Genomic DNA, 72,089 nt, shown 5'->3' with positions numbered 1-72,089 from the left:
TACAGATTTTGCAAATTAAATTTTGGTAATATATTTTAATCTTCTCCATATGCACAAGATCCTTGATTAACATATTTACGATTTAGTAGTTTTAAAAGTAATAGAGTGTACGAGTATACTGTATGGTATAAAATTTATTAAAATTAATTAAATTTTTAAAAAGGAAGAGGGAGGCATGAGGTTTGATAAAAAGCAAAGGAGAGCGTCATGTGACTAAGGTTTGGGAACCACTGCTGTAGAACTGCAGCAATAAGGATAAGAGTGGAGGCAAGAAGAAAAAGGCTAAAAGATCAAACTACCAATTCTCAGAACATACGGTTGATCAGCTTCTATCACAGTTTATAAACTAAATAGACATTAATAGGATAAAAATATATTACTAAAATATTTAATTATATATTTCAAAGCAGACCTTCTCAGTGATTTCAATAAATCATTACTTTTATTATCACCAAAAAAGGAGCCTCAAAGTGCACCCAGTTAACAATTAGCTTAATAAGATATTGTGTCATATAATTAGGGATGAGGGAATAATAACGGAAATATTAATGGGCAACGTTGAGGTAGGAAGGCCAGGGGTTGGCAGAGACTGGTATGGACGAATGAAATTTACAACTAGGTCTCAGAAAGATGAAAAATCTCGGGGAATCTTAAATTTACGTCGAAAACGTTTGGAGTGGAGGACTGTGATCGCCAGCCATAAGATATAAGGATAATATTTTGATTGATTGATTGATAACAATAAATACAAATATTATATTTGCTTGCTGAAGTATCAGTAATGTAGCAGATATTCTAATAAAACGAAATATAATTAAGAAGGATGAATCATTATGATAAATATCGATGGATTACATTGTTACACTCTCTATATCTTGTTTCATAATTCTTCTACATAATAAAGAAGGAATCTTGTGAAACGTTGTGTTTGGCTAAAGAAACCCAAAATAACCCGGCGCCATTCCTCCAATAAGATCAAACTAAGAGTAAAACTGCAACAGCTGGAGACAACAGAGCACGTTCCTTCCAGCATCCCGACGATCTTCACCATTACCCGGCTCTAAAAATAACCGCCACGGACTCCGACACCACAAGACAAATAGACGCTGGAGATTCTAGTGGCCCGGATTTTTTTTCTGGCCTTACAGTTTTAAAGTGTGATTCAGTAGTGCTTAAATGTGTAGTGGGAGGTTTTCTGGGATGCTATATATTTCGGCATATGTTACTAAGCTCTGGTTAGAACTGATGGTTACCTACGTTCAAGGGTTGTTGAAACTTTGTTCATAGCTGTAAGCAATTCGTGATTAATGCTGCCATTAATATCTGGTTAAAGCCGTAAGAAGCTGCATAGAGCGATCTGAGGTACGTGTAGATCTGCTAAAAGGAATGATGGTTTCTTTAATGCTTTTAATTAACTATTCCTTAACGTATTAGATTTATTCAGAGGTGGTGAGGGACTCTGTGTAGGTGTGATTCAAGCTGTTACGAAGCTTCATCCAGACCCCTTCCATGCTTTATTTAAGAGCTCTTACAAGCTGTGTGTCAAAGCAGTTACTAAGCTGTTTTAGAACTACGGTGAAAATCAGTTCAGATATGTTATTAAATTGCAGTAAAACCTGTTATGAAGATATGACGAATTGTAACCAATCTCTGCAAAATTTCCATGCAAATTTTTCCCCAAATCTCTTGAACGTTCTGATCTGGACTACTAAAAGCCACATTCAACGATCTTAACAAACATTGCTTAGTGTTGATGTCATACTGCTTCAAGACTTACGTTGAGGTAGCTTTATTCAACAGTTTTAGACTAAAATAAATTTTCACTTTAATATTTCGAAAGTCGATGATTTACTGAAGCTATCAATACAATTATTATGTCACCAATAATCTGTTGGAGCCACAAACTAAGTAAATATCCTCGTTTATATATCTTAATCTTCATTCTTACGAACAGTATATACCTTTCCTTCTCTGATGCAATGACCTTCCTGAGAAAGTGTAAACATAAGATGAATAACAGCACCATGGTAGGGGCAAATTTAACGTATCATTTGGTATCGTTTCACAATATATTGTCATCATCAGACCAAAGACATGAACTGAAATACAATAGCCTCAGTATTAAAAGTCAATATGAGAAATAAAATTAATCATTGGGTACATTGAACTAATGATAGATAAAATAATTATTTTAACTTACAGAACAAAATTGCAAAGTTTCAGAAGCTTAGAACCTAATACCAAAGAGAAACAAGTACTTTACACCTAGTAAGAACATTGCACACCAGTTAGAACAAAAATAAAGAAGTAGAGGAGTCATGGGTGCCCAGGACTGACGGGCCTTTGTAAGCTACGTGAGATGCAACTCGGCTGTGACCCGTTATGTCGTAGGAGAATATGAACACCCACTTGTGAAGCAATGCTGGGAATGATTGACCACTTTGTGTTTCTCGAGGTGATTTCGAATTATGTTTGAAATTATTGCTTCCAGTAATTTGCCTACAATTGATGTTAAACTAATTGGACGGTAGCTTGAGGATAGTGATCTATTTCCGTTCTTGAAAATGTTGTTATTCTCCAGGATTTTGGTACTACACCGGTTTTAATGACATGTTTAAAACAAGTTTGCCAAGCATACTAAGTTCTTCCTTACATTCCTTCAATACCTTGGTAAATATCTCGTCAGTACCTGGTGACTTATTGTTGTAGTGAATCTATTTGATTACTAACACCGTTACTAATTATTACTGTCGTATAGTCTATTTTCTTCACTATCTCTGTTGATAGTTGGTGCCTCGGGAATAACGTTTAACTTTTCGGTTGTAAACTGATGAAAAGCATCTATTTAGATTATTACTCATTTCTCTGTCGTTATCAGTTAGATAGCTGATACCTGACTGTGATGTTTCAATTTTGTCTCGGTTTAGTCTGATACATTTGGAAAAATTTCTTTTGGTTTGACTTCGCCTCCCGTACCTTCTTCAGTTCAATATTACCTCTTTGCTTATCTTATCTCTGTCTAAACCCTACCGGCCAATACTTTATAATAAATTCGTAGGTAAACTTCACCACGATTTATTCTCTACCTATAGTCTTCCTTGTCCAATTATATTCTTTAAATAATTATTTTTCCATTTGGGGTCAATGTTATTTGATCTGAGTTTTCCGTATGGTATGTTCTGCCTCTGTATATTAAGTAACTCGTTATTTATAATGGCCGTGGTACTCGTCAACCGCATATCATGTGGTCAGGTCACCTCTGCGATGAAATTCCATAGGTGGAACTGATATTTAAGGAAAGGAAGAAGAGAAATTAAAGAATATAACTATCAGAAAAGAGGATGTTCTTAAGAAGATAAATAAACTAAAGAACAAAATCCCCAGGGCGGATGAAATTTTTCCTGAGTCTTGAAAGAGTGTAGGGAACAGATTATGGACCCTCAAACTTATTTACAAAATCATTAGACACCGGAGTGCCAGACCTGTGGAACAAGCAAATGTAGTACCCATATTCAAAAGGAGACAGGAGCGTCAAATTACCGGCCGATCAGTTTGACGTCAGTAGTGGGAAATTTCTGAATCAATTATAGCAGATAGCATCCGATCGCATCTAGAGAAAAGCAAATTAATCTACGACTCTCAACATGGGTTTCTTCAAAGGAAAATCTTGTCTAACAAATCTGTTGACTTTTTTAAGGAAAGTCTTCGAGGTATTAAATAATGAAAAATTACGATGTTATTTACTTAGACTTTAGTAAAGCATTTGACAGAGTACCGCATCAGAGGCTTCTGAGAAAATTAAGGCTCACGGTATCGAGGGGAAAGTTTTAAATTGGATAAAATCATGGCTTATCGATAGAACGCAGAGGGTCAGCGTAGATGGTGTTAACGAGGCCGTGTAACCAGTGGGTTCCCCAGGGGTCAGTACTAGGCCCACTCTTGTTCATGATCTACATAAACGATCTAGATACTGGGATCAGCAGACATAAGCAAGTTTGCGGATGACACCAAAATAGGGCGGCAGATTAATTCAGGGCAGGATGCAAATGCATTACAGGAGGACTAAATAAACTGCAGGTGGTTTGAAAAATGGCAAATGAAATTCAACACCAGCAAGCGTACTAAATATTGGAAGAACAAATACTGACAATGTATACAGCCTTAACAACATCAACCTAAGAAGTCGACTTGTGAAAAAGACCTGAGGGTACTTTGAAGCCCGGACCTACGGCCTAGAAAACAGTGCGTTAATGTTCGAAATAAGGCAAACAGTATTGGGTTTATTTCTAGAAGTGTAAGTAACAAGAGTGCAGAGGTCTTATTGCAACTATATCCTTCGCTAGTCAGGACCTCGATTATGCGGTTCAGTTCTGGTGCCCGTATTATAGAATGGATATAAATTCACTAGAGTCGGTGCAGCGGAGAATGACAAAAATGATTCCGGGAAGTGAAACCTTCCATATCAGGATCGGTTAAAGACACTTAACTTGCATTCCTAGAAAGACGAAGGCGGAGATATGATAGAAGTATTTAAGTGGGTGAAAGGAACAATAAAAGGGATATAAATAAAGTTCTTATAATATCCGAGCAGAGAACTCGGAGCAACGAATTCAAGTTGGATAAGTTTAGGTTTAGAGGGAGATAGGGAAGAAACTGGTTCACAAATAGGTGGTATGAGTGGAACAAGCTAGCACTTTTGTAGTAAGTGCGGGAACTCTGGAAAGTTTCAAAAGGAGGCTAGATAGATTCATGGATGATAGAGAGTGGTAGTAACTCGACAGGAGATGCCATGCACAGGCCTATTGCAGACTCCTTATTTTCTTATGTTCTTATGTTTAGTGAGGTTATCATGGTCAAGTCAGCTGGAAAGGTGGGGGTCACCCCTGTGGGTACATTATGTGAGTTCACGTTATTTATACCCCTCGTGAGGTCATCACCCTGACAGTGAAGTGTTTTCACCTGACTATGAAGTAATTCGCCCTGATCCCCACCCTGACATTTAGTGACCTGACATTGCATCAAAAGGTCAGTAATATGAGACCCACTAAACCTCTACAACACTTCCACCACGAGTGTTAAAAGATAAACTGATTACAGTTACACATTCAGGAGATTGGATAGTATACCCTACCGTAACCCGGAAAAGTGAAAATTTAACTATGGCACACAGCTCCATTCGTGGTTCACCCTGCACATCCATATAATGTAGATAGTTTTAATATATTTATTTAACAAAGCTTTTATATAAATTGTTAACTAATATTTTAGGAAGAAATGGTGTTTATAACTTAATAAGAACTGATTTTATAGTCGCCGGTGTCAAAGTTTTTTACGTTTTTTCATAAAATTAAGTCCCCATAATTATATTGTTTAGAAATATTTGTTTAAGTATCTTTTGGTGGAATGATTATAGATCAAATCCATCTCTATCACAATTAGAACAGATACTAGGGTTTAGGAGGTAATGGATTAAGGTAGGAAGGTAAGCGACCATCTTTCACTCATTCCACTATAACTCATTCATTATACAGCCTTGCTTATGTGTTATTCATTTAGGCCTTTGAATCACAAGGCCACAAGTGCCATTTTTACTGCAGAGAAAAGACCCTAAAGTTTTTCGTTTGTTACCCACAAACCAATAAAGATATCGAGGTGAGGTTTGTTATTTTTTGAAGATTTTGTTATAGCCTACAAGTTTTGTACAACATGTGTCCGAGACGGGCGCCCATTGGCGAAGCGGGTCTACTTGCAACGTCATTGGCTCAGATGGGAGTGCGGGGTGAGATATGGACAAAATCCCTAGAACAAAACCCTGTGACAAAACCTGCGGACACAAAACCCACCGGACAAAAACCTGACCTAGGTCGAGAACGCTACCTGACCTACAGTAGCTTGGAGAAGGACGTGCCCTTCAGTGCTCATGTTAGTGACCATAGGAAATAGACGCCGTGGATCATTGTGTTGTGGGGAAGAGGGACGGTGTGTGAAGAAAGATGACCCCTGGCCACTCTGTTAAGTCAGCTAGAGCAATTGAGGAGACATATAGACGTTTAAAAGGGGGAGAACAAAGCCCTCAGGGACTGAACTCTCAGGTAGGTGTCCTGCATAGCAGGACACCCGCGAAGGAGGGTTAGGAGGAGCAGGCGGGAGAGTGGTTGTCTCCAGACTAAGGTCAGACTTAGAAAGCTGACCAGGTGTGAGTGCAGTAACCCCTACCGAATGTTGGAGGAAGCTGGCGAGGAAGAGAAGAGGCAGGACGAGGAAGAGAAGAGGTAGGACGGTGTGGTGCCAGGAGAGAAAAGGGCAGTTTTTCAAACCCTGCCCAGTGGTAAGGTCGGGTAATGGGAACAGTCAGGTGAGGTTCTTAGATAGAACTTTTAAGCAAGAAATAGGAAACGCAGGACTAGGTGTGTTTTCCTGGGGCTGGTATATAGGCATGTAGCTGAGAGGATATATAGGGTTTTTGTCAGGGAGGGCACCAAGCCTGTAGTGTGTCTAAGTGTAGGAGGTAACGACATAGGAAAGGTTAGGAGTGAGGAACTTTTCAAGAGGTATAGGAGGGTGCTGCAGAAGGTTAGAGATAGGAGGGATCCATATAGTACGGAGTGTCTTGCCCAGAAGAGGAGTTGGTGGTGAATGGCTGTCCAGGGCAAATATAAATTGCCGACTGGAAAAACATTGTGCAAGCAATGGTTGGGCGTTCATTGATAACTGGCAACCATTCAATGGCAACGACTACCTGTACAGTCGTGACGGAGTACACTCATCTTGTGGAGGTAAAGACGTTGTCTGCCCTGGAGAGTGAAATTGTCACTCCAAAAGGGGGTTCGCCAGTAAAGAGAGGTCGGGGTAAGTGGAAGTCAGAAAACAAGCAGGTCCTGGAGAGTAAAACTGGTTACTCAGGACAAGGGGTCAAACAGGACCAGGGAAGGGAGGTTTAAATGTATACTATACAAAAGGGCGTGGAAGAGACTGCAGTGGGAGCGGGAAAAACGCAAAGGAAAGGCTACAGGAAATAGTGCTAGGAATGATGACAAAACCAAATTAGGCACAGAGTTAAACCTAAACGCAACAAAGAGAGGTCCCGAACACGACTAACTTAAATGTCTACTTCACAAACAGAAGTATAATAAACAAAATGGATGAAATCAGGGCGTTGGTATAAAAAAACGATATAATAGCATTCACCGAAACATGGATAAACTTAGACTCACGTAGTTACCGTCGAATACCAAATTGCAGGTTACAAAGTATTCCGTATGGATAGGCAGATTACGAAAGGAGGCGGAATAGCAATCTATCAGGGATAATCTGAAGTGTGAAATAAATGAGGACATAAAACTGAGTGGAGTACAAAAACAATTTGGATATAATTAATCGATGGTAGGGAAAAATTAATCACAGGAAACATAGATCGCCTAATCTTGATAGAGTTAATGAGTAACTTATTTGGGATGAAATGCGCAGGGCTTGCAACATAGCAAAGTTTGTGGTAGGCAGATTTAACTTAAGCCAAATTGATTGGATTGATCTTACAGGTAACTCAGAATCAGAGGAATTTTTTAAACAACCCAGGACTCTTTCCTAAGCCAACATATAACCGAACTCACCAGGGTAATAATATACTCCATTTATTTCTGTCAAACAGAGAAAACCTCATTAATAATGTCGAGGTAGGGAACGAACTTGCTTACAGCGATCACAAAGAAATAAGATTCCAATTAGACTTTCAGGGCAGCTGCAAGGAAAATTCCACTAAAGTCCCACATTTTAGAAGGGCAAACTTCGATAGTTTGAAGAGGCAGCTAAGAAGGTGTAAGTTTGGGGTGAATTACCGACCACATGAGGTGACTTCACACAATGTACCCACAGAGGGCGACCACCTTACCTGGAGACCTGGCGGTTGAGGATGACCTGATCACGAGATCTGAGGTGGACGAGTTCGACAACAATTTAAATAATGAGTTACTTAATACACAAAGCAGAACATACCATACAGAAAACTCAGATCAAATAGCAATGACCCCAAATTGATAAATAATTATTAAAAGAATATTATTGAACAAAGAAGGCAATAGGTAGGAGAATAAATCGTGGTGAAGTTTACCTCCGAGATTATTATAAGGTAGGGTTAAGACCTAGATAAGAAAAGTAATAATTGAGTTTGAAATTATTGCCCAGTAATTTGCGTACAATAATGTTAAACAAATTGGATGGTAGTCCACTATTCTCCAGCATTATGGTACTACACCAAATTTTAATAAGATGTTAAACAAGTTTGCTAAGTTCGTTACATTCCTTAATACTCTGACAAATATCTCGTCGAGACCTGCTGGCGACTTATTAGGTTTTAGTTTTTCTATTCGTTTACTAACATCGCTACTAGTCGGTACTAACTCGCTTAATCTATTTCTTTACTATTTCAGATAGGCTGTCCCTTGGGTATCATGTTTAAATTTTCGGTTAATTCACCCTGTCTGATTGAATTGGCCTAATCTTGTCTCATGTTTTACTTTTATACATTATGAGGAATCCTTTAGGTTTGACTTCGCCTCCTGCTACCTTCAGTTCATTCATTATTCCTCATTGTTTTTCTATCTCTGCCTTAACCCTACTGCCAATACTTTATAATAATCTCGACGTATAGTCAGCAAAAATGTCTGCACCACTTGACTGATGGCCTCTGCAACGATCACTGACTGAGGCCATGTTAATTTGGTAAGCTTGGTATTTCTGGTTGTGTGATACATTGTATAACCAGTATGATGTATTTCTTATATCATAGTTAATACAGAAAATTAACAGCAATCGCCCACGAATATGAGTGTTGTTGAGAATTTGTCCGTGTGTCATATTGTATAACACCATAGAGGTGCAGAATTTTTTTGGTTAAGAACAAGAACATAAGGAGGCTGCAATAGGCGGTTGGCCTGTGCATGGCAGCTCCTGTCGAGAGTTACTACCACTCTCTGTCATCCATGACTCTATCTAGCCTCCTTTTGAAACTTTCCAGAGTTCCCGCACTTACTAGCAAAGGTTGCTTGTTCCACTCGTCCACCACCCAATTTAGGAACCAGTTTCTTCTTATCTCCCTCCTAAACTTATCCAACTTGAATCCGTTGCTCCGAGTCCTATCCTGCTCGGATATTAAAAGAACTTTATCTATATCCCCTTTATTGATTCCTTTCACCACTTAAATACTTCTATCATATCTCCCCGCACTCTTCGTCTTTCTAAGGGAATGCAAGTTAAGTTTCTTTAACCTATCCTGATATGGAAGGTTTCTAAGACCCGAATCATTTTTGTCATTCTTCGCTACACCGACTCCAGTGAATTGATATCCATTTTATAATATGGGCACCAGAACTGAACCGCATAATCGAGGTGCAGCCTGACTAGTAGCAAAATATAGTTGCAATAAGACCTCTGCACTCTTGTTACTTACACTTCTAGATATAAAACCCAATACTCTGTTTGCCTTATTACGAACATTAATGCACTGTTTTCTAGGCCGTAGGCCCAGCTTAAGTACCCTAGGTCTCTTTCACAAGTCGACTTCTCTAGGTTGATGTTGTTAAGGCTGTATACATTATCAGTATTTGTTCTTCCAATATTAAGGACGCTGCACTTGCTGGTGTTGAATTTCATTTGCCATTTTTCAGACCACCCCACAGTTTATTTAGATCCTCCTGTAATGCATTTGCATCCTGCCCTGAATTAATCTGCGCCCTATTTTGGTGTCATCCGCAAACTTGCTTATGTCACTGCTGATCCCAGTATCTAGAGATTAAGAACAAAGAGTGAGCTGTACTGGCCTAGAGAACCCCACTAGTTACCGGCCCTCAGTTAGCACCACCATCTGCTTGTGACCCTCTGCGTTCTGTCAGTGAGCCATGATTTTATCCAATTTAAACTTTCCTCGATACAGAGCCTTAATTTTCTCAAAGCCTCCTTGTGGTACTCTGTCCAAAAGGCTTTGCTAAAATCCTAAATAAATAACATAATAATTTTCGTCATTCTACCTCGAAGACTTTCCTAAAAACGTCTTAGATTTATTGGGCAATTTTCCTTTGTAAACCCATATTTGAAGTCGTAGATTAATTTGCTTTTCTCTCTAGATCGGTCAGTTAACTATCTCTTCGTTCAAGAATTTCCCACTACTGATATCAAAACTGATCGGCCCGTGGGGTGACTGCTGATGCTCCTGTCTACTTTTTGATGAGTCTCCTCGTTGCCTGTTCCACAAGTCTGCTTTCCGCTCCAGTATCTAATGATTTTTGTAAAATAAGTTTACGAGGGTCCGCTAATCTGTTCTCACTCCTTCAAGACTAGAAAGAAATTTCATCCGGCCTAGAAGTTTTGTTTTCTTTAATTTATTTATCTTCTTAGAACATCCTCTTTCTGATGGTGATATTAACAATTTATCTTCTTCCCTTAAATATCAGTTCCCTCTGGAATTTCGCCATAAATTTCTTCTGTAAAACTGATAAGAAAGAACTATTCAATGCTTTAACCTTCTTCACTGCCATTTTATCTTCTCCTCCTGACTTCCAAGGCCCAACTTTGTTTCCTTTTGACCTTTGTTCTATATACCTTGAAAAATCCTTGGGATTCGGCAAGATTCTCTTACTGTTTTGATTTTCATAGTCTCTCTTTTGCTTTCCTTGTTTTCTTAACATTCCTAGATATAGTTCATTGTTCGATTTTCTGAGCTCTTCCTCCCTCCTTTAATTCATATATATTCCTTTCATTATTCTGTCATCATTTTAGTTTTCTGGTCATCTACGTATGGCTGTCTTGCATCTGCATATGAGTGATTCTCTATCTTTAGCCTTACTTTTTTGTCCAAATAATATTCTTCCAAATAATTCTTCACCCTTATATCTCCCTAGATTTAAGCAGTCATTAGAACACATCTCCCATATATGCAATGGTATAAAGATTCAGTTCTTCAACTTTAATTAGAACAGAATTTGTGAAAAAAAAAAAAAGTTATCACTTCTTAGCTAGCCATAATTAATTTGCCTGGCTTTTTTTTTTTGTCTTTTTCAAGACTTTTTAGGTCATAGGACATTAATCCCCACACCTGACAATCTGACTGACCACTAATTCCCCCACTCCTCCTCCACCATTGATCGGAATTGGGTCAGTAACATGAGACTCAATAATCCCTATATCATGCCTCCATCACAACATTCTTACGATTTTTTCATGAAATAATTAAACCCTAATGGTGAAAAACATTTATCAAGTCCTGAAAGGTGAAGCAAACACTAAATCTTGTACTTGCTGTTCTCAGCTGTGAAAGAGTGTCATAGGAGGCGACGACAGCATATTAAAGTTTTTTTTTGCGGCATTGAGACCACCCAGGGCTGGATTAATGGCCCACATCAGGGCTTGGGGCGAAAATACAACAACAACAAAACAACAACAATAATATTAATAATGTAATAATAACCATGTATTAAATAAATAGATAAGTACCCCAAAATAAAATATATAAATGTTGAGATACGATATCTAGCATGCTGTGTCAAGTAAGAAAGCAATTCACGACCCTGCAATTTGTGTACCAAATAGGGAAAGTCAAGATCAGCAACCTGGACTTGTTCATAATTTTTTGTGATATCATATAGCAGCAGGTCTACCATCAGACTCCAATCCCATTGCAGTCCCCGCCAACATCAGGTCAAACCTCAAACGGGCGAACTGGGACTCCTTTAAAAAGTCTCTCATTCTCAAGCAGGGGAGAAACTGGAAAGAAAGCCAGCCCCAATGACATCATTGACGCGGTCGAACAATGGTATAAGGATGCTGAAGACGGAGATGGACAACAGCAACATCCCGACCACCAGTTACAGGACAATTCATCCTCCACATAGTCACCCCCGGCTGGGGCGCTCCAGTGTCCAGTACGCTCACGATAGGACTAGCCAGTATCCGAGGGTGGACGCGGGGCTGAAGACCGGTACCGGAGCAACAGACGGACATCCAGCACGAGAGCAGGCATCCTGCACGAACAAAGTGGGGCGCACCCAGGCAGGAGGCGGCCAACAATTACCGCGATTCTGCTGCATTCTGGAAAGGATCAAGCAGCGGTAGGTTCCACCTCAGCACGATTACACACCTCGACCAAAACAACAAAAATATTCGAGGAAAAGCCAAGAACAACTACATCAGCGATATTTGAAAGATCTTTTACCATTGGTAGGCGAGAACGAGGATTCGACAGGAAGTTGAGAGACATTTGGGTCAGCTGGGATGTCCTTTTCCTGCTCCAGCCGCTCCGGGTTCTTCCTGAACTGGTGGACAGAGCTACCTGACGGGCGCATAGTTCCTGCAGATATGTCAGCCGTCATAAAGGGTTGAAAAAAACAAATCCCACTATAAATCATTAACAAAGTCTGGCTCAACTCCCCGACAACATGATAGAAGAGGCTTGCTCTATATGCAACGCCTGCTATCGCCTCTGGATACTTCTAAGATGTTCAAAATCGCCGTTATTCGCCTCATACCAAAGCAGGAAGCCTCCAAAACAAGGTCGAAAACTTTCGACCAATATCGCTGCTAAGTGCCTGCAAAATCTTCCGAAAAAAATAGACCAACACAGGTGCGGATGAATCTGGAGACGAGGCGTGCATAATCCCCATAGTTCGGCTTTCCATAGTATAAAGACATCACCGCCATAGCTCAGGCCTACAGGCAGATCCTTTATTTACCATGACTGGCCGCCTGCAGTGCAGCTGCAATGCAGGGACATCAGCCAGGCGCTCCTCTCTCGAAACCTTCAAGTCAGCTATTCAGTGTATTACATACCAACCCCTCCTGAACCTCTCCCACTGCGGAATATCAACAAGTTCTCATGGAAATTTTAATTTCATTTTAGAAGGAGCAGAACCAGTGTTAAACAGTGAACAGTGACTGAGCAGTGCCAAGTCAGTGAACAACTCATAACAGATATTGCCCAAGTTAACCTTCACACAGTGAGGTCCGGTGCCAGTGATAACATGCAGGACAACAGCAACCAGCGATACATGCCATTCATTCGATACAGGCACAAAATTTTTTCTCACTCATATAACACCATCTGGGGAATTACCACACCACATGTCCTCATAACACCATATGTGAGGAATTACTACACCACGCCAGGTCCTCAACACCATCTGGGGGAACTACTTCACCACGTGAGTTCCTCCTAACACCATCTACAGGAGGAATTCTCCTTCTGATTTTGCTGTTCAGCACCTACATTAATCTGTATATTTCACTGTGTGTTCCTTTTTCTTTTCTCTAATGAAGGCTTTTGTTAAACCACCAATGTATAATGATTCATTTGTATCAATGTATATTTTGTTATCCGGGTTTGCCAATTTTTTTTCAATAAACCGTTAATTGTATTATAATAAGATCCTTGTTAGAATTTTTGAAAATCTGGCTTGGCATACCTGTAACCTTCATTATGAACCGCAGGTAAAATCAAGATCTGAACATTTTTGAAGAATTCTCTCACTATCATTTGTTGGGCGTGCCTCAGGCTCTTGTTTCTCATAACCTTTACACACTCTACACGTGACCTACCACCCCCCAATCGTCAGCCAGGTACATCGTAACCTGCCGACGATGTAACTTCTGAATCGTCACCTGCCCAGGAAGGTCTGCAGCAAGGATGGCGCGACTCACTGCTCTCGGGCAATAGAGAGATCTGGTATAATAAATGGAAAATTAAAAACAAATAAAAGGCATTGAGGTGTACCCATGACAAATTTCAACCTGACCCATTGATGATCGGCAGCGAAGAGAGATTGAGTGCTCTAAACAGCTTGAGTTATAGGCCTCATCATTCTCAGTATCATTCCCCCGTGAGACAGACTAAATACGTAAAATCTTGCATGACCAATTAAACATTTAGGTGATGCACTGAGAAGACCTAAATTCACCTGTTACCGAGGGCTTTATTGAAGACCTGTGTTGGGTACCATCTGCCCTCGTCACCTCCAGGAGACAGACTAACCTTTAGAGCTTCAAAACAAGTGTTTGGTCAGCCCAGTAATGGCCTTTTCAGTGATGGGAAACCATCACCTAAAATAAACAGAAGCCCTCAACCCCAGGTTCCATTGCCTAGGAAGAAGGTTTGGGACTAGCTCCTGGGCGACCCTCCTGACCCAGATCACCTCTGGCAGAGGAGAACATCAGCAGGAGGGAGACCCCCACGCCTGGTGGCCCAGAGTCTCTGCCCACTACAACAACCCAACCACTGATCCATCTATGTCTTCCTTGGTAATTACCTTAGTTAAAACTTAGATGATATAAATTCACATTTTAACAAATCACAATCATTGAGTCTAACGTAATACAGTATAAGGAATGTTAATAAACTTGTGGTGTAAAATCAATCTGTCATTGTCCACTAAAATAACCATTGCAGCTCTAACTTCTAAATCTAGAATTTAAACAATTTAGCCAACAACTGTAATATAAAACAAAGGGGTGTCGTCCCCTCTATTTTAACTTATTAATATCTTTACCTTTTCTATATGTAGGCGGCTTCCTCCATCCTCCTTGTCTGGCTGTGCCTTATTTAGCATGCAGCCATCCTTTCCCACATGCTTTAAAAAAAAAAAAAAAATCAGACAACATATTGTGGCCCAATGTCTTCCCAGGCGGTAGTACCATCTCCCTGTTTGTCAGCTGCCTACTACCTACTATTTTGGATGCAGCACTGTTTTCACTTTCAACAACAAGGTTGTTGCCGTGCTTGGCTTAAATTGGACTGGGACAGCTCCGGGATCGAACTGACTTCCAGAAAAAACTAGTGCCATATTAAATAACTGTCACATACAGTTACAGCTCAAAGAGTGAATGTTACTATACTAAGCAGAGGAAAAAATGAAACTAAAATACTGCTTTCATCAAATTTTACCTATTTACATGTGTTGCCGAAAAGTAAATAACTGAAGTGAATTCTTCTGTGACATATCAAGCATAGTTGATATTTTTAGTATTAATACATCTAATCAACTAGATGTTTAAACGCGTATTTTGGTTAAGTAAAAACACTATCAACTACAGTTTCCGGGAGTACATATCCCTGTTTGAAAATCCCCTCTATTTTTCTACCCATGTGTTTGTTTCTATCCATCTAACTACATCGCTTTTCTTGTAACCACAAAAATTGTTTCTTGATCAAAAAGCCTTAGAATTATGTTAGCGAGGTCAATAATTTTGGAACCTTGAGGTCCTTGTCCCATTCAAGTTAAATGTACTTCTCCTGTCTCCTTTCTCTATTTCTCTTATTGGCTTCCTTTTTACTCATTTACATTTAACTTATGTTAGTACACTTAGTCTTCAGAACCAATTCTCTATCACTCTATTTATAACTTCAAACATCAGTTGACTAACTACCCATTTACCCTTGTCCCTACCAATCTTTCTCCCTTCTGTATACTCCTTCTATTACTAAGCCCATAAAGTATTTAATAACAGGTACCATGCTTTTTTTTACCATTGACATACTTCTTCAAGCCATTTCCTTCCTCCCGACTTCGTTAACTCATACTTCCTTTTCGAACTAATACTCTTATAGTCAAACAGCCTCTGTTTCAGAAAAGTGTTCAATAATTGAGAACAAATTCACGTCCAGAATCATATACTCACTTATACACTCCATGAGTGGCAATTCGTGTTTCCTTTATGATAGGGATGGTTTGTTGTCTAGGGATGGGGTGGCAGCCTGGCTGGCTCTCTCAAGGGGCTGGTTCAAAAGATATGAAGTCTTTCAAACTGCTGAGAGACATGTAAGCATGGAGGAACTGCAGTGGAATGAATAAACAGTGAAGGGATTGCAGAAATAGTGCTAGGGATGATGACAAAACTCAATTTAGGCACGAGTTAAAACCTAAATAAACAAGAGAGGACTCAGATACGACTAGCTTAAATGTCTGCTACACTGACATGGTAGAAGTGGGAAAACAAAATTAAATTCAATCAGGCGTTGTATGTACTGAAAAGAATTCGATATAATGGCATTCACCGACATGGATAGCTTGGAGCTCACATGAGTTACCTGTTGAGGCCGCCAAATTGGAAGATTTACCAGATTATTCTATACGATGAGCGAATTCTAAAGAAAGAGCGGGTAGCAATTTATATCGGGGATAATCTAAGGTGTATGAAATAAATGAGGAAAATAAAAAAACTGAGGCAAAATACCAGAAACAATTTGAATGAATTAATGGGTAGTGAGGAAAAATAATCACAGGTGTAATATAGACACTCTAATATTGATAGAGTTAAGAGCTCATTTGGAGATGAAATACTTGGGCTTCCAGACATGAGAGGAGTCTCTACATAATGGGCGGCTTTAACTTTAGTTAAAATGAAGATTGAACCGACCGTATGGGTAACTCAGAATCAGAGGATTTTTTAAAACAATTCAGGACTGTTTCCTAAGTCAACTTATATTCTTACCCAAATGTGTGTTGGTATTATATGGGTTCAATGGTTTTGATAACAATTAATCAGGGTACCGTCCTCCTATCTGGGGTTGTGACACAGTCCTCCATTCTACGTACTCGGATTGTTTTTAACAATTCATTAATGTTTATATCTCTCTGAGGGATCAGTTTTAATTTCATTTAACCATTCCAATCCCCATCTTCCACTCCAGCCTAACCTCTAGCTTGCCCATTAATATTTGATACAGCCCGGTACCAAATCCTGTAATATTAATATTAATTTTAATTGAATATTCTATCTAAAATAAACCCCAAGTGAAATGTGGGCAAATTTCATTTTTTCTGACCTAAGTCATGACAATAAAATAAAGTGTCAAGCTTCATACTGAACATACTGCAGATATAGATACTTCATGATATTGTTTATAATATAAAATCTACATATTGATGTAGTGACAAAAACTGATGTGATGGATTTTTTTTCTGATTTCCAGCACATCTTGAATTAGTTATACAATGTGCATGCTTTAAATCTTATAAAAAAAATGTGAAATAAACGTATCATTCCATGTCTCACAATGATAAAAGGTAAAATAATTCTTTGAAAAGCCGTTTATCATAATAATAAAACTAATTGTCTGCCGGAAAGCAGTTAGTGAACTTGCAAGAATCAAAATCTTTACGACTGCATCCTCTTGTGTGACGATTGGGGGCACGTGGTTACTCGTGTCAGGAAGGAGCAAACCAACCGACTGTCAAAGAATTAAATTGATTGGGTTAGAGTTGAATTAAGTTGGGAATTGTTTTACCCACCTGTATCAGGGGAGGTTGAATTTCAGAGCTGCAAAATGTGTTAAAAATATGCAAAAAGAGCTATAGAGGCCACACTGGTAATAGGAAAATGTGCTGAAATATACAATGGGCTTCTGCCACGCCATTGTGGTAACCAAATGGACCAGAAACATGTATAATTAAACTGAAAAAAAAAAAAAACACTTGAAAATTAAGTAGCTACCATCAATATATAAAGTGACAGCAGCCATGAATATTATACAGTAAACTTAAACATATTACAAAAAGGTAAAATCTACTATAGCAGACATCTATTTTCAAGAAAATTGTCACAGACTGCCCAAACAGAACCAGTAGAATATAAAATAGAAGAGCAGTGTACCCAGGTATAGAGCTGGGATGGAAGAATATATCACAGTTGTATATGGTGTGCCAGTCAACATGCTCAAACATGGATCAGTCTCTTTCTTCCCTCGAACCAAAGTCCAGCAAGCTATTACGAAAATAATTTGAAATATCACCATCATTTCTTCCTCAGAAGAATATTGTTTGAGGCAATTGCATAATGTAAGATCTTTGTATATCAAGGTTATCTTTTAGATCTTTAGGTTAATGTATATGAACAGCGATAATATAATTTAATTACATTAAAGTAATTAAAAAAAAGTAAAGGTTATTGAGAGTCCCTTCTCGAGGACATGAGACGGTATGGCAGGATTTGAATGTTCAATATATCCCATGGTTATGTTGATATAAAGGCAATAAACCAACCTACGAACAGAATATATCGAGGAGCCAATTTAAACAATGAAGCATTGCGTATTTACTGATCAAAAACACACAAATAGTGAATATTAGACAGACCAGAACGGCTGACTATAACTATGACACCATATTAATAATATTTATTATTATTTCAATTGTTTTTCAACTCCATATTTTTATGATTACGTTCTTATTCTTATTATTATTATTATTATATCATTATTATTATTATTATTATTATTATTATTATTATTTATCATTATTACTGTATTATAATAATATTGAATTATTATTATTATTATCATTATTATTATTTGTCTTTATTGTTATTAATTATAATTATTTTTATTATTATTAAAGTGTATAATTAAAATCATTATTATTAGTACAAATTTATTATTGTTATTATTATACTGCTAGTATTGATATTATTATTATTAATATTATTATTATTATTAGATTTTATTATTATTATTATTTTAATGAGAATGCATCGCCCACCTGGTAGCTCATCCCACTAAACAGCAGTGAGACTCCACCCTCCCGAGGCTCCATTATCTCACTATTCCAGTACCCAAAACTTCTTCTTGCATCAACATAAACGGTGCATATAAATTCACCCATGTTTTTCACTACAATGGTAAAAGCAAAATACTTTTTAGCATTAAACTGTTATTTTTTGTTATCATCTGAATCGGTAAAGTAGTTTCCAGATTCTCGTGAGGACACAGACAAACAGACAAACTTCTTTGTTTTATATAGATATAGATCATCATTACATATAACACCACCCATCATCACTGCACAACATCATCCATCATCACTACATATAACTTTCCATCATCACTACATTTTGCCAGTTCCCTCACTGGAGCATGCAACATAGAACTGTCCATGACAGAAGCAAGGAAACACTTGCTATCTATGCCAAGTTAGGTCCAGGCGGCTCATTCGCTAGGCCACGGTAGGACGCCACCCTCTGGGAAGCTCCACATTGTCTCACTGTTCACTCCCCAAAACCTCTTCTTCCATCAATATTTCATTAACGGTGTATGTAAGTTCCACTTCAACGGTACAGCAAAGTATATTTTTTTATTGCCTAATCATCACTACATATAACACTATCCATCATCTCTACTGTACATAGAACACCATCCACCATCACTACATATAACACCATCCATCATTACAACATATAACAACATCCATCATCACTACATATAACATCATCCATCATCACTACATATTACATCATCCATCTTCACTACATATAACACCATCCATCATTGCTACATATAAGACTACCCATCATCACTCACTACATATAACAACATCCATCATCACTACATATAACATCATTCATCATCACTACATATAACACTATCCATCATTACTACATATAACACCACCCATCATCGCTACATATAACATCATCCATCATCAATACATATAACATCATCATCCATCATCACTACATATAACACCATCCATCATCACTACAGATCGGTAAAGTAGTTTCCGAGATTCTCGTGTGGACACACACACACACAGATATATGTATGTATGTATGTACAGTATGTATGTATGTATGTATGTACGTACGTACGTACGTACGTACGTACATATATATATATATATATATATATATATATATATATATATATATATATATATATATATATATATATATATATAGATTATTATCATTATTGTTATCATTATTATTATTATTATTATTATTATTATTGATCCTCCCACTGATAAGCGTTCGGTTTCTTTTAAGTCTATGAAAATAATGCTGCAGTTATCCTCCTATTAACTACGTCAGCCGTTAGGGTTATCGTTAGTACAGTTTGGTGTAGTCATGGTGATATAGCCTTGAGTTGACTCAGCACTTCTGCTAATGTTGACAGTCACGTTCTCTCTCAGGAAACTGTAGCTGTTTTCCCCCAGCGTCAATGACATCCAATACTCAAACAATGAAAACGCGTTTTTAACCTGTATACATATGTCTTTGTGGATCGTTATAAGTTCGTACTTGGTGTCTTGTAGCAGCAACTGGCCAACGCCAAACAGGGAGGAAGCGTCTTTTTGTGACGTTTATTTCCATATCAGTGTACATCATTCTAACCCTTTCTTCCTTGAGGTAATTTCCTATGTTTTCCGACATAGCTTCAAAGTGAAATTGAGTTCTGTTGAGGATACAACACAGCCTGGCTGGCACTGCACACAACAGCCTTAGCTTTCCAAGCTATAAATTTGGGTACCCATCTACAAGTGGGTGTACTGGGGTAGAACCAACTACTCTTATGAAAGGTGTCAAGAGCCTGTATTCAGTGGGTCGCCGGACTAGACTCACAATCCAGTTAACAATTGCTGAGAGTCATTGGCGTTATATTATTTGGAGCAGACCCTGATCAGTACGTATGAGGTGTTTTTCCTAAAAGAAAAAACCCTGCTTACATTCTGCTGTACTGATATTTGATTAACAAGAAGCAGTATTTATGTTGATTTGTAACTTTTTTATCTCATGTAATTTTGTTTGCAGAGCATTAAGTATTTTGTTTTATGTCCCGAAGTATGTGCTGCTGCCCATATAGCGCTGCGCCAAGGCGATGTAGAGGAAGAATTTTCTCAGACACATTGGCATATGATTCTCCTATAGTGACGCATTGGGCGCTAGTACAGCAAAAATGGACATGGACTTCAACACCTGCCTTTTCGTCAAAATGAATCTCCTTGTCCATAATACTAAATAGCATTACTTTTAGCTTTGCCAGCAACTCTATAGTACAAGTTTTTGTCATTGACTCACGTGTGTCCCGTAGTCTACTTACTAGTGATGGAGAAACATTGTCACCCATTCAATGACAGAAAAAATGGCCACTCACCGTTCACTGGTAGGGAGTATTCCTCTTATACATTGGCTCATCATTTTAGCTCAAGTTCTTTGAGTTATAGAGAAGCCTGGTCAGTTTGGTGCAATTCTTACTGTCACATTAAAACAAGGAAATTCATATGGGAAAAAAGGGTATTATTGTAATATTTTTTCTCTTCATTTCTGTTTGACGATCTTATATTTTCTTTAATTAAAAGGATCTTTACTACAAATATCAATGGTAGTCATAAGTTATTACCACTGTTATTAATTTACTGCATTTCAATTATCCTCGTTATTTAAAAAAATTGCCGTAGGTCTCCCTCTCCTCCCCTCCTACCGTCTCTCATTTCTCTTCTTCCCAGTTTTCTTCCTCTTATTTCTCTTCATCCTCTTTTTCCATCTCTTCTTCCTCTATATCTTTGTCTTCTTCCTCTTCCTTCACATCATTCTTTCCCTCCTTCTCATATTTTTCCCTTTTCTGCCACTCTACTCAACAACCAAAGTCTAACATACGCACCATTAAGGGAACACTTCAAAAACATGGGAAAATTCACGGCGACATAGATATCACATAAGCTGTCCTTTAACCTATCAAAGGCGTAACGAGCGTGATGGACAGTGTGGGGAATTTTATGCGTCGCTTAATGGCCTGCTGCACCTAAAGCATTACTATCCATATTCTGGAAAACTGATTGAGGCAAATTTTAAATGCACTATAATACACACATTACATATATATATATATATATATATATATATATATATATATATATATATATATATATATATATATATATATATATAATATATATATATATATTATATATATATATATATATATATATATATATATATATATATATATATATATATATATATATATATATATGTATATGCTGATAAAACACAAGAAAAAGAAAACAAGTTCCCAAGTTTCTTTCGTGTAATTCTACATCTTCAGGCTTTGTGTGAAATATAACAGAGTCTTGACTGCTTTAGTGTCCTTGTGGGTTGGTCGGTAGCCCTAGTCCCACCCAGGTCGAGGGTTAGAGTCCTGGCTGGTGAGAGGTCGTGTTGATTATATATATATATATATATATATATATATATATATATATATATATATATATATATATATATATATATATATATATATATATATATATATATATATATATATATATATATATATATATATATATATATATATATATATATATATATGTAATATTCAGAAATTTCGTGTAATTTGAACGTCGTACTTTGGCGATACTGAGTTTCAAGGTTGTCTGAAGGAAGAGGGCGCCCCGCACTATAGCGAGAGGTTGTGGAACTAGGCCTATATGATATTAAATGTAATTTGCCTAATTAATAATGATGCAATTCATGAAGTTTAGGGACTATTATTGAATTTGGAATTATTATAGATCATTTATCAGTCTGAATAATGTTACGGTGTCCCAAGGAGTTATTAGTTAGGCGGAAAATATGTCACTAGGCTGCCAGCCTTGAGAGACGCAATGCTGGCTGGTCCTCAGTCCGTGAAAAGCGATTGACCTACAGGACATCCCTTGCGCGTCCGTCCACAGAAATTGTCACATGGCCTAGTCACCTGTGTTGCGTTATTGCAGTATAACAAGTAAGTCTCATTCGATCTCAGACAGGGTTTAGATAGGGCAGTGATAAAGTTAACAAGAGCTAACAGTGAGTTCATTTCAGGGTTTCCGTCAGAACCCACTTGACTGCGAGTTTGACTGCGGGAAATTGACTGCCAGAGATTGACTGCTGTTTGAGACTGCGGTTGATGATTGAGGCTTGGGAGGTCACCGTTGGAACGATCAGTGTAGGCTTGTCACTGGTTAGCGGGGTAGCAAAGGATCGCTTCAGTGAGCGGTGCTCCCGACAACTAAAACGACACGGGACCAGCATCAGATTTGGGTGATCAGTTCTTACCACGGGTGCCCACCACCACGTGCCCTCGGTCAGCTAGAAGTATTACCTACTTGCCATAGGTCACCTGTTGGCGTTCTTCTTCCCGCCCATGGACGCACTGAGAGTACACTGAGGCTATCTGAGATTAATGGTCACACACTGAGACCAGGGAGTCTAGATACCTAAAGAAACATTTTTGTCTCCTTATTACGGGTGTATGTTGAGTTGGGTGGAGCATGGTTCACGAGTATTGGTGGACCCAGTAACATCGCAATAATATTAGTGACAATATTTTTGTGTGTAGTTAGTACCATTTTTCAGTTCCTGATATTATCTTGACGTGTGTAGTATAGTTCTAAATGATTTTGATAGTATTGTTTGTTTATCGTTTGTGTCACTCAGTGGAACCAGAGTGATACTGCGATTTAATTCCTTTAATGCATCAAATTTTTCTTTATAATTCCGATCTCAGGTATAACCTTTTGTTCCCCAGAATAGTGTTTAAGTTAGGTTAGAATTGTGCATCTGTTGGGGTGATATAATTTTGTTGAAAGCCCTTAAGGCTGAGTTTCTAATAATTTCAATATCATGTATAACTTTATTCCCCAGAGGTTTAAGTTTAAGGTAAGAGGTGCTATATTGGTGTACCATTTTTTGATTGTGTTTGTAGTGTTGGAGGAATATAAGTGTAAATTTTACAGTGTGTTTATTTATCCCAGTCACAGACGCTATCCTTCCACGGGGTCATTGGACAAGTCATTTTGTTTAGTAGATTTAAGTGTTCTTGTGCTGGTTCGGGATTTTTCAAAGGAGGCTTCCACTGCTACCATCTAACAATCTTTAATAAACCCCGAGTCAAGGAGAAATTAAAGTTCAGTAAATTCCGACTGATTATATATATATATATATATATATATATATATATATATATATATATATATATATATATATATATATATATATATATATATATATATATATATATATATATATATATATATATATATATATATATATATATATATATATATATATATATATATATATATATATATATAAAACCGGTCGGAATTCTCACTCTATTAGTTATTGTTTTTTGGGGTTATAGTGGATGGTAATGCAGTGGAAGAGCCCTTCAGAGAAAATCCCGAACCAACACAAACACAATTAATTAAAAATATTCTCCTTGACCGTGGAAAGTTAGCACCTGTGATTGGGGTTAATGAGACGCACTGTAAAAGATGACACTTCTGTTCCTTCCAACACTACAAACACAATCCATAAATGGTACAGCAACACTGGAGTACTTCTTAGCGTGGCTTAAAAACACTACAATGGGGAACAAAAGTCATACATGGTATTAGTATGGAAACACAAAAGTGCAGAGCATTCCACAATTTGGCTGTTAGAGGAAAGAAGGATATACTATAACGGGTTATTATACTGTGACCGACAACATCGAGGCTACCATTACCCATAAACAACTACGTTGGACTGGCCATGTTACCCGCATGAACGACAGTTAGTGGGGCAGCTAAATGCAGTTTTTCAAGAGAATCATGCAAATGGTGATACAAGCACAAAATTTGGCATGGTAATTCTCTAATGGTTACTAGTCAAGTCTACCTCATTGGCCATTTGAAATCCAAGATGGCGGTCATGTTTCAAGATGGCCGCCAAATTGACCTTCAAAAGTTGATTTTTCTTATAGAAATTGATGTAGTTGGTCAATCTGAGTGATCTTGGTGTCGATATGTATGTTTTCAGGCATGCTCTGATGATTTTTTTTTAGTTATAAGTCCATTGTAACATTTTGATCCACATAAACTAACACTTTTGGTAAAAAATATAACAAAAAAGAAATTACTAAAAAAAAAAGTACTCACTATTAGCATTGGTTCCTGTGACTTCTCCTGACAGTACATCCTTGTGCATTTACTGCTGCTCACATATGCTGCTGCAAAGTGCTGTACAGGAAAGTCCAGAGCGAAGGCATTTGCATCTCTGGTTACAGTCTTTCTTACAGGAACATTTGGTCAGCTCCTGACAGCATGTCGCAATCGGGGGAAGAGTCGTCCAACGTATCTGCCATGCCTCTCCCTTCTGCGTCCATCCCCAGTTGACCGGACTGCTGGTTTCAGGATTGGAGATTGTTGCCTGGCCCCAGATGATACCAGCCTGGTAGGCAGCCCGCTTTGCATGTTTCTTGAGGGCTGCCTGGGTTGGTGGAATGGAGTCATATGGTCTCTGCTTGCGGGAAAGAGATTTAGTCTTGCCTCATCCACACCAGTGGCTGCACTAGATCTGTCATACATGGGGACAACAAATTTTTCCAGCTTCTGCAGGTCAACATCACACTCCTCACCAGCCTGCTCAGGGCTTGGATGTTGGAAGATGGACACACTGGTCCCATGGAAGGACGTTTTGGCCGTAGTTGCAGTGGGGTTGTGGTCAATGTTGTCCACTGCTGAAGTCGTGAACAACTGTTTCCTCAAGATTGGTGGACACACCACTCCCTCTTTCACGTACTGGCATACAACTGCTTCTCCTAGCGTGGCTGATAATTGTAGAACTCTGTCATATGAAATGACGACCCCATTTTCATGCAGCATGTCGATGAGCTGCCTCCTTTTTGTCTTAGCAAACACAAAAATGCCGACGTAGATAGCAAAAGGTGTCTCATGGTTCTTGGAGTGTCTGTAGACTGCCAAAGCAGCTACTTTACAGCCACCTAAAGAATGATAAACGTAATGTTCACGAGTAACTGAAAAGGTATAAGAATAGTCTTACGACAAACCTAAATAAGAGACAAAGAGACCCCCTCACCTGGGAGACGAAGGCGTCAATACTGTGCTTTCGAGGCAGACAAGCACCAGCACCGGAAACACTACCGCTGACCCTCCTACACTAGATGTAGCCCTCCAGACGTACATCATCTGGGGACGGCCCTATCGATCCCATATGAGAAACAAAATGCATGAAATCAGGGGGTTGGTATGTACCGAAAAAATCGATATAATAGCATTCACCGAAACATAGATAAACTTAAGACACGTGAGTTACCTGCCGAGTACCAAATTGCAGGTTACAAATTATTCCATACCGATAGGCAGATTAGAAAAGGAGGTGGGGGTAGCAATCTATGTCAGGGATAATCTGAAGTGTGAAATAAATAAGGAAATAAAAACAAAACTGAATACAGAAACAATTGGGATAGAAATAACCGATGGTAGAGAAAAATTAATCGCAGGACTCATATATAGAACTCCCAATCTTGATATGAGTTAATGAGCGACTTATTTGGGATGAAATGTGCGGGGCATCCAGGCATAGCAAAGTCTGTATAGTAGGCGACTATAACTTTAGCTAAATATATTGGATCGATCTTGCAGGTAACTCAGAATCAGAGGACTTTCTTGAAACAATTCAGGACTGTTTCGTAAGTCAACATATAACAGAACCCACCCTGGGTAATAATATACTCGATTTAGTTCTGTCAAACAGAGAAAACCTTATTAGTAATGCCGAGGTTAGGAACGAACTTGCAACAGCGATCACAAGGAAATAAGATTCCAATTAGAAAGTAATGGCAGTAGCAAGGAAAATTCCATTATAGTTCCAGATTTCAGAAGGGAAAACTTTGATATGTTGAAAAGGCAACTAAAAGAAGGGGTATCAGATTTGGGGATGGATTACATGACATCACTGAGGTGACCTCAAACAATGTACCCACAGAGGGCGATCTCATTTTACCTAAAGACCTGACAACGATATCCTCACAAAATATAATGGTTGAAGATGACATGATCACGAGATCTGAGGTTGACGAGTTCCACAACAATTTAAATAATGAGCTACTTAATGCATATATTAGACCTAGTATTAACAAATAAAAAAAATATTATCAGAGATATCACAGTAGGGGAAGAACTAGGTAACAGTGATCACAGAGAAATCAGGTTCACCCTAAATTGCGAAACGAAAAACAATGACAATATGGTCAGAGTCCCAAACTTTCGGTTGGCGGATTATCAGGGGTTAAGAAAGTACCTAGGAGAAGTCACCTGGGAACAGTCACGTCAGTCACCAGTAGCAGGGGTGAGGTAATAGATGACTCAACAATTGATCATGACTATAATATATTCACTAGTATACTACATAAAGCACAAGAACAAAATATACCATACAGAAAAATTAGGTCAAATAAGAATGAGCCAAAGTGAATGACCAGAAAACTTAAACATGACATAGGAATAAAGAAAGGAATATATGAGAACTTAGAGGGAGGGGAGGAGCAGCTCAGAAATAGGTTTAATGAACTATCTAGGAATGTTAAGAAAAATGTAAGGAAAGCAAAGAGAGACTATGAAATCAAAATAGCAAGAGAATCCAAGGCAAATCCCAAGGGATTTTTCCAGGTATATAGAACAAAGGTCAAGGACAAAGTTGGGCCTTTAAAGTCAGGGAGGGGAGAAGTGATAAATGGCAGTGGAGAAATATGCAAAGCATTCAACAGCTACTTCTTACACTGGGGAACACACTTTCGGTTGCATGAGTTCTGACACTTGATTCTGGTAGATTTGAGGTCACAGATTCTGAAAATGGCATTCGTTTGTGCAGATCAGGTTTAGTTTTGATGGTACGCGGCAATTTACATATCAGGTCACAGATTCTGAAAATAGCAAAGGGAGGTAATAAGCATATTAGTTTACATTCATCAAATATAATTCTTAATTACATCAGTGCGTCAAATATAGATTTGTGTGTGCATTAGTGTGTGCATTATTATTTTATTTCATTAAAACAATTATTTTATTTCTGGATTAGTCACCGCGATGGGAGCTCCAGGTTATGATCCGAAAGAGTGGCGCCTCTTTATAGATAGCTCTAAGCGGAGTCTGAAGTGTTTTATTACATATAGGCAACATCTTTGGCGCAATACCCATAGGACACTCAGAACACCTGAAAGAAAAATATGAACACATCAAAACGGTTTTGGAGCTACTCAAATATGAAGAACACAAATGGATCATCTGTGTTGATCTAAAAATTGTCAATTTTTTGCTAGGACAGCAAGGTGGGTATACAAAATTTCCTTGCTTTATCTGCCTCTGGGACAGCAGAGCCAAAGACAGACACTGGATTCAGAAGGAATGGCCAGTTAGGGAAAGCCTCAATGTTGGGGAAAAGAACATCACTTATGAACCCCTAGTGGAACGTGAAAAAATTGTTTTCCCGCCCCTTCACATCAAGCTGGGCCTTATGAAACAGTTTGTCAAGGCGCTCGATACTGACAGTGACTGTTTTAAGTATCTGTGTGAAGTGTTCCCTGGTTTAACGCTAGAAAAACTCAAAGCAGGTATTTTCGACGGCCCTCAAATTAGGACGCTGATTAAAGACCAAGCCTTCACTCAATCCATGACTGATGTTGAGAGAAATGCATGGGGAGCATTCGTTTCTGTTGTAAGGAACTTTCTTGGAAACAGGAAATCAGAGGACTAAAAAAAGCTCGTTGAATCTTTGATGGAAAGTTTCCATGTGTTAGGTTGCAACATGAGCATTAAGATGCATTTCCTGAACAGTCATCTTGAACTGTTTCCGGCAAACTTGGGGGACGTGAGTGATGAGCAAGGTGAACGCTTTCACCAGGATATCAAAGTCATGGAAGACAGTTATCAAGGTCGCTGGGACATTCACATGATGGCGGACTATTGCTGGAGCATTCAGCGAGACTGCACTGAGAGGCGATATTCAAGACAGTCCATTAAACGCAAGTTTGTGCCTGAATAAATCTGGCATAGTTCACAAAAGCAACTGATGAATCCAAAATATGCTTGTCAAGGTAAATAAAAGTAATTAAAAATTAATTCTACGTGTTTGGTAATTCCTCTCTGTGTGCTGGTTTAGATTTTTAGCAGTAGTATATGGTAGTCTAACTATATATAGTAGTAAATGGTAGGTAACTCACCGCAACAAACCTAGACCCGTTAGAAAAAAAACCGGTGCCATATTTGAAATCAGTGACCTCAATTTACCCAGAAACAGGTTTCAAAATGTATGCAACTGACAAAAAGTTGAATTTTGTTCCCCAGTGTTATCAGTTTTCACAGAAGAAATTCGCGATGAAATTCCAGAGGTGGTACTGATATTTAAGGGAAAGGAAGAAGAGAAATTAAAGAATATCACTATCAGAAAAGAGGATGTTCTTAAGAAGATAAATAAACTAAAGAAGACAAAATCCCCAGGGCCGGATGAAATTTTCCCTTGAGTCTTGGATTAGCGGACCCCTCGTCAATTTATTTACAAAATCATTAGACACCGGAGTTGTGCCATACCTGTGGAAACAGGCAAATGTAGTACCCATATTCAAAAAGGGAGATAGAGCATCAGCGTCAAATTACCGGCCAATCAGTTTGACGTCAGACGTGGGGAAATCTCTTGAATCAATTACAGCAGATAACATCTGATTGCATTTAGAGAAAAGCAAATTAATCTACGACTTTCAACATGGGTTTACAAAGGGAAAATCTTGTCTCACAAATCTGCTGACGTTTTTTAGGAAAGTCTTCGAGGTAGTAGATAATGACGAAAATTACGATGTTATTTACTAAGACTTTAGCAAAGCATTTGACAGAGTACCGCATCAGAGGCTTCTTAGAAAAGTTAAGGCTCATGGTATCGAGGGAAAAGTTTTAAATTGGGTAAAATCATGGCTCACCGATAGAACGCAGAGGGTCAGTGTAGATGGCGTTAAATCTGAGTGGGGTCGTGTAACCAGTGGGGTTCCCCAGGGGTCAGTACTAGGCCCACTCTTGTTCATAATCTACATAAACGATCTAGATACTGGGATCAGCAGTGACATAAGCATGTTTGCGGATGACACCAAAATAGGGCGGCAGATTAATTCAGGGCAGGATGCAAATGCATTAAAGGAGGATTTAAATAAACTGCAGGAGTGGTCTGAAAAATGGCAAATATAATTCAACACCAGCAAGTGCAACGTACTTAATATTGGAAAAACAAATACTGTCAATGTATACAGCCTTAACATCAACCTAGAGAAGTCGACTTGTGAAAGAGACCTAGGGGTACTTGTAAGCCCGAACCTAAGGCAAGCAGAGTATTGGGTTTTATATCTAGAAGTGTAAGTAATAAGAGTGCAGAGGTCTTATTGCAACTATATCTTGCGCTAGTCAGGCCGCACCTCGATTATGCGGTTCAGTTCTGGTGCCCTTATTATAGGATGGATATCAATTCACTAGAGTCGGTGCAGCGAAGAATGACGAAAATGATTCCGGATAGGTTAAAGAAACTAAACTTGCATTCCCTAGAAAGACGAAAAGTGCAGGGAGATATGATAGAAGTATTTAAGTGGGTGAAAGGAATGAATAAAGGTGATATAGACAAAGTTCTTATAATATCCGAGCAGGATAGGACTCAGAACAACGGATTTAAGTTGGATAAGTTTAAGTTTAGGAGGGAGATAGGAAGGAACAGTCTTACAAATAGGGTGGTGGACGAGTGGAACAAGCTTAGCAACTTTGTAGTAAGTGCTGGAACGCTGGAAAGTTTCAAAAGGAGGCTGGATAGATTCATGGATGATAGAGAGTGGTAGTAACTCTTGACAGGAGCTGCCATGCACAGGTCAACCGGCCTATTGCAGACTCCTTATTTTCATATGTTCTTATGTTCTTATAAAGGCAGAACATACCAAACAGAAAACTCAGATCAGTCAACAAATGCACTAAATGGATAAATAATCATTGACAGAATATTATTGGACAAAGGAAGGCTAATGGCAGAAAAATAAATAGCGGTGAACTATCTGATAAGAAAAATGGGGTCACCTGAAGAATTGTCACCCCAGAGTTTGGCAGGGTGATAATTCTTCAGGTGGGATATCCTGGGGTGACTATTCTTCAGGTGGACATTCTGGTGTGAAAATTCTTCAGGTGATCCGAAAAATGCACAGAACATAAGAACATAAGAATGGAGGAAACCGCAGCGGGCTTATTGACCCATACTGGGCTGTCCCGTTTATACCCACCCAACCCCTATTGCTCATATAAGCATCCAACCTATGTTTGAAGCTATCCAGCATTTTCGAGTTAATTATGATATTTGGTAACTTGTTCCATTCATCCACTACTCTGTTTCCAAAGCAGTGTTAACCTATTTCTCGCCGAAATCTAAATTTGTCTCATTTAAAACCATTGTTACGAGTTCGCTCCTGGTTGGATAGTTTGAGTACCTTTGTAATGTCCCCTTTGTTTAACCCTGACTTCCATTTATACACCTCTATCATGTCACCCCTCGCTCTACGTCTCTCGAAGGAGTGCAAATTAAGATGCTTTAACCTGTCTCTGTATTCAAGGTTCCTAACGCCCGGGATTAGTCTTGTTATTCTCCTCTGGATTCTTTCTAATGATTCTATATCCATTCTGTAATACGGTGACCAGAACTGAACTGCGTAATCCAGGTGAGGTCTCACAAGCGCTAGATATAATTTTAGATGACTTCGCTAGTCTTGTAACTAACACTCCCTTGTATGAACCGAAGTACTTTATTAGCCTTGTTACGAGCAAAAACACATTGTTTACTTGGCTTAAGATTCCTACTTATCATTACTCCTAAATCTCTCTCGCAGTCGGATTCCACAATGGCATCGTTGTTCATCTGGTAACTGGTTTCCCCGTTTACATCTCCTATACTGAGTACTTTACATTTGTCCACATTGAATTTCATCTGCCATTTTTACGACCATTCGAAAAATTTGTTTAGATCTTCCTGTAGTTTTGCAGAGTCCTCGTCAGATTTAATTACACGTCCTATTTTAGTGCCATCAGCAAATTTACTTATGTTGCTGTCTATGCCGATATCTATGTAGTTTATGTATATAATAAATAATAATGGTCCAAGTACTGAGCCTTGGGAACTCCACTAGTGACGTTGCTCTAATGCGATTTAGTGCCGTTTATGCTCACTCGCTGTTTCCTGTCCCGTAACCACGCCCTAATCCATTTAAGGATATTACCTTTGATACCATGCGCTTCTACCTTTCTAATTAGTCTTTCGTGGGGGACTCTGTCGAAGGCTTTGCTAAAGTCGAGATATACCACATCATAATTGTGCCCCTCGTCCACCGATTCGAAAACTGATGAAAAGAATGTTAATAGATTAGATAGACATGAACGCCTGCTTGTGAAGGGAGAGAGGGACTACGAAATCAGGATAGCAAGAGAATCCAATGCGAATCCCAAGGAATTTTTTTTAGATATATAGGGCAAAGGTCAATGATAAAGTGGGGTTTCTAAAGTCAGAGAGAGGGGAAGTGATTGATGATAGTGAGGAAGTAAGCAAAGCATTAAAAAGCTACTTCTTATTAGTTTTCACAGAAGAAATTCACGAGGAAATGCCAGAGGTTGAACTGATATTTAGGGGAAATGAAGAGAGAAATTAAAGGACATCACTATTAGAAAAGAGGATGTTCTTAAGAAGATAAATAAATTAAAGAAGACAAAATCCCCAGGGCAGGGTGAAATTTCCCCTCGAGTTTTGAAAGAGTGTATGGAACAGATTAGGGAACCCTCGTAAATGTATTTACAAAATCATTAGACACGGGAGTTGTGCCAGACTTATGGAGACAGGCAAATGTAGTACCCATATTCAAAATGGGAGACAGAGCATCAGCGTCAGATTACAGGCCGATTTGTTTGACGTCAGTAGTGGGGAAATTTCTTGAATCAATAATTTACAGAGAGAAAAATCTTGTCTAACAAATCTGCTGACGTTTTTTAGGAAAGTCTTCGAGGTAGAAGATAATGACGAATATCAAGATGTTATTAACTTAGACTTTAGCAAAGCGTTTGACAGAATACCGCATCAGAAGCTTCTGAGAAAAGTTAAGGATCATAGTGTCGATGGGAAAGCTTTAAATAGGATAAAATCATGGCTCACCGATAGAACACAGAGGGTCAGCGTAGATGGTGTTAAATCTGAGTGCGGCTGTGTAACCAGTGGGGTTCCCCAGTGGTCAGTTCTGGGCCCACTCTTGCTCATAATCTACTTTAACGATCTAGATACTAGGATCAGCAGTGACATAAGCAAGTTTGCGGATGACACCAAAATAGGGCGGCAGATTAATTCAGGGCAGGATGCAAATGCACTACAGGTGGATATAAATAAACTGCAGGAGTGGTCAGAAAAATGACAAATAAAATTCAACACCAGCAAGTTCAGCGTACTTAATATTGAAAGAACAAATACTTACAATGTATACAGCCTTAACAATATCAAGCAAGAGAAGTCGACTTGTGAAAGCGACTTAGGGGTACCTGTAAGCCCGGACCTACGGCCTAGAATACAATGCGTTAATGTTCGAAATAAGGCTAACAGAGTATTAGGTTTTATATCTAGAAGTGTAAGCAATAAGAGTGCAGAGGTCATATTGCAACTATTTCTTACGTTAGTCAAGCCACACCTCGATTATGCTGTTCAGCTCTGGTGCCCTTATTATAAAATGGATATCAATTCACTGGAGTCGGTGTAGCGAAGAATGACGAAAATGATTCCGGGACTTAAGAACCTTCCATGTCAAGATAGGTTAAAGAAACTAAACTTTCATTCCCTAGAAAGACGAAAATTGCGGGGAGATATGATAGAAGTATTTAAGTGGGTGGAAGGAATCAATAATGGCTGAATAGATAAAGTTCTTATAATATCCGAGCAGGATAGGACTCGCGGCAACGAATTTAAGTTAGATAAGTTTAGGTTTAGGAGGGAGATAGGAAGGAACTGGTTCACAAATAGGGTGGTGGACAAGTGGAACAAGCTTGGCAACTTTGTAGTAAATGCTGGAACGCTGGAAAGTTTTAAAAGGAGGCTTGATAGATTCATGGATGATAGAGAGTGGTAGTAACTCTCGACAGGAGTTGTCATGCACAGGCCATCCGGCCTATTGTAGACTCCTTAATTTCTTATGTTCTTAATTCCATATGCACGAAAACCTCAAAATACAAATAATACATCACTAGTCAAGAGTCGAACCCATGACCACCAAATGAGAATAGGGGATGCTAACATGGTACCACAACGACTTCAACAGTTAAACAAGACTTACATTCAAAAGTTAGCTCCTTCGTCTTACTAAGAAATGTTTGTGAAATCTTACCTAGTTCATGAACTGGGTAATTTATGTGAATTAAAGAGTAAATAAAATTCACATAGGAAAGAATCGTTTTCATTTCACATTTACAAGAAATGGTAAAGATTCGGAAGCGGTCGACCACGGAAACTACTAATAAAAATAGGTTTCCCTAGTGAATGTGTGGTGTAAGACACGAGAAAAAACTGACGAAAAGAAACCCAACGAAACCTCCTAAACAGAAAACCGGAAGGACCAGACCTAACCTCCTAACCTCCCTGGCCCCCGGTTGTGTAAAAGAACTTACCTTGATTAACAGACGCTGGAGGATAGAGTGACGCTATTTGTAGGAGGAAGTGGTGGAGTATAGTCTTGTGATCGTTGTATTCGGCTTGGAACATGTACACAGAGAAATAGTGTCGGTAATGTTCATTCTTATTGCCGGCACTAAACACCTACCTCTTGATATCCGTCTACTATCGTTCTATATTTTGCGTATGAACGCCTGTAGCACTTCACAGAAGATAGCAGAATATCATGAGTCTTAAAAATGTTAATGGCAGAAGCTTCGTTTACAAATACTCGGTGATTGTTTCGCCAAGCCGATATAGAACACCAGTCCAATGCAGTACAGACTAGCTAACTAATTCAAAACTCTGAGCGTGCGCAGGAGTATCACGTGACACCGAGAGCAACGCCGATTGGCTAAACAGTCACGTGACATCGAGACTTAAAGTGATTGGTCCGCTAAAATGTAAGCTCTTGAGTGAAATTGAAGTCCAAAATACTCGAAAAATATAAACTTGCGACGGAAACATAATATTTTTTCCTCTCTATCTCCCTCTATAAACATAAATATGAAGTTCCGTAGTCGATCTTTTCTGAATCTTAACCAAAACATCAATATCATGCACACATAGAGAGTTCTTTAGCACGTTTTCACATGATTTATGGCTATGATATGCAATGTTGCAATGAAAGCCAACAGATATTTCGTGTGGGAACAATTATTCCACTGTGTGTGCCTATCTTGTAAGCATATTCTTCCTTCGAAAGTGCATCTGGTTTTGTGCCATTTTTATGGTATCATGATAGGTGCTATTTATTACACACTGCACAAACCGAAGACAATAACGCCACTGGGCGTATTTATTATCGCCCCGTTATTCAGTCCTCCGTTTTGGGCCGCCCGGTGCACCTCTCACTACTGTACACCGAGGGTGGTAACAACTCCGGGTCGCTATGCTTTGGGTAACCGCTCATTCGTTTGGGACAAGCTGTGTGCACTGCTCCGAGCTCAGACCACCACACTAAAATGTGTAAATACATATTAAAACAAGTGATAAGGTGTCACTTAGGTCGCATTTGCTTTGAATTTTTATTGCAATATTTGTTTGTTGTAGGTCCAGGGAGACAACATCAGTGAAAGAGGAAGTGGGGAATCTCTTGTTTGTTCATATATATTTTTTTTTACTATAACATTCAGAACGGAATATTAAAGATGTGTATAACATCCTCAGGTAAGGGACATTATAACCAAGAATACTCTCAGGTGTGTGTGTGTGTGTGTGCGTAGTTCTTGATCCCAACACTGCTGGTGCTGCATTATTTCATTTAGTTTCGATACTGACTCGTTCGGAAGGAGGAGATTGTACAGTACATTCTTAGTTTTCACATGGCGTCACAACTCCCATAATGAAATGCGTCTATACTTACAAGATGGTGGACCGCGCAAGCTAAGAATTAGTGAATAGAACACACACCCGTTATGAGATTGGGAAAAAATTAACTAAAATAAAGATAAATTAAAACTTCCATCATAGATAAAGATTGTTTGAGCTCGAGGCTAACCACAGAAATCAGTTAGTCATGTAGTCCCCGACACGAATATACACAGACCATACCAACGTGTTTTGTATAATATTTTTGGCACTATATTCATGGTATTAGTGTCGTATTATATTTTTTACAATGCTGGTATTATTTGGAACCTAATTAGTAAAATGAATAGTCAATAGAGATATCGCAAAACAATATACAAATATACTTAGTTTGCATTAACGTCATAACTCCCATAATCCTTTGCGCGGGAGTTTGTGTCGTCAGTGCAAACTAAGAATAGGCAAGGCGAGTCCATTGTGGCAGAAGGGAAATTTTACAGTATATGATAATTTTACCGCAGGCTTCATTGTTGTTTAGGTACAGTCACCCAAAAAAGTCCTGTCGCGAACCACGATTCAGACTCGTGAACCCGAAGCAGTAGACACTGATACATTATTCTGTCCATAAATGCTTCGGATTCAAGAGTCTGAATCTCGGGGTTCATAGTTCGCGACAGGGCTTTTTTGGGTGACTGTACACTATAGATAGATAACTTGGTAGGTGATAAGTGTTTCTTCATTTCTATTGTGTATAGATGCCATAAAATGGTAGCGCCAACGGCGGTAACGATAGCGACTCTGCAGTTTAGAAGCAACAGTAACAACCAGAGCGGTGCTGTTCTACACAGACAGCGCATCTAGCACTGATCATAACAAATTTTCATAGAAGCTCAGAATCAGCAAGCAGATGACAAGGGCTGTTGTTCTGCGCTAGACCAGTGTCAGCTAGTTGTGACTTCATAGGCCCTAGAAGTGTATAAATTAACACCTTCTCTAATGTGAAGCTTTGAAGCTTGCAAGAAAATTCGTAAGACTTCTATTTTTTTTTTGAGACAAAAAACGCAACTTATCTGCTGTGAAATTGAGTTAAGGCTAATGACATCACGCATTTGATGACATCTGAATCTCGTTACCGTGAGACTAATATAATAAATAGTATACGATGCTCTCCGTTTCATAGAGAATATGAAAGTAATTGTAAATTACTTGTGAATCATAATTTACAGAGGAAAAAGACATTGATAAGAAATACCGTATACTTAATAAGAATCAAATGAGAAAATGTGTGGGACGCTGACCCAGGCTAAGATGCCTCACGAGCGACACTTTTTCTGGGGCATCCTAGAAATTATCACCAGCTTCGCAGGAATGTCCTAAGCCCAGTGCCGTAGCTAGGCTAGGGTGGGAGGGGCAGCCGCCTAAGGCACAGCTGGCTGGGGGGGTGCACTCCCAGCACTAGTCGCGGGTGCTCACACCAGGGATAATACCTGCCTCCCAGAATCCAAGCGATCTATCAGGTAAAGACTTGAAGCTTTGCATCAACGAGGACTGTACACGTGATGAAGTCGCAAAAGGAGTAATTGATGGCAAGATGAAATGGAAGTACGACCACTCCACTTCCGATGTGGACATCCTTGAGGCCATTAAACAAAAACAGATCGATTTCAAAGACTGCATAAAAAAACAAAAACAGAACGAGGCAGTAAAATTAATGCAACATAACGTCCTCCACTGGAGAACTAATAAATTCAGTTTGTCCAGCCAGTACAACCAAGTGGAAGCAGACATTATACTCAAACTCACACGGCCAAAAGGCATCTGAGGAACTGAAAATATTTGGTTACAGGATCCATAAATCCAATCTATCAGAGGAGCCGAATGACGGGGGTGGCCATCGCCATTAAAATGAGATGTCCACAACTGAATCATAGACGACTTCACCTCTGAAACTCTTGCTGTTCAAATCAACCTGACCACAGGATCAATCATAATAGCCACAACTTACCTCCCACCACGCAGGGACTACCTACCGCATGGGGACTTCCACAGACTTCTATAATACCACCACCCAACCTACATCATCGGGGACATGAACGCCAGACATCGTTTAATAGATTGTAAGAGGACAACCAACAATGATGGAAGAGGCCCAGCTAATAGGCCCGGACTTCCCCACATTCTACAGTAAGAACTCAGCCACTACTCCAGACACAGCAATAACAAACGGCAGATGCTTCCACAACTACCTCTTTGAACAAGGACCCGTAACCTCCAGCGACCACCTATCTATAATCATAACCATCTCCGTAACACCAATAACTATACCAGCTCCACCACGGAGGCTCGCCAAGCAGACCAACTATGAACTATTCAACGAAAATGCTACAGCCAAACTTGAGGCCAAGGACATGACAATCCTGCAGACTATAGACAATCAGCCGGTGAGCAAAATAGACGAAGAAATCAACACAGCCTACCACGAAGCCACCACTCTCAAATACAACGGAACTCACCCACACCCACGACAGACTCCAGAACTCATAGCCCTCACAAATCAATTCCAACTGCTAAAACAGAGAGCCGAGACCCATGGCTGGGACATCGTAAGCTACATTACATACAGAAGAATAAGGGAGGAAATACAAACAAGATCACTGGAACAAAGCAACCTTAAATGGGACGAAATAGATGAACAACTCTCACATACATACAACGACCCAGGAGAGGTCTTGCGTCGAGTTAAGAGACTGAAAGGTTCCAGCCGTAACGAGTCATCATATATAACTGACCATGCAGGAAGTAAAATATATGACGATCAAGACAAAGAACCCATATTCAGGGACTTATGGAGGAACATCTTCCGAATCACAAATGAAGAGAACAGGGATTTGATGGTACCCAAGAGGAGCTCATCCTTGATGAACTCCGGGGCCAGACACACCGCACTCAGCCTTCCCCTGAAATTATATGGGAAGATCTGAGAGGGGGACAGTCTATTATCCAAACCAATCACCTCGGAAGAACTCAAAACAGCCATCTGCAAAACCAAAATCAAAGCCCCTGGCTAAGCGGGCATCACCAAGGAGATCATCAGCAACAAAAAAACCCGGCCATGGCCTCGGGTTACTTCCTAACTAAATTCAAAGAGGCCACTGTTACCCTAACACCAAAACAAGGAAAGAACCCCGCCTTCCCACTACACTATAGACCGATCTCCCTCTTCGAAGTATCTGAAAAATAATCAATAACCGTCTGAGAAATCACCTGGAAACTACCAACAGAATCAACTGCAGACAATTTGGGTTTAGGAAGGGGAAGTCCACCTCAACAGCGACAGCCCTGGCATGTGAGAACATAGCCAGATCCGCAGCAAGTGGTAGCCAATGTAATCTAACTCTTCGGGATGTAGCAAAGTCGTTTGACAAAGTCTGGCCTGATGACCTAAAATATAAGCTCCCCCAACTCGGACTTCCCACCGACATCGAAAAGCTACTTTGCTACTTTCTTGATGGCAGAAATGCCAGACTAAGGGTAGGACAATACACAGGAGAGACCTTCCCATTTATGAACGGAGTCCCTCAGGGCAGCGTCCTCTCTCCCATCCTACAGTGACTTTGAACACCTTCAAAGAGATCTAGATATCTTACATGAGTGGTCAGTAGACTGGCAAATGAATTTTAATACTGATAAATGCAAGGTACTACAGATAGGGAAGACGAATACAAACGTTAAGTATAAACTAGGTAACACGGAAATAGAAAACTCAGTTTGTGAAAAAGATCTAGGTGTATTTGTTAGCAACGACTTGAAACCTAGAAAACAATGTATTAGCGTTCGCAACAAGGCAAACAGGATTCTTGGGTTCATATCTAGGTCTGTGAGTAACAGAACTGCTGACGTTATCTTGAAACTTTACCTAGCATTAGTGAGGCCACACATGGATTATGCGGTTCAGTTCTGGTGTCCTTATTATAGAATGGACATAGATTCTTTGGAGAGAGTACAAAGAAGAATGACAAAAATGATCCATAATATTAGAAACCTTCCATATGAAGAAAGACTGAAAAGCTTAGGCTTACATTCATTAGAGGCGTAGAGTTAGGGGAGATATGATAGAGGTGTACAAGTGGGTAAGTGGGATTAACAAGGGTAAAATGGAAGATGTTCTGAAGCTCAGTAATAACGAAATAACTAGAACAAATGGCTTTAAATTAGATAAATTCCGATTCAGAAAGGATATAGGCAAGCACTGGTTTGGTAATAGAGTTGTGGATATGTGGAATAGGCTACCAAGTGCTATAGTAGGATCGGGGACGCTAGGGAGCTTCAAGACGAAGTTGGATAGGCACATGGAAGTGCTGGGATGGGTGTGAAAGGGATCTGCCCTGTATGGGCCAGTCGGCCTCCTGCAGTATCCCACTTTCTTATGTTCTTATGTTCTTATGTACACAAGTGACACCCCGCCTCCTACTAGAACAGGCAACGAAGATGTTATGTATGCAGATGACATCACTCAAATAAACAACACACCGATGAAAATCAAGAGCACTACAGGTCGACAACACCAAACGGGAAATAGAAAGGGTAAATAACTATAAAAAAATAGAAAATTTAAACCAGTCTCCCGAAATTCACAGTGATACCTTTATGCAGAAGGAAAACTCATCCATTAGTAACCAACAATGCCCAGATAAAATACAAAAGCAGAGGCACCCTCCTGCTCCTACATACAGCCACGATAGGTTACTACTCCCACCATGTTCACACCAGGAAGGAAAAGTCAAGAAGAGAGCTGAAAAACTATATCGCTTTAACGCGCTTCCTGAAAATATAAAACTCCGCCTGGTGACATCACTTATCATACCGATATTAACTTACCCAGCAGTACCTCTTCATACTAGGAGCACCACCCAATTATTAAAATTACAAGTAGTCCAAAATGAAGCCCTGAGATTCGTCACAGGTGAAAGATACCCCTTCACCAGAACCACATAGAGACCTGAGAATAAGACCCATCAACCAGCAGCTACACACCTTGGTCGGCAGAGTCTCGCAAAAGATAGAACGTTCAGAGCAAGAACTCCTTCAAAGACTCCAACCAGACAACGACAACAACCATACATGGTTTCGAAAGAGTTACCAAATCTCAAAAGGTAATAGACAACCTCCCTAGACTAGCATCTGCCAGTAGTGTCAGCGGAATGTGAAAAAAGGCCCTCAAAACACCCATATACGGGATAGGATAGGATGTCTAGTGCCTGTACCGACGGCGGCAACAGAAAACGGTCACTGGTAAAGACAGCTATGGGTGCTAGCTATCAAATTTGGGATGTTTTCAAGCCTATTTCATTATCTGAAGGATATATGGACTAACCTACATGTGTATAAAGACCTAAGGATAAGAAAAGTACCATCAAGCAACTTTGGTGTTGGGAACTTAGCTGTTTACCACACGAAAATAACTGCTCAGGGTCCCATCACTCCTGGTTGGGTGTTGTGGGATGTCAACATTGCTCCATGGAAAGTGAATTATCGCTTAAGAAATTTACATGAAAGAGTAAAGAGAAGAAAGTATTGGACGAAGATCTTGAAGACCTTGAGTTGAGTAGTGATGAGTTTAATGCAAATGATGAAACACAAAGGAAGTTACGAAGTGAGGAGATACAGCTACAACAAGAGGTAGTGAACAAGAAAGGAATTCCTAAAAGGATGAGAGAGACAAGCTGGCAAGAGGAGGAAAGTGAAAGCGAAGAAGAGAGAGAGAGGACAAGAGACAAAAAAATTATGGACAAGAAATGTGTCTGAACGGTAATAATAATGGAAATAACAGAAAGGAGATAGTGGAAAATGGATCAAGAATAGAGCAAAGCATGGAATTTGAAGGAAGTAGACAAGACCACACAAAAATTTAAGTTGGTCGTGTCAGGAAGAGATTGATCTTTCCACAGTCATGCACGATGACCTTGCTTGGAAATTTAAATGGGCAGTACAACTAGGACGGGAGCATCGCAGCTTTGAGCTTCTTTAAAAGAAGGCACACACAAGCCTTATCTTACAGTGGGGGCCATGGAGGCTGTGGAAATGTTGACGACTGTTGGGTAAAAGGGATTATTGATGGTATTGCCAGAGGACAGAGACATACTTGCAAAAGTTATAATCTTGAGGTACCCTGTAATACTGGATCCAGAATTCTTATTGGGTGACGAGAGATTTGTTTGGGTCCAGAGGCATTTAATAAGGGGCGAAGGGAGAAGCCAGGTTATTGCACTAATGAGAGGAAAAGTTCCAGACAAAGTGTTCATCACGGGAGCAGGGTGCAGGAAGGTGGCACTGTATGTGGAGGAACCAATGATATGTCTCAAGTGTTGCAGATGGGGACACAAGGCCTGGAGCTGTCAACTGGACCCACGTTGTATATTCTGTGGGAAGAGGCACAAATCTAGCAACTGTAAGGACAAGATCAAAGCAGGAGAGAAAGTGAAGCCTTGTTTTGTAATTGTGGTAAAACTCACAATGCTAGTTCAATTGCAGGTGAGATGAGGCCATTCTGAGAAATGACCAACAAAGGAAATATTCAGATAACACTGAAGAAATACGCATTGGTATGCCAGTGACAAGACAGTAGGAGAACACACAGACAGTGGAGAGAGTGACCCCTAGGAATGCCTGGCATGAAGATTCAAGAAGGATAAAGACAGCGCTTGCGGCTGAAAGAGTTGTTGGTGCCAGAAACAACCAGAATAATAAACAAGTAGCAGGTGACACTAGTGGTGCAGCCCTCCAGGTTAATGATATAACTGTGCAAGCTGGGAGAAGAGGTGTATAAGATGTTTCAGCTTTGGCAAAAGTTAGGTCAGGAAATAGAAGTGATAGAGAAAAGACTTGATGCAGTGATCAATAAAGAAAAGGAAAACAAAGCTGTGAATTATGTAGAATTAGAAGGGAAAGAGGAAAGTGAGGAGCCCAAGGTTTTGAAAAATTCAGTGATTAAGATAAGTATTAAAGAGAAGGAGATGAAAATAAATGATTGTGTAGTGCAGGGAGCAATAACTGAAAGTTTTAAAAAAGTGTTGGTAAAGTGTAAAGATGCTGATAAAGAAAAGCTTTTGAGGAAATGGGAAACTGTGCAGGATGATTGGGCCTTCTTAAAGAGTTTGATTGGAAAGGATATAAAGTGTGTAAATATTAATAATGGATCTAGCTAGGCTTAAGATAATGTCCTGGAATGTTAATGGTCTACGAAATAGAGTAACAGATGTCCATTACTTTACCCTTTAAAATAATATTGACATAATTACCCTTCAAGAGACTGGGGACAGGAAAGGCGACCTGCTTAAACTGTCTGGATATAAGGGATTTCATCTCTATTCGGGTGAAGGTATAAGAGGGGTCTCAACATACATGAAGAATTCCATACCAGCAGAACTAGAGTAGTTGGAAACCGAGTAGAGTACAAGGAATAGAAAGCTTCTGTATAAAGTCATGTTTGAAGGAAGGAGAATTGAACACAGGAAATTTATATATTTCTGGAAGCTGTTCTGACCTCAACTCCTTACCAGATTGCATGTTTTTGGACTCGACTTTGGCTGTAGGAGATTTTAATGCTCGACATCCAAGACTGGAAACAATGGGGAGAGTTAATAGTAACGGTATAAAACTTTTTCAATTTTTACAAGATCACCCAGATGCATACTTGTTAGGAAATAAGGAAGTGACTCATATTAAAGGAGAAGGTTAGATTATGCTTGCATGATAAGCAGTCTGTACCCCACCGACATGTCGACGCACATACTATCACAATTACACTAAAAGGCATGTCCCTCAATGTTGTCAATGCCTATGTGCCTCCCTCCGCCCTACTGTAACTGCCCCACCACACCATATCACCTCCACCACCCCTACTGTACTTTGCCACACCTAGTACATTGTCATCCATGAGCCTGGCCTCACTGTTTATAAACTTTGTGGTCAACCGACTCTCACACCCTCTTTTACCACATCCTCATTTGCCCTATGACCACCTCCTACAGGTCCCCAGCTGTTACCAACACCTCTTCCCTCCCTGACCAGATATCCCTCCTCCGAGTGACAGGCCTGGCACTTGACATTATTAGGGACCTGCCACACTTTGCCATAAACAGATAAATTGAACAGGGAATTTCCCCCTCCCCCCCCCCACACACTCATCATATTGTCACTTTATGTAACTTGCTGACAAAACCCATGACCCTTCAGGCCTTTACGCCCTTAATGCATGAGTCATAAAGGCAAGCATGAACTCCGCATGCTTTCCAGTTGGGCACTGTAAAGGCTTCTGCGCTTCACCTTGCACAGGATGTAAGGGGGTGCCCAATAAACTACTCCCCTCGTGGGCAATCTGTAATCTGTAATTTGTCAGGGACTCCAGGGAGAATGTGAGATAATAAGGGAGCTAGTCAGTGATCATTTTGTTGTGTATGTTCAATTACCATCACGGAAGAGACAGGTGAGATATAGGAGGAAGAGGTTGAAACTAAACAAGGATGACACAGAAGTATTTGCCCAAAATGAAGGGAAATGGTACAGAAATTATACACCAGTCTGTATGGATAGCTTTTATAATTACTTAGTTGGGGAGATAGAAAGATATTTAACTAAGTCAACACAGAAAAAGATAAATGATAAGAGACATGGGGCTAGGAAACACTGCTAGATGAACACGGATGTTAAGGGCAGCACATTAAGAGTGGATAAAGAATGGTAGAAGAGAAGAAGATCGGTAAATCTTCATGGATATACCCAAAATATCTGGGCAGGCAAGGAAGGAGGCAAGGGAGAAATATTGGCAAGACTTTGCACTGCACATTGAGGAGAGTAAAAGCCTCAAAGATCGGGGTAACTTTTGTCACTTCATCCTTTTGAGTTGTATTTTATTGTTTTTTGTATCTCAATAAAAGTATCAATCATCAGTGTACCGATGGGCAATAACTAACCCATGACACAACCCTAACACGCTATTAGCTTAGCTAACCTACAGCAAGGCGGTCAGCCCGCCCTCTCTTACCTCCTCCTAAATTTCTTCAAATTACGAACTTTTACTTCCCTCCCCCACCTCTAATCTTCTTTCACCTCCTCTATCTCTACAAAAAAAAGTCGCGGGTCTTCTTCAGTCTCAGCAAGTAACTGAAATTTTAGCAAGCTGCTTCTTGGATATAACTTGTTAATCTTATGATAGTTAAATTTTTATCATATGCCATTTAAAAAGATATATGTACTTAACATTTTATATGATTGTATTAAACATAAAAACATAAGAAAATAAGGAGTCTGCAATAGGCCGGTTGGCCTGTGCATGGCAGCTCCTGTCGAGAGTTACTACCACTCTCTATCATCCATGAATCTATCTAGCCTCCTTTTGAAACTTTCCAGAGTTCCCGCACTTACTACAAAGTTGCTAAGCTTGTTCCACTCGTCCACCACCCTATTTGTGAACCAGTTTCTTCCTATCTCCCTCCTAAACCTAAACTTATCCAACTTGAATCCCTTGCTCCGAGTCCTATCCTGCTCGGATATTATAAGAACTTTATCTATATCCCCTTTACTGATCCCTTTCACCCACTTAAATACTTCTATCATATCTCCCCACACTCTTCGTCTTTCTAGGGAATGCAAGTTAAGTTTCTTTAACCTATCCTGATATGGAAGGTTTCTAAGTCCCGGAATCATTTTTGTCATTCTTCGCTGCACCGACTCTAGTGAATTTATATCCATTCTATGATAGGGGCACCAGAACTGAACCGCATAATCGAGGTGCGGCCTGACTAGCGCAAGATATAGTTGCAATAAGACCTCTGCACTCTTGTTACTTACACTTCTAGATATAAAACCCAATACTCTGTTTGCCTTATTTCGAACATTAACGCACTGTTTTCTAGGCCGTAGGTCCGGGCTTACAAGTACCCCTAGGTCTCCTTCACAAGTCAACTTCTCTAGGTTGGTGTTGTTAAGGCTGTATACATTATAAGTATTTGTTCTTCCAATGTTAAGTACGCTGCACTTGCTGGTGTTGAATTTCATTTGCCATTTTTCAGACCACCCCTGCAGTTTATTCAGATCCTCCTGTAATGCATTTGCATCCTGCCCTGAATTAATTTGCCTCCCTATTTTGGTGTCATCCGCAAACTTGCTTATGTCACTGCTGATCCCAGTATCTAAATCGTTTATGTAGATTATGAATAAGAGTGGGCCTAGTACTGACCCCTGGGGAACCCCACTGGTATTGCAAGTATTATTATTTTTCTATAATCATGAATAAATATATTCAAGACAAAGCCCGCTGTTAATTCGTCACGTCGTCCTCTGTGAACAGAATCAGACTACAGTAGAAGATTCGCAGACGTCCACTGGCTACTCGGTGTCTTTTCAACATTGGTGTCGTGTGGCTTGATACAGATGTCTTATGACGTGTTTTTTGTGTGTGTAAGTATTGCCTGTGAAGTGATCAATGCTCATAAAACATAAATTTAGTAAGAATAAAGCACTTCATAAATATTTCAGAGTGATGAATTTAGGCTAGACATTGTCATATTTGTTTTCACAATTTGCATTATATTAATTCTAATGGTAAAAAAATGGCAAGCTATTTCACTTTCGAGTTGAGCAAGGACAATTTTCAAGGAAGTATCTGAAATGATTCTAAGACGATTTAGGGCCAGAACCAAATTGAGATTATTATTATTTTTTTTTACGGGGAATAGCCCCCCGGGCACAGGTCACTGACCACATCAGGCCCTGGGGGTGAAAATATAATAATAATAATAATAATAATAATAATAATAATAATAATAATAATAATAATAATAATAAATAGAAAATTTTAAATAAAATAAAAATAACAATAATAATAATAATAATAATAATAATAATAATAATAATAATAATAATAATAATAATAATAATAACAATATAGAACCATAAAGAATTACAAAAAAATAAAAAAAGATCAAGAGTGAGAAACGATATATGTATTTTGTGTTCTCAAAGTAAAAGAAACAATTGAGACCCTGCAATTGTGTGTAAATGTGGCAGAAAGTCAGACCAGCAACCTGGGACTTGGTCACAATTTTCGTGATGCCATATGGCAGCAGGGTCTACCATGAGACAACACGTTATGCTTCCAATATCTTCCCAGGCTGTAGTACCTCCCTGTGTTATATTTGCCTACTACCTACTACCTCCAGCTGCCTACTAACTAAACCTTTAATTGGTCATAATTGGCTTTAATTGGCTGTAGTTAGCCAAAAATCCCCATATCGGCCATATCGGAGGTTTTTAGCTCAATCAAAAGGAAATTGTCGAGTTGGTGTGGGTAGAGAAAGTCAGTTTTGAGCTATGACCAAATTTAGTGCTTGAAATCGCAAAAAAATCGCGGCCGCACCCACCCACGGCGCAGTATGTATGTGCGTCTACCACTGAGGTCTGAATTACTTTAGGGGCTTTTTTGGGCGTGGCCCGAAAAGGTTATTTCAAGCATTTTTTTATTGAGCTACGACGAAAAAGAAAGTAAGAAATGCAAATATATGTTGCATACCCATTTACAACTAAACGTAAATCTGCCTTTGGATTGAGGACACTGATAAACTAAACAAGGTTTGGGCATTTTCCTTATCAGTACAGTAATGCAGCTACATCTTGTTATGACAAGTTCTGAACATCCTTATCTAGAGGCGTCACGCATAACGAAGACTCGCTACGTGTACCAAGTTCAAGCTGCCTCTTTATTCAAGCTGATCAAAACCAAGTTCTAGTCATCTAACGCCCCAGACTTTCAGCATTGGTCACAGGAACGTGCAGAGAACTCAACGAACTTCCAACTCTGGTCGCAAGTACTAGACCTCATACTCAAGTTTCTGGTCTATGTCCGAGCCATCAGAGAGCATGATTTTGAGTTGTTCCGACTGAGTGGGGGTTATCTGGATTTTTATTTTCGATCACCCCATATACTAGAGATTGTTCTCTATTCTGCTGATGAATTTAGAAAAACATTGAGTATTCTAACCCAGAGCTGTCCCATCTTCTCCAAAAAGGAATTTTCACGATCAATAAAACTAGTAAGCAATTCAATTTTTTGCACCTAGACCAAGCGCACGAAGTTAAATTATAATTTGAAGAATATTGAGGATTGGCAGTGCTTATCAGCGATCCCAATACTCTGAAATAATAATTGGTGCGAGAACCCATCGTCACCAGACTGTTGAAGCAGTTTAAAGAGAAAGCAGGAAAGCCATCTAAGTTACCAGATACCAAGCACCATTCAGACACTGCCTATGTGGAAGGTCGATTTCACAGTGATGTCGATAAAACCGACAAAGTACCTCAATGAGCAAGGAAATCCTTTTTCGAAGGATCTTATGTCAATGACCATCCTTATCACCAAAATGAGAGCACCTGAATCTGCTAAGTGCCTCATGCGTAATATTGAAGAAATAGGCAAGGAGCAGCATATAAAACTCCAAAAAGAGGTTCTTGTGGTCAGAGCTAGAGCTGTGCACTTGACTATCTCTAAGGATAACATTGAGCTGTTTTCTGATAGAAAGAGTAAACGGAAGACAACAGAAAAGTCACTGGAGCAAGGCAAGAAATTACTCTATTCTGACAAACTTAATGATATCATCCACTCAAAGCTCGTCGATTGTTTGCTGGAGTATTGTGAATTGACTGGCTCTGGTGTACCCAAGGACATTGACTGCTATGTTCTTGATGCTGCATTTGTGATACAGACATTGAGGCCTCGCCCAGAAAACAAAACCTGTAGATATTGTATCCTGAATACATATTTACTGATGATAAAGAAACTGTTAGTGAATCATGACGGAGTTGACATTGTGTTCGATCGCTATCTGGAAGAATGCATAAAAAGTGAAACCCAAGAGAGGAGGGGAGAGTGTCCACGTTACAAGGTCTCTCCGACAACCTCAGTGCCTTGCAAGTGGAACGAGTTCCTTAAAAACAGAGAAACCTAACTGGAACTGTTCGAGTTTATAGTCACAAAGCGACATGATGGGGTTGAACTGCAAGGACATAAAGAACTGTACATGACTTTTGGAGATACTGTCATTGCCCTCTGCACCAATGCTGATCTGAGTCTTGTTTCACCAACCAAACAAGAGGAAGATGATACCAGGTTGTTCTTACATTCATTTGATGCATCAAGTAAAGGAGCGAGTAAAATTTGCATTAGAAGTGGGGATACAGACACGTTGATCTTAGCACTGGCTTTAATGAAAAAAAACTGGATCTGAGAGACCTTTGGATCAAGTACGGTACCTCAGCGAATGTGAGATACCTACCAAACCACGTGATCTGGCAGTCTCTCGGTAGCCTGATTCAGGGGCTGATGTTTTTCCATGCATACACCAGTTGTGATAGCTCGAGTAGGGGGTACAAATCTTGGTTCAATCATTGGACCAACTATCACGAGAGGAATCTCATTACATGCGCCTTCAGGAGACTGAATGAGATGACATCCGCTGAAGAGAGACACAGTGATGCTTTCTCCCAATTGTTTAAAATTGTAGAGGAGTTCACAGCATCTCTGTTTGTGACGACCAACACAGCACACTCAACATCGATGAATGAAGCACGACGATTCCTGTTTATGAACAAGGTACCGCTTTGTACAGGCTTACGCCCACCACAGATACTCTCATTCCAAAATTGAAGAGGAGCACATACCAAGCATTGATCTGGAATAAAGCGCTAGACTGTAGCTACGAACCACCCAGCCCTGAATACTAGGGTTGCTCTGTCAACGATGGAATTATTTCAGTGGACTGGAGCAATTTGTCAGACATGAAAGATGGTTGCTGGACTGACTTTGTCAAATGCAATTGCAAACGCCCATGCAGCACAGCTTGAACACCTTACAATACACAAATTTTTTTCAGTTTGTTACGACCCCAGAGTAGATCGTTACATAAACACAAATCACTGAAGTCTTTCAAATATATCAGCATTATTTATTATATTATTAATACCAAGTTCTCCCAACAAAGGTCAAGTTAACAGGTCAAAACCTAAACAAGTCAATAAAAATATGAACATTCAAACAAGTTGAAAATGATATGTACTTGGGAAGTAACATTAACTGTGGTGGTAGATGTGCGAAAGAAATCCAAACAAGAATAGGGTAAGAAAAACAGAATTTGATAATCTATACAAAACTAAGAAAGAGGGAATTTAAATTTAATTTGAGAAAGGGGCTTCTGTGAGGCTATATTTGATCAGAACTGTAGTATGATTCAGAAGCGTAGACACTTTCTGTAGACATCAGAAGAAAGTTGGAGGCCTTTGAAATGTGGTGTTATAGGCGAATGTAAAGAATAAATTACACTGACAGGAAAACATATGAAAAAGTAGTAAGGTTAGATATAAATGAAATGTATAGAAAGAAAAAGGAAAATTATATACTTTGGTAATATAATTAGGGACGAGAGATAACAGAAATATTAACGGGCAGAGTTTAGGGTAAGAGAGCCAGTGGAAGATAGAGACTGGGTGGCTTAATGAAATAAAAAACTGGGTCCACAGAGAGATACAAAATCTTGGAGGACTTGTAAAAACAGCCCCTGAACGTTTAGAGTTGAGGACTGTGGTCGCCACCCCTCACATATGGAGACGGTACTCTGATTGTACATGTACTATACCCAGAGTTACATTGGTGGTTGAACGAGTAAGATTGCTACTAATTAATCCATCGCAATAATTACCACCAGCCCTGAGCCAGGACAGTACGTTAAGGTCTCCATACAAGATGGAGGTGTCCATCGGCGGCCACACATCTCATCACTGAACTGTTCAGGACACAATCATCTTGGCAGGGTGTAATTTTACAGTCTCTATTTGGCACGGTTGTCCGCCGGTTATCCTTCCTTCTTTTGGATGACAGTTACTACTAGTTCCTTACTTCTAGCCAATTATGAACAGTATTTCACGGAAGCTATGCTTTCATAGACGTACGAATACATTAAGACAAAGTTTGCATCTTCTTGTAAGTCTTTCTCAGCTATTGGCATGTACTATATATATATATATATATATATATATATATATATATATATATATATATATATATATATATATATATATATATATATATATATATATATATATATACTGTATGCAAGTAAATCACTGTAGGTGCGCGTGATCTAGGTATATGCTAATAACCACAAGGAAAGAAGAAAACACGAAGTTCCCAAGCGCTTTCGTGTAATTCACATCTTCAGGGGTGAGTTGGGTCACCTTACCCTCTGACCTGACTACCGACCGTTGCGGTGCTATTTAAAGATTAGTAGGGTCATTACCTAATACCTGACCATTGTGGACCTGGTCTCACCCTCCTCTGTATATATACACCTTGTTTTGTACTTCACTTTAGTCTGTACTCACCCCTGAAGATGTGAATTACACGAAAGCGCTTGGGAACTTCGTGTTTCCTTCCTTGTGGTTATCAGCATATATACTGTATATATATATATATATATATATATATATATATATATATATATATATATATATATATATATATATATATATATATATATATATATATATATTAACTAAAACTCCATGATCTATTTTCTTCTATAAATGTTGTCAAAAGAGTTCATGACACGTGCCAAGAGGAAAATGAAAACAAACACACCGCCGCCACCTGTCGGCATTATACGAACTAATCCCAGAGTTCATACGAGGACCACAACTAAGTTACGAACCGTTTGTGAATTGTTCTTTCGGTAATTCGTATGGACTTCAGAATTTCCGGCAGCTATGAGCTTCGTATCTCAGTAGTGATAGTGAATCGAGTCTTGGGGTGGCTCCGAACCAGGTATCTCAGGCAAGCGTTTCCTCGGGTTAGGGAGAGTCGGAGACACCCAGGTCACGGAGGTCAGTCGCTTCCCATTCAGTTCTTGGTAAGGGCTGGCAGAGACAGAGATGTTAGATTAAGGTAAACTGGAGACAGGGAATTAGACCTTGACGGTCTAATGTCTTTGGTCTACCGCCTTGTATTTTTTTTAAACGGATATTATTTAGTTCAGTTTGACTAGACATCTCTTTCTTCTAGTACCACTTTCTAGAGGTTGTGCTTTGCTGCTACTTTTTCATAGAATTTATTTCGAACGGCTAGACTGCTTTGTCTCCGACCTTCACTGTTAAAGTTCCTGTCTTTGGTATATTTGAAGATGTAAAGCCTTGGGTGGTTTAGGTGGAAGTTTGCCTGAGGAATAAAGTTCTTGTTCTCTTACTCCTCCCTCAAAAATTTTATAATTCACGTTTGTATAACAAAAAATCAGAGCGCCAAATTTGAAACCCATTCATTAATCTAGAAATATCCCTTCAATTTTGTTGATGTCTTTAGGCCTACTCTAATCTAACACACGCAAGTGTGAACTCACTTGCCACTTATATAGAAGATACATTTGATAATTCTATTGATTTAGTATATCTTCATTTTTATTATCCATAACTAACATTACAGTATGGGTTGTTTGACACACTCCAGGAAAATTTCTCTTTAGTTGTCAATATTTTTACTGGTGATGTATTAATCAGATAGTATATCTTAAATTAATTAAATATTTCAATACGTGTAGCATATTAGCCGAGGTCAGGGTTCTATACTTGTAGCATATTATCCTAGGTCAGGGTTCTATACTTGTAGCATATTAGCCTAGTTCAGGGTTGATTCAGTACTGATGCTGAAGTCTTCATTCTACCTCACACACACATGTGAACTCATTCATCACCAGTATACAAGATTGGTAAATTTTCACAAATTGCCCATAATGTTCCATAATATTTTTGGGTCCGGCTCTAGTTATATCTTAATATTCTGAGTATCTTTAATTCAATGCATTTCTGTAGCAAATGAATAATAGTGAACGTAATAGAACCTGACCTAACCAACGAAAGAAACCTAGCTAACCTTACCAAACTTCTTAGCCAACTCCCCGGACCCTAACCATATTAAAGAGAAAATGCTTATTTTGTTATCTGCTACCAATGAAAGCAACTTTACTGCAGTGTCATGGTATAATTTTACCTTTTACGTGGACGTGAGTGCACTCGAACCAAGTCAATATCAGTCCCATTCATTGACAACAGGAACAACTTCTACTGCATAAGGGGCCTTTATGCTAGGGATGGGGTGCATCTGTCTAGGGATGGGGTGGCAACCCTGGCTGATTTTTTCGAGAGGGCAGTTCAAAGATGTCGAAGTCTTTAAACTGCTAGAAGAACATATGAGCACGGAGGTGGAGGAGACTGCAATGGGAGCGGGTAAACAAAGTGAAAGGTTACAGAGAAATAGTGCTTGGAATTATGACAAAACTAAATTAGGCAGGGAGTTAAAACCTAAACACAACTAACTTAAATGTCTACTACGCAAACAGTAGAAGTATGAGAAACAAAATGGATGAAATCAGGGCATTAGTATTGTCACGTGCCGGTAACATGAATGTCGTGTGGTATCTGTTTACGCCTCCACTCCACACAAGCTATTAATAACTTGTTATTTTTACTATTATCTTATTCTTGTTCTTAGTTACTTAGGTTAATTGTATATCTATGTATGTCATTAATATGCATCATTTGTGTTACTCTGTTAAGTCAAACCAAGAGTAGTATTAATTAGCTACAAGACTATTTGGCAACTGTCCTGAGTCACGTGAGCTAAGACACTCCTCACTCACATGCTGTGTGGCAGAGACTCTCTCTCTAGTAAACCGTGGCATAGGCTATAGGCAGGACGTGTCCACACCGACCCAGTACAGACGTGCCTTGTTCAGTCATCTACAATACCCTAGTGGTATCTGGTAATTAGTGGCACGTTAACTTAGGCCTAGGAAGGGATCCTGGTGTTAAGGAATCTCCTATTTGGTAGGCAATAACCAGTTGGTTGTGATTGCTGTGTATATATTGTAATGTCTGTGTTTAATATAGTTAATGTTAAGTAATATTCATTTTATTTAGCTCCTTAACGGTATATTTTCACCCTTCCGGCATCACTTTTATTTTAATATACAATCACTTATTCCCTTAAATTCCATGGTTGCTAGACAGTACTCCTTTCAGAACATGATTGAATTATTTAATTATCTTCCCATTTGTGACTCACTTACTCCAACTTATTCTTATTTATTCAAGTACATTCAGTTGAGTCGGTTTTGTGGGGATATTTATTGCTGTGTTCCCTGTTTGTTCCTTTATTTGATGATAACTTGGGGTAGGTTTCACTACCCAGGTATAAAGGATATTGGGATCACGACAAGTGGGGGCCTAGGTCCCGGAGTTAACCATTGTTGTGCTATATCAAGTGGTGTTTACTCGCCAGGTGTTGTTTCATAGCTAAGTATTTTTGGATGCAAGTTGCTGTATTTACGGTGTTCATTTAATTATATTGCTCCTGTTTTATTGCTTAAGCTACTGATGAGTTAACCCTTATCTTTGTGTACCACGTGTTTGGTGAATCCCTTGCTGTGTTTCACAGTTGATTGCATTTAAATATTATTGATTAGCTAGCTAGTTAGCTTAGCTACCACGGTTACATTTTTTTTGCTACGATTTTGAGTTCAACATGTTTGACCTGGAAAGCTTTTTGGCTTCACCTTCAGCCGAAAGACTGAAGGGGCTTACGAAGGCAGAGTGGCAATCCCTTGCTCATTATTATGATTTAGAATGCCGCTCTTCCATGAATAAGGCTAGGTTAGAAGAGGCTGTCCTCACCCACCTTGTTGACAGTGAAATCATAGCCCAACCGTCGGGAAATTCAGGGGAAATTGTTACACCAAGTAATTTGGCCTTACAAGTTGAACTCAAAAGGCTCTAGGTGGAGCTGGAAACTCTCAAACAACGAGGTTTGGCTCAAGGTAGTAATACTTCAACATTCAGTGTAGACAAATGTCTCAACAGTGTTTCTAAATTTAATGAGGAAGAACCAGACAAGTTCTTCTCTCTTTTTGAGAAAATTGCCCGACTTAACAAGTGGCCCTCTTCTCAATGGTCTCAACTTATTTATAGATCTTTCACTGGTAAAGCATTAGATGTGTTTTCTTCCCTCTCTGAGGATCAATGTCGAGACTATGCCCTTGTTAAGTCCGCAGTTTTGAATAGTTATAAACTTGTTCCTGAAGCCTACCGGCAACAGTTCCGTAACTGCCGGAAGACTGACAAACAAACATTTGTGGAGTTCTTCAGGCAGAAACAGGTCCTTTGTCGGAGGTGGATTGAAAGTGAGTCTGCCCATGTAGAACATGACAAGCTTGTTGAACTAATCCTGCTAGAGGAGGTTAGAAAGTGTATCCCAGGCGACATTCGAGCACACTTGGATCAGAGAGGTATCTGTACCCTGGCTAATGCTGGTCCAGTGGCTGACCATTATTCCTTAACTAATAGAAATGTAAATTCCAGGTCTTATGCTCCCATGTCCCAGTCCTTCACTTCCTTCAAGCGGCCCACACCAACATCTACACCGGGGTCCTTGCCTCTTGTCATACCGACCCGACCCTCAGGTTCTGCACCATCTACCCCAGGTGAGCCCACTGTCCATGGGACAGGTGGATCTACCCTTACTGGTGAGAGAAACTTTGGTTGTAGGTACTGTAAGAAGCCAGGACATGTCATCAGCGACTGTCTCAAGTTAAAGAAAAGAAATTCATCTCACCAAGGATCCCCCTCTCTTTTGGTCAGGGTGGCCGAGCAATCGGAGAAATTATTGGAGCCCTGTGTCACTGCCCTCAGTCAGACTGTTGCCCTGGAAGCTTCCTCCTCTCCTATGATACCAACCTGTGAACCATTTTGTTCCCCTGGTTCCTTAGCTCTGGATCAATTCAGTCAACCCACTTCTGTTAAACTCTTGAGAGACACAGGTTCAGCCTTATCTCTTGTTACAAAAGAAGCTGCTCCATTCCTGGATTCATGCTATACTGGTAGCTGGGTGCTTGTGAACGGTTTGACCGGCGGGTCGCGTATTCCCCTTTGCCAAGTGTACCTGCGGTCATCCATAAAGTCAGGCTATGTCACGTTAGGAGTAGTAGATAGCTTACCTGTAGAAGGGGTCTCTCTATTGATAGGAAATGACCTAGTTGGGGACATGATGTTCCCTAATGTTATAGTCTCATCTTGTCCCACTGCCGAGAATAATACTATGCAGTTAGAAGTAGACTTTCCAGGGTTGTTCCCTGCCTGTGCTGTGACCCGTAGCATGAGCCGCAGTACAGAGGTAGAAGAGACTAGTAAAGTTGATGGAGTTTCCCTCCAGGACTGTGAGAAGCCCGAGGATAATCTTATCCAGCCGGACCATACTGATCTTGGTCTCAGTGAATTTTTTGAGGACTCCCCACAACCAGATAACCTCCAGATTAGTTGTGATGGAGATAGGAACCCAGATATCACTAGTTTTGGTTCCTCTCCCATCACTAGGAGTAAATTTATTGAGCTACAAGCTGGGGATCCTGAGCTAGTAGGTTTTCTCAATAGGTCAGTTACTGAGTCAGAAGCTGAGCAAGAATCAAATTGCTACTACACTAGGTCTGGTGTATTAATGCGGAAGTTCCGTCTCTCCAATTCTCCTGCCAATCACCCTTGGTTAGTTCATCATCAAGTTGTTATTCCCAAACCTTTGCGGCAGGACATACTTAGTATAGCTCATGATGGGGTGGGTGGTCATTTAGGAGTTAGAAAGACCTATGCAAAAATTTTATCCCAGTTCTTTTGGCCTAGGATGAAGAAAGACGTCAGCTCTTACTGTCGCACTTGCCATGATTGTCAGGTAGCGGGGAAACCGAACCCCAGTGTCAAACCATTCCCTCTGCAGCCTATCCCAGTCATTGAAGAGCCCTTTCGTAAGGTGGTCATAGATTGTGTCGGTCCCTTACCTAAGACCCTTCGTGGTCATCAGTTCTTGCTAAACATTATTGATTGTGCAACCCGCTATCCTGAAGCCATTCCCTTGCGCCGCATCACAGCGAAGAATGATATCAAAGCTTTAACCCACTTCTTCACTCAAATAGACCTTCCTACAGTGGTGCAGTCAGATCAGGGTTCCAATTTTACTTCCCGGTTGTTTAATCAGGTAATGCAAACCCTGGGAGTCCGGCAGTCGAGGTCTTCGGCCTATCACCCTCAGTCACAGGGGCTGGTAGAGAGGTTTCACCAAATACTAAAAATCATGTTGCGCACCTTCTGTCTGGAGACTGGGAAGGATTGGGACGAGGGAGTTGACCTGCTTTTGTTTGCTGTTCGGGACAGTAAACAAGAGTCGCTAGGATTCTCTCCCTTCCAGCTCGTCTATGGACATGAGGCGCGAGGGTCTCTTAAGGTGTTAAAAGAGTGTTGGTTGAGTGACCAGAGGGCGACGCCCTTAGCTTCATATGTGGTCCAATTCAAGGAGAAGTTGCGTCTGGCTGTAGAACTTGCCCAGTCCAGCTTAAGGTGTGCTCAGGTGAGAATGAAACTTTATTTTGATAAGGCCCATCAGGCAAAACCAAGAGAATTCCAAGTGGGGAAGCAGGTGTTGGCATTCCTGCCCTTACATGATCACCCTTTTAAATCCAAATACAGTGGTTCATATGAAGTTCTAGAATAACAGGGGGCCGTGAATTATGTAATTAGCACCCCTGAACGGAGTAAGAAAAAACGCCTTATGCATGTCAATCTTTTAAAGTCGTATCATGTTCGTGAGGAAACCCTGGGAAAAGCAGTTGCTTGTGTTGATCAATCCTTGCCAACTTGTATCATTGTGCCAGAGTGTAAGGATGATAAAGATCAGTGTTTTTCTGATATAATGAATGGGTCTAGTGTAAAAGTGGAAAGCTCGACTATCTTGGAGGACCCCAGTGCTAAGTTGTGCCATCTCTCTAGTGACCAAGCCAATAATATAAAGTCTTTATTACAGGAGTATCTTATTATAGTTGGTGATTACCCACACTCCTGTTCGGTGCTGGAGCATGACGTTGAGACCAGGGGAGCCAAGCCAATCCGACAGCGCCCCTACCGTCTTAATGCCTTCAAGCGGGAGTGTGTGCGAGCCGAGGTGCAGCGTCTTCAAGAGCTGGGCCTCATGGACCCCTGCATCAGTCCATGGGCATCCCCTGTTGTTCTAGTTCCAAAGCCGAATGGGTCGATGCAGCTGTGTGTGGATTATCACAAGGTGAATGCTGTCACTGAACCAGACGGTTATCCCTTGCCACGCATCGACGACGTGATCGACGATCTTGGACAGGCAAGGTAGGTGACCAAGTTGGATCTCCTCCAGGGCTACTACCAGATTAAGGCTGACTGAACGCTCCAGGGCCATCTCTGTTTTTGTCACTCCTGAGGGGTTGTACCAATTCACAGTCCTTGCGTTTGGTATGCGGAACGCCCCTGCAACCTTTCAACGCCTCATGAATTACATTATTCTTGTCTGGAAGGTGTCCGCTGTTACCCAAACGACCTCATCGTCTTCAGCAGTTCCTGGGAAGATCACATGAGTCGTCTACAAGCCCTCTTCTCCTTACTGGCTGCAAGCAAGCTGACGGTGAACCTCGTCAAAAGTGAGTTTGGCCATACCCACGTCACTTTCTTGGGGCACGTGGTCGGACAAGGGGAAGTCCAGCCTATAGCAGCCAAAATTGAGGCAATTCAACAATATCCAGTGCCAGCCGATAAGAAGAGTGTGATGAGGTTGCTGGGTATGGCGGGGTACTACCGCCCTTTTTGCCCAAACATCTCCTCCATTGTCTCCCCCATGACTGACCTACTGAGTGGCAAGAAAACCTTCAAGTGGACTACGGCTTGCCAGGAATCTTTTGAGAATATAAAATCCCTGCTGGCAAATGCTCCTGTACTTCTTGCCCCTGACCTCCACAAACAGTTCACTCTCCATGTCGACGCCAGTGAAACTGGTGCCGGTGCTGTGCTTCTGCAAGAGGGTGAGAGCGATCAAGTGCTTCATCCACTGTTATTTTTCTAGAAAATTTAACAAATATCAAAAAACTATGCCACCATTGAAAAGGAGGCTTTATCACTGATCATGGCACTAGAAAACTTCAAAGTATATGTTGGCAGCACTGCTTATCCCGTTCAAGTGTTCACTGATCATAACCCACTTACTTTTGTTGACAGGATGAAACATACCAACCAAAGACTTTTGAGGTGGGCTCCATCACTTCAGCCCTATAACTTGAACATTTCCCATATCCGCAGAAAAGAGAACGTGTCGGCTGATGCACTTTCTCGAGTCTGATTATCTAGAAACTATGTCTCTAAATTTTTTCTTTGTTTTATTCTGTCAATGAGTACCTTGTGTTTATATTATGAATTAATTTGCTTCATATTGATTTAAACTGATTGTGTTAGTTATTAATTTCACTTTGTAGCTGTATATCCATTTTCGCTTCCAGTTAGTTGTAAACTCACTTTTTGGGGGAGGTGTCACGTGCCAATAACACTCATGTCGTGTGGTATCTGTTTACACCTCCACTACACACAAGCTATTAATAACTTGTTATTTTTACTATTATCTTATTGTTGTTCTTGGGATTATCCAGGTAAATTATAGATAGACTCTGAAAATAATTAGAATATCTCAGCTGACCTAGGAAGGGATCCTGGTGTTAAGGAATCTCCTATTTGGTAGGAAATAACCAGTTGGTTGTGATTGTTGTGTATATATTGTAATGTCTGTGTTTAATATAGTTAATGTTAAGTAATATTCATTTAAATTAAATTCTTTAACGGTATATTTTCACCCTTCCGGCATCACTCTTATTTTAATATACAATCACTTATTCCCTTAAATTCTATGGTTGCTAGACAGTACTCCTTTAAGAACATGATTGAATTATTTAATTATCTTCCCATTTGTGACTCACTTACTCCAACTTATTCTTATTTATTCAAGTACAATCAGTTGAGTCGGTTTTTGTGGGGATAATTATTGCCGTGTTCCCAGTTTGTTCTTTTATTTGATGATAACTTGGGGTAGGTTTCACTCCCCAGGTATAAAGGATATTGGGATCACAACAGTATGTACCGAAAAAATCGATATAATAGCATTCACCGAAACATGGATAAACATAGACTCACGTAAGTTACCTGTCGAATACCAAATTGCAGGTTACAAATTATTCCATACCGATAGGCAGATTAGGAAAGAAGGCGGAGTATCTACCTATGTCAGGGATAATCTGAAGTGTGAAATAAATAAGGAAATAAAAACTGAGCGGAATACAGAAAAAATTTGGATAGAATTAATCGATTGTAGGGAAAAATTAATCACAGGAGTAATATATAGACCTCCTTAACTTGATAGAGTTAATGAGCGACTTATTTGGGATGATATGAGCACGGCTTCCATACATAGCAAAGTGTGTATAGTAGGAGACTTTAACTTTAGCCAAATAGATTGGATTGACTGTACGGGTAACTCAGACTCAGAGGATTTTCTTGAAACAATCCAGGACTGTTTCCTAAGCCAGCATATAACCAAACCCACCCAGGGTAATAATATATTCGATTTAGTTCTGTCAAACAGAGAAAACCTCATTAGTAATGTCGAGGTAGGGAACGAACTTGCTAACAGCGATCACAAAGAAATTAGATTCCAGTTAGAATTTCAGAGCAGATGCAAGGAAAATTCCATTGCAGTCCCAGATTTCAGAAGGGCAAACTTTGATAGTTTGAAGAGGCAGTTGAGAGAAAGGGTGTCACGCTTGGGGGTGAATTACATGACATCACATGAGGTGACCTCACATAATGTACCCACAGAGGGCGACCTCACCTTACCCGGAGACCTAACAGTTGAGAATGACCTGATAACGAGATCTGAGGTTGAAGAGTTCCACACCAACTTAAATAATGAGTTACTTAATGCACAAAGGCAGAATATACCATACAGAAAACTCAGATCAAACAACAATGACCCTAAATGTATAAATATTTATTTAAAGAAAATTATTGGACAAAGGAAGGCTATAGGTAGGAGAATAAATCGTGGTGAAGTTTACCTCCGAGATTATTATAAAGTATTTGCCGGTAGGGTTAAGACCGAGATAAGAAAAGCAAAGTGGAATAATGAACTGAAGGTAGCAAGGGAGGCGAAGTCATACCCCAAAGGTTTCAATCAAATGTATCAAACTAAAACAAGAGAAAAGGTTGGAGCATTACACTTGGATACCGGCGAGCTAACTGATAACGACGGAGAAATGAGCAATAATCTGAATAAATATATTTCAACAGTTTTCAAAACCGAAAATTTAAACATGATACCCGAGGCACGGACTCCATACAGAGATAGTGAAGAAAATAAATTAAGCAAGATAACAGTGACTAGTAACAATGTTAGCAAGCAAATAGACAAACTAAAGCCTAATAAGTCACCAGGTCCCGATGAGATATTTGCCAGAGTATTAAAGGAATGTAGGCAAGAGCTAAGTATGCCCTTAGCAAAGTTGTTTAACATGTCCTTAAAAACGGGTGTAGTACCAGAATCCTGGCGGATAGCGAATGTAATACCGATTTTCAAGAAGAGAGATAGATCACTATCCTCTAGCTACCGTCCAATCAGTTTAACATAAATTGTAGGCAAATAAATAGAAGATATCATTTCAAACTCTATTCAAAATACCTGGAGAAGCATAAGTTGATCAATGATTCCCAACACGGCTACACAAGTGGGAGTTCATATGTAACTAATCTATTAACATTCTTTTCATCTGTTTTCGAATCAGTGGACGAGGGGCACAATTATGATGTTGCATATCTCGGCTTTAGGAAAGCCTTCGACAGAGTCCCCCACGAAAGACTAATAGGAAAAGTGGAGGCTCATGGCATTTAAGGAATATTCTAAATTGGATTAGGGCGTGGTTACAAGACAGGAAACAGCCAGTGAGCATTAACGGCACTAAATCCGATTGGAGGAACGTTACTAGTGGAGTTCCCCAAGGCTCAGTACTTGGACCATTTTTATTTATTATATACATAAAAGACATTGATATCGGCATAGACAGCAACATAAGCAAATTTGCTGACGACACTAAAATAGGGCGAGTGATTAAATCTGACGATGATCCCGCAAAACTACAGAAAGAACTAAGCAAATTTTTCAAATGGTCTGAAAAATGGCAGACGAAATTCAATGTGGACAAATGTAAAGTACTCAGTATAGGAGATGTAAACAGGGAAACCAGATGCCAGAAAGATTTAGGAGTAATGATAAGTAGGAATGTTAAGCCAAGTAAACAATATGTATTTGCTTGAAACAAGGCTACTAAAGTACTTGGGTTCATTCAAAGGAGGATTAGTTACAAGACTTGCCAGGTCATCCTAAAAATATATCTTGCGCTTGTGAGACCTCACTTGGATTACTCAGTTCAATTCTGGTCACCGTATTACAGAATTCATATAGAATCCTCGGAAAGAATTCAGAGGAGAATGACAAGGCTAATCCCGGGCATTAGGAACCTTGAGTACAGAGACACGTTAGGCATCTTAATATGCACTCCCTCGAGAGACGTAGAGTGAAGCTCGATATGATAGAGGTGCATAAATGGAAGTCTGGGTTGAAAACGGGGGACATTACAAATGTCCTCAAACTATCCAACCAGGAGCAAACACGAAACAATGGTTTTAAATTAGACACATTCAGATTTAGGCGCGAAATAGGTAAACATTGGTTTAGAAATAGAGTAGTGGATGAGTGGAACAAGCTACCAAATATCATCATTATTTCGAATACGCTGGATAGGTTGGATGGATATATGAGCAATAGGGGTTTGGTGTACATGGGACTGCCCAGTAAGGGCCAATAGGCCCGCTGCAGTTTTCTCCATTCTTATGTTCTTATATAGAAATGCATCAACCACGGTTCCTTTCCGGTGTTGTGCGTGTCGGGTAGAAGGGTGTGAGGAGGATTCATACCATTCGGCGAGAATCTTTTTTTTCTTTTTAATTTCCGGTCAATCTTAGGAGTTTGTTTCACTAAGTGTTCCATTTTTAGCTCTAAGTACACAACTCATCAATTTCATCTTACAGGAATCTCTTCCTCTGCCTACAAGTTAAAAGTTGTGTGTCACCATTTTTTTGTACGTCAGTGAAATCTGTTGGTTTAATAGCCTTTTGAACCGCTTTCAACAAACACCATTGTTTTTGTTTTTCAGAAAACAGGGCTTCCGAGATAGATACTTCATTTTGATTACCAAGGTGATCAAGATAATGTAACCAGCCTGCTAGGTAACAACATTTGACCATACAGGGTTTAACTCTCCCTTGACCTTTTTACGTGGAATTTATTGATTGTCGATCCTGTAACAAGGGTATATATTGATATCTGCTAGTAGATTTGTGGACAAAGGCCTAAGGTTGTATTGCCTATTGTCTACCTATAGCATCGGGAAATGTGTTTGGTCAGTAGCCTTGTGGACCCATTCCTTTCTTTGGTAATTGGGTTTTCTTACACTCTTATAATATAATACATGCAAGAGCAGACAAATTACTGAGTGTAGAGTGTTGCTTCCTAACTCACGGTTAATTGGAGGCAGGACTATCTGGCTCGTCCAGGTGAGAAGGATATCTTTTGTTAATTAAGTTTTGTGTGCTATTTATTGTTCGTCTTCTAAGCGGAACTATTTTACTGAAATAATGAGGTGCCCGTATCATCACTGGGTATGACTTTGATTGGGAGATTGGTATCCCCGCATTCCCTGAGCAACGCTCTTGTGCATTATGTAGAAGACCCGACAGCCGCACCCTTATCCACTACCTCCTAAGATGTCCCCACACACAACGCTTCCGTGACGCCTGCTGGACCACCACTCCACGACCCCCTGACGGAGACACGATGATCCTCCCCATACTGGCCAGATATTATGTTAATAACATTGATTATGTGTTTAAGGAATACCCTTCCTTCCTTAGGCTTTAGTAAACCCCTTTATAATATTTATACTGTATATACTTGTCACACTTGCCAGATGCTTCTGGTGTCATTGTACAGGGGTACCTAGTGACAGCACTAGGATCCCGCTTCCTCGATCAAGGAATAAACAATTGAAATTGAAAAATTGAATAATGAGGTGACCATTGATTTTAGATCACACTAAGTATTTCATGCTTTGCTTTTCTGAGTTGTGCAATATTTATAAAAATCCTTTAATTCTGCAGTAGTGTTCTCAGGACAGTGACTGGATGGCTCTGTGTTTCTCGGCGTGCACAGTGTAAAATAGGGGTTCTTAACCATAGTTCTGGCAAGACCAGTCACTTACTTCCCACGCACAAATAGCCATGTTGGCGGCAAAATGTACGCTTGTGTGGCCGCACCCTAAGACATCAAAAACTTGCCTTAATTGCGTGTAAAATTACACAAGACTGCTTGGAGCAGCGTGTGTGTTATGAGCGAGTGTGCAGTGTTTACAAATTCTGCTGACAGCAGTGTGGGAAACGTTTTCAGAGTTAAAACTATAGGTAAAAATTATCGTACATTTATCTTTTGCCAGTAAAGTCTCAAGCAGATGATGGAGTAATAGTTGCATTATTTTAGACAAGCCTATTTACCCCCATTTTTTTTTTACCCATTGGGGGTAAATTTACACCAGGTTAAGAACCCCTGCTATAGACTGTCTCAGAAATCCATCCAGAGCACACAGCAGTCCCTAAATGACTCGAAAGACCTATCAAAATTGTAATACAATGTCTGTGTGTGTGTGTGTGTGTGTGTGTTTGTGTTATTAATGTTTAGCGTACTCTCTCTCTCTCTCTCTCTCTCTCTCTCTCTCTCTCTCTCTCTGCACTTCATCTAACAGTACCCACCAAACTTAATTTCAATATTAAGCCACGATGTATTTCACCATTCTGTGTTCACGAAACCACTGAAGCCAACACCGGTGTACCAAAAAATCGATCCTCATCATGCGAAGAGGCATGGTAGGGGAGTGGGGACGTCTCCTCTGATAAACTGCCGAGGACGTCGAAGAAGGGTCCCCCAGGGGAGGCAACTGAGAGCTGAGTAGTGTCTTAAGGCGATGATCATAAACTCTCACTCTCTCTCTCTCTCTCTCTCTCTTTCTCTTTTATTGGCTGTTCTTGTTAAGTGTGATTTCAAAAACAAAAAGCTTTTTCTGATAACGTGAGAGAGGCCCTGAACTAATTGACGACATTTCTTTGTAACAGCAAAATTCTTTGCTTAGTTCCCAAGCCCCCTTTGAGCCCTAGGATTCCTCTTCGTTCTACTGACCTAATTGCATAACCTGTTTTAATTGTGAAATGAGTGATTATGTGTCGTGTCGTATTCCTCTCACAGGGTGGGGGTCAGGGTTGAGTTCACAACATTAAATGAATTACTATATATCCTTATTATGGGATCTTGTAATTTTTATGGAGTATTAAAATGTTAAATTTACTTGTCAACGTCCTGGCGTAAGGAACGAGTTGACCAACATCATGATACTACTACTACTACTACTATTTTTTTTTAAACGCCGCCATTTTATTACCTTAAAATTAAATATCCTAATACATAAGTAGCTATCCTAGCTGTGTTGATTTAGTTGAGCCGCAGATCTATGCGGCATTCAGTGACTGTAGCCTCATAGTCAATATCTGCAGCAGTTGTCGGAGTAGGGGCAGAAGCTCTCGTTCCCCTGAGGCAGAGCAAAGCCGACCGAAGGAGAGAGAAGGACAGTCGACATCTCATCCAGGCTGTGACATAACTTCTGGGCTGCTGCTTCTGTTCGGAGATCAGCTCCATGAGTCTGGCGTAGAAACATCTTGCACTTGGGCCCATCCCACCAGAGGTTGTGAACACTAGAGGAGTGAAGCTGCCTTGATCAACATTTTGAATTCTCTCCCCATATGCCCTTCTCTTGTCGTTCTCGTTCCTCCTATGCGCAGCATCGAGAGCTAGGTTACGGTGACAAACGGCCATGGGATCAAAAATCCTGATGTCGAAGAAAGCTCGCTGTCCCCGCGTCCAGAATCCTCGACCACTGACGTCCACACGGGCTTCGTTAGATGTGTTTGAAGTCCTGTGTTGGAAGATCTCGCCATCCAGTGGAAGGAGGGTCGGTTCTACCATGACGTCCCGACAGATTTCCTTCAACATGTTTGCTGTGAGATCCTTACTACTACTACTACTACTACTACTATTTTTTTTTAAACGCCGCCATTTTATTACCTTAAAATTAAATATCCTAATACATAAGTAGCTATCCTAGCTGTGTTGATTTAGTTGAGCCGCAGATCTATGCGGCATTCAGTGACTGTAGCCTCATAGTCAATATCTGCAACTGTTCTCGGCTTTGGGGCTGATGCTCTCGTTCCCCTGAGGCAGAGCAAAGCAGACCTAAGGAGAGAGAAGAATAGTCGACATCTCATCCAGGCTGTAACATAACTTTTGGGCTGCTCCTTCTGTTCAAATAGCACCTCCGCGAGTCTGGTGTAGAAGCATCTTGCACTTGGACCCATCCCACCAGAGGTTGTGAACACCAGAGGAGTGAAGCTGCCTTGATCAACTTTCTAAATTCTCTCCCCGTATGCCTTTATCTTGTCGTTCTCGTTCCTCCTGTGTGCAGCGTCGAGAGCTAAGTTACGGTGACAAGCGGCCATGGGATAAAAAATCCTCCTGTCAAAGAAGGCTCGCTGTCTTCTCGTCCAAAATCCTCGAGCACTGACGTCAATACGGGCTTCGTTGAATGTGTTTCAAGTCCTATGTTGGAAATTCTCACCGTGCAATGGAAGAAGTATCGGTTCTACCCTGACATCACGACAGATTTCCTGCAACATATTTGCTGTGAGATTCTTTACTTCGTCATGCCTCATGCATACGAAGCCCTCTTTTTTGCACACCATGGCGAGATCGACCGAAATCATAGGAAGAGCCACACACGCATTAGGAGGGCAAGCCTTCTACTGGCCAACCGTACCTTAGAGCAATGGTATCTGAAATTCATGTTTATTGAGAGTGAAACCATTGCTCTTATTGGTAACGTAGTTAACCAATTCGAGGCGCCCACCTCCTGCACTATAGCTACTTTTTTTTCTTCAAATTCTCTGGTACTTGCAGCATCAGTTGCTGTAACATATCACTTTGGCCGTGTTGTCGCTCTGTCGTAATGGACCTTCGAATCTTGTCTACTTCACTGGTATCCACCTCACCTGTTGCGTTCTGAGGTATTATGTGGTAACTGAGTTTTGATGTTCGGTGGCAGCAATCTCCTCTGGATTGGTCAATCCCATTCCTCCCAGTCTCGGTGGTAGTGCAAGAAATGATCTTTCTGCTGGGGTTAAGTGAAGGTGTTTCACTAATTTGGGAATGAAATTGACGCTGATAGCTTCTTCCAGAGGGTGGAGGAGGGGTCCGATATCAGGGATAGTGCGCATCAGGTAGTTCCAGCGATACTTGACTCCATGGGAGACTGCTGCAAAAGTCGCATGTGGCTCTGTGTTAGCAATATCAGACAGAGCTTGGACTTCCCTAACCCACTCATTCACCTTTCCCGTTACGTACTCGGTCTTGAAGTCCGTCTTACCGATTACTGCTCCTAGGTGTCTTTGGCCATCCTTTGTTATTTTGACCGCATTTCTACCGAACACCTCCATTGCCCGTTCATAATGTTCTGGCTTCACAATGAGGAAGGACTTGATGGTGTTTGGGTAGAACCCTATTTGTGGACCTCGTGATGTTACCAGGTCCCACCACTTTTTGATGTCCTCCACTTTTACTGCTCCTGTAAGGTCGTCAGCATACGCCACTTGCTTGACCTTGGTTGTTTAAAATTTTATTGGGTGTTGGAGCACGAATAGGCCTATTGCATACATTGCCATTGCAAAAGGGTCCCCATGCGTTGTTCCCTCAGTTGACTGTATGATGGTATCACCTCTTAGAGCCTTGTTGTTTACTATATAGAGGTCTGATGGATTCCTATAGGTGTTTTCAACATACATTGCAAAGCTTGGACACTTGATCTTAATGTTGTGCAGTGCAGCTTTGCGGTTAAGTATGTTGAATGTGTTTCAAGTGTTCACCAGGAAAACGGCTTCACAATCACGATGCTCAAGTATCGTTCTCATGGCGTGAATGGCAGCCTCCCCACCAGCCTGGTGGCCAGCACAAACTTGCAGGTTCCCTGCTGCTGTCCTCACAGCATTTCCAGATGATCCGCCTCAGCACCTTCCCCACCCCTTTAGGCCTACCTCCTGGATTCTTATCCAGGGGAATATGGCGGCAGGCCGTCACAGCATGGAGGTGTTGGTAGCACGAGGTTGCTAGCTTTATTGCAAGGGCGGCAAAGGCAGTGCAGATAACACTTGCTATGGCCCAAACTTGTTAGTGCTGAGGATGACTCTCCAACCGGTTGCATCCAGACTTGAAAGGCCGGCCCCTCCCTGAGTTTTCAGTGCCTTTTTCCATACCATCCCTCCAGTTATTTTCTCGAACAGGACTGCGTTTGGTGGGATATAGTCACCCTGGAACCTGATGCCTTCGTCTTCACTTGCAGGGAGATGTTTTTCCTTTCTTGCAACGTAATCGGTGTTTTGCTTTCCGTCTCCTGTAAATTTTAGTCTCTTCTGCAGTGTTCTTGCTTTACATAGGAGATCATCAAGGGCTCCATTCTGCCACATTTTCAATCTTCTCTTCATTGCTGCCACATTTTCTTTGTGCTTAGTCCTTGTGTGTGTCCGCTTATAGAATAAATGGGGTATTAATGCCAGTATATGAAGAGCTAAAGAGGCAAGGAAGCAGTCGTGAGTGTATTCGGTTATGAGGCGAGTCATCTCCCTAATCATTTCTTTGGTGGCCGCACACTTGGGTGGTTCAAACAGGTTAGCTGGCGACCACCTGACAATTTTTGAGTAAGTTTCTTCAACCCATATGTCCGCATTTTCCATCGACATGCCATTCCACTGTGGTGGCTGACTGCCATTCACCTCGTGGACATCTGCTACTATTGGAGCAGCGTTAATTGGTACTACATTTTCAGGTTGAGTAGACTCACTGCTATCATTTACGATATCATCGGGCGGTTGGATTCCGGCGATATCCACTGTGGTCTTCTGTGTCAGCTCCCTGCCATGTGGGTTCCGACAATTGTTTCCCTTTCTGCAAACTACATATGGTCGGTTGCTTCTCGCACAATCACAGCTAGTGCAATTTTGGTTCTGGCTAGCACAGACGCAACAATGTCTGTTATCCGGCATAGTGTTCCGCACCTTGGGCGACAGTTACATCCGCCTCCGAAATCTGCTTTGGTCCCATTACGAAGAAGAAACTAGTTTTTATTAGGAAAGGGCGGAGAGGGGACAGGCTGGACTGCTGTGTCGGGGAAGTAGGGGCATACGTGCGCGTGCGCACGTGGGTGTGTTGGCCAACCCCCTGAGGGCGACAGTCCACACATCAGAGTGATACACTGGGAGCAAGAATGTCACACCTAACACTTGTTTATATATCCTTGGCAGAAATAACCACTATTTCTATGGTCGCACTGATGTTAATATTAGTTATACTGTATATACTCACTTGGTCGGCTGGCAGTACATGAAATGACCGTTACTTGTGGGAGGCGAGCGCAAGCGTAGAACACTTGGCCTTCTATCACTGACCATAAGGGCGAGAGTCACGAGGCCACCCAGCCAAAGTAGGCCTATCGACACTGGCACCTGCACCAGACGGGAGTCACACCAAGCACTCACAACTCGCTTGGTAATCGCTGGTGAACACACTGAATATTTTCAATTAATGCCGTAAGGGAAGAGAAAAACCTTCGATGACAACGCTTTGGGTGACATCCGATATTCACCGACACACTGTGAAATTCCCCCACACACTCTGCATATGTCCCCTCCAATAACACTACTACTACTACTACTACTACTACGACTACTACTACTACGACTACGACTACTACTACTACTTTTTTTTTTAAACGTGGCCTCCAGCCTCCCCCAACAGCCACACCTTCGCCATCATTTTATTACCTTAATATTAAATACCCTAATACATGAGTAGCTATCCTAGCAGTGTTGAATTAGTTGAGCCGCAGATCTATGCGGCATTCAGTGACTGTAGGCTCATAGTCAATATCTGCAGCTGTTGTCGGCTTTGGAGCCGAAACTCTCGTTCCCCTGAGGCAGAGCAAAGCCGACCGAAGGAGAGACAAGGTCAGTCGTCATCTCATCCAGGCTATAACATAACTTCTGGGCTGCTGCTTCTGTTCGGAGATCACCTCCGCGAGTCTGGCGTAGAAACATCTTGCACTTGGTCCCATCCCACCAGAGGTTGTGAACACTAGAGGAGTGAAGCTGCTTTGCTGCCTTGATCAACGTTCTGAATTCTCTCCCCGTATGCCTTTATCTTGTCGTTCTCGTTCCTCCTATGTGCAGCATCGAGAGCTAAGTTACGGTGACAGGCGACCATGGAATCAAAGATCCTGATGTCGAAGAAGGCTCGCTGTCCCCGCGTCTAAAATCCTCGAGCACTGACGTCAACACAGGCTTCATTAGATGTGTTTGAAGTCCTATGTTGGAAGATCTCACCGTCCAAAGGAAAGAGGGTCGGTTCTACCATGACATCCCGTCAGATTTCCTTCAACATATTTGCTGTGAGGTTCCTTTCTTCGTCATGCCTCATGCATATGAAACTCCCTTACTACTACTACTACTACTACTTTTTTTTTTATTGGCCTCCACCCTCCCCCAATAGCCACACTTTCGCCACCATTTAATTACCTTAATATTAAATATCCTAATACATAAGAAGCTATCCTATCTGTGTTAAATTAGTTGAGCCGCAGATCTATGCTGCATTCAGTGACTGTAGCCTCATAGTCAATATCTGCAGCAGTTGTCTGAGTTGGGGCAGAAGCTCTCGTTCCCCTGAGGCAGAGCAAAGCCGACCGAAAGAGAGAGAAAGACAGTCGACATCTCATCCAGGCTGCAACATAACTTCTGGGCTGCTGCTTCTGTTCGGAGATCAACTCTGCGAGTCTGGCGTAGAAACATCTTGCACTTGGTCCCATCCCACAAGAGGTTGTGAACACTAGAGGAGTAAAGCTGCCTTGATCAACGTTTTGAATTCTCTCCCTATATGCCCTCCTCTTGTCGTTCTCGTTCCTCCTGTGTGCAGCATCGAGAGCTAGGTTACGGTGACATGCGGCCATGGGATCAAGAATCCTGATGTCGAAGAAAGCTCGCTGTCCCCGCGTCCAGAATCCTCGAGCACTGACGTCCACACGGGCTTCGTTAGATGTGTTTGAAGTCCTGTGTTGGAAGATCTCGCCATCTAATGGAAGGAGGGTCGGTTCTACCATGACGTCCCGGCAGATTTCCTTCAACATATTTGCTGTGAGATACCTTACCTCGTCATGCCTCATGCATATGAAGCCCCCCTTCTTGCACACCATGTCGTGATCGCCATCATAGGAAGAGCCACACACGCATTGGGAGGGCAAACCTTCTACTGGCCGACCGTACCTTAGAGCAATGGCAACTGTAAATTCTTGTTTATTAAGACTGAAACCATTTGCCCTTATCGGTAACGTAGTTAACCAGTTCGAGGCGCCCACCTCCTGCGCTATAGCTACTTTTTTTTTCAAATTTTTTGGAACCTGCAGCAATAGTTGCTGTAACTTATCATTTTGGCCGTGCTGTCGATCTGTCGTAATGGACCTACGAATCTTATTTACTTCGCTGGTATCCACTTCCCCTGTTGCATTCTGGGCTATTATGTGGTCCGTGAGGGCTGCCGTGAGCTTAAGTGAATTTTGATGTTCAGTGGCAGCAATCTCCTCTGGATTAGTTAGTCCCATCCCTCCCAGTCTTGGTGGAAGTGCAAGAAGTGCTCTTTCTGCTGGGGTTAAGTCAGGGTGTTTCACTAGTTTGGGAATGAACTTGACACTGATAGCTTCTTCCAGAGGGTGGAGGAGGGGTCCGATATCAGGGATAGTACGCATCAGGTAGTTCCAGCGATGCTTGACTCCATGGGTGAATGCTGCAAAGGCCACATGTGGCTCTGTGTTAGCAATCTCAGACAGAGCTTGGATTTCACTAACCCACTCATTCACCTTTCCCGCCACGTACTCGGTCTTGAAGTCCGTAGTGGCAATTACTGCGCCTAGATGTCTTTGGCCGTCCTTAGTTATTTTGACCTCACTTCCGCCAAAAACCTCCAATGCCCGTTCATAATGTTCTGGCTTCACTACTACTACTACTACTACTACTACTACTACTACTAATAATAATAATAATAATAATAATAATAATAATAATAATAATAATAGTAACAACAACAACAACAACAACAACAATAATAATAACAATAACAACAACAATAACAATAATAATAATAATAATAATAATAATAATAATAATAATAATAATAATAATAATAATAATAATAATAATAATAATAATAATAATACTAATACTAATACTACTAATAATAATAA

This window comes from Homarus americanus, unplaced genomic scaffold, assembly GCF_018991925.1.
Source record: "Homarus americanus isolate GMGI-L3 unplaced genomic scaffold, GMGI_Hamer_2.0 scaffold4896, whole genome shotgun sequence".
Lineage (NCBI taxonomy): Eukaryota > Metazoa > Arthropoda > Malacostraca > Decapoda > Nephropidae > Homarus > Homarus americanus.
Note: the sequence above shows the minus strand (reverse complement) of the source record.